General features: G+C 44.6%; 2 protein-coding genes and 1 long non-coding RNA gene across 3 annotated transcripts in view; 2 read left to right on the top strand and 1 right to left on the bottom strand.

The window, feature by feature from the left end:
- The first annotated feature begins 13,106 nt into the window (after positions 1-13,106).
- Positions 13,107-26,675, top strand: LOC135237675 (uncharacterized). The gene is made up of 3 exons (XR_010324888.1): positions 13,107-13,243; positions 26,072-26,213; positions 26,543-26,675. It is a non-coding gene; the product is annotated as an uncharacterized LOC135237675 (long non-coding RNA).
- On the bottom strand, positions 18,301-33,444 carry LOC135237674 (nuclear receptor subfamily 1 group D member 1-like). The gene is made up of 8 exons (XM_064305016.1): positions 32,923-33,444; positions 26,595-26,915; positions 26,065-26,153; positions 24,690-24,834; positions 21,176-21,777; positions 20,719-20,904; positions 20,099-20,309; positions 18,301-19,869 (listed from the first exon to the last, which is right to left on the bottom strand). The coding sequence occupies exons 1-8, from the start codon at positions 32,936-32,938 to the stop codon at positions 19,673-19,675; spliced, it is 1,767 nt and encodes a 588-aa protein (XP_064161086.1). The 5' UTR covers positions 32,939-33,444; the 3' UTR covers positions 18,301-19,672.
- Positions 33,445-53,594: 20,150 nt separating this feature from the next.
- LOC135237393 (retinoic acid receptor gamma-A) overlaps positions 53,595-62,574 on the top strand; it is a 57,083-nt gene continuing 48,103 nt past the window's right edge. Inside the window, exon 1 of the mRNA XM_064304525.1 lies at positions 53,595-53,819. The gene's annotated coding sequence lies outside the window, so the exon portion shown is untranslated. The remainder of the gene's footprint in view (positions 53,820-62,574) is intronic.

Here is a 62,574-nt window from a genome sequence, read left to right as displayed (position 1 = left end):
GAACTATGGGGCACCCAACCAGGTACTACCAATTTTATAATTCTAGAGCTGCAATTCATATTACCAGGGTATTGAATAGCCACTCTACAGTTCAGACCAGGCGAAACCAAATCAAATGCTAATATTAGCGTTATTATAGCAATGCTATATTACATTAGCCAACGAGAATTAAGCGCAGAACAGCACAGTTGGTCACCTTGTCATGGCAGAACATAAAGCCAAAAAGAAAATTGATTGGCTTTAATAAAGCACTTTATTGAATGCGCTTATGATGCTATGTTTGACAATACTCTAAATGTACTTTACTGCTTAATTATCCTGCTGTACAGATTTAATGTGGTCACAAAGCTTCAGGCAATATTGCGCTTTATGCATTTGATAATTATGCATATAAGGGCTAGCCATAGAGAACGTGATTGTTGTGTACAGCAGCATGAAGTGTCCTGGCACTGCACATGTTTGTGCGAGCAGGCATTAGGAGAGTTTTCCTAATCCAGAATTCCTATCTGGCACCGCACGCTTCCTCCTTTGGATTGCTCCGACGGGTACTTCCTCTGGGAGCAGAGGCTGTCAGAGCCAGGCTTTTTAACTGTAAAAAAATAAAATAAAAAGCTGGAGAAAGCGGCAAGCATCGGGCTCTTTCTGTGAGCTGAAATGACTGCCAAACTCCAGGCATCTGCTGGTGTGGAGGGAGCACGAGGAACGTGCAGAACGATCGAAACTACGCGCGGGCCGCCGAACCACACAGCCGTCCCTCGCGGCCGCGGAGATAAACGCTATATCAGAATGGCCCGCGATGCATTCCAGCGCCTGTATTTTTAAACTGAAGTCTGCCGCTAAAGGTAGTTCAAATTCAGCCCTTTTTGTGTACGAACTCTCTTCCTTCCAGATACAAAAATAAGCAAACACAGCAAGCCGCGAGGCTAAATTTAACAGCGTGCGTGAAAGGCTTATTTTAGGCTCATGTTGGAGCAATGAAGAAAGAGAGTGGAAAAGAAACCAGTGGAATACCCAGGAAATGAGTCTAGAATTATGGAAATTATTACTAAATACGGAATACAATTAACTGGAAGGATGAGGGAATCAGTGTGAATTATTTTGAAAAATATATGTAGTAACCTCATAAAACCTGGAAATTCATTTTTGTCTCCTGTAGGGAATGTACGTCTCTGGTCTTAATCTCAAGAACAATATATTCCACTATGCTGACACCTGCACTACAAGCAGAATTGAATAGAAATAAAATTAATTATATTTTGGAAAATATTTTCACAGTTGATTGTATTATGCTAAAAAAATACATTTTTTCTGCAAGGTCTTAGGAGGTTAAAATAACACTTTTCTTCTATCATAACATAAATGAATTTTTATACATTATTTCCAGAGGACAGGAGCATTACATAATTTTTTATTATATTACCAGGATAGTAGGAAGTCACCGTAAAGTAGCCTAGTAACAGCATAAATTCCTATAATTTTATATTTCCCTGTGCTACAGAGAACAGTGAACTGAATTTAGCATACTGGAAAATGTGTGACCCACAAACAGTTTTAGCATAAAATGGTAGTTATTTCAAAAAGTGGCCTGATCAGTCAGTCCAAACAATGGATGGCAATCACCCCATTAAAATTCATTTTCATTGGCTTTAAGCTGTCACTTCCCGTAGCTGTTCTATCAGTGCAAGGAAAACAGCCCTTGTTGAGTTATGGGTTTGGATAGGATTCATTTGACAATTGTCCTTAACTTTGACTTTCAATTAAAATAAATATTTCTTTTTTCATTTCCCCAGTCATATTTTGGCAAGTTTAGTAATCATTAAAATTAGCATGCCAAACTGAGTTTGTGAATAAAAAGTATAAAACATGAAATTGCATGTAGGTCAAAGTTACGGGAACTTCTTCGATTGAATACAGGCCTTTGACTAAATCACACATGTCCTTAAATGACCTAAGTGCATTTGTTTGAATCTGACTCCCTATTTTTGCTGAATTAACATTGGGCAATTTAATATGAAGGTGTTACAATTTAAAAGTTAAAAGCTGAATGTATGACACAAAATTAACTACCAACTAAAGATCATATGGCCATTGAGATGTGTTTTAATAAAAGCAAGTGAACTGAGACATTAAAACTGAATAAAAGGGGGAAAAAGCACCACAACCATATAGGATGACCAAACTCACATAAATACGAAGTGACAGAACGGCGGAACAATAGTGGGTTTAGTCAATATTTTCTATTTAAATGCAGCCACTAATTTTTAACCATGTCCCAGGGTTTTGACTACAAGCATTTGCCAAGGGTGACAAAAACCCGAAGAGTAACAAACTGCCAAGGTTGCCGTGGAAACCAAAGAGACTACCACGGGTGACAGAGGATTTGAATGGCACACACGCTGCTATGTTCGCAGTATTCTGAACTTTCCTACGGAGTATTCCCGGTTTACCGCGCAACGCGAAGCGAATGGCGCCACATTGAGTACCAGCCTGTTTGCTGTAGGCTACACTCCCGCTGGCCAAGACACGCTGTGGGCTAAGACATTCCTACATCACGCAGAGTGCCCGTCACGCATCGCTTTACTATTCAGAAACTCGTGATGGCTGCCCAAAAAATGACTCACCCGTTCGTTGTTAACAAGACGAATTATTTTGGCTTGTCGCATTCCCTGCTAAATGCAGCCCTGAACGCCAGCGCCGCTAGCTATGGTGAGACAGTGTCTTATGGCTGAGACAGATAGCTGGGAAACTCTTGACCTTGTGGTTAGCCAAAGTTGGAGTTGCCTGTGGTAATTCCATGGATAATAACATGCTGAGATTTGTAGAGTGTAATTTACCTATCTTGACTGTTTTATATGTTAGGCTACATGTAAACCTGTTTATCTTATCTGTGGGGAAATTGTTAGGAAAATGTTAAAATTACTGTAACTTGCTGGCCACAATTTGCCAGCAAGTTGACTGACTTCATTTGACAGCTCATGTTCACAATGCCACCCACAGGCTGTGACACCCATAGGGCACTGGCCTGTCCATCGAGGCATACATTCTGACACCAGTGCAACAACATGGATCTGGCAAGGCTGAAACCCAGGCCTCCAGGGGAAGAGGCAGTTGCACTGAGCACTTTACTATGAAGATGAATTTAGAATTAGTGGAGCACCTAGCCCACCACTCCGGTAGACTGCAATGCTACAACATTCTTTAAAAACTAAAACTCCAGCAAAAAATGATGATTCATTTCACCTTCAAGTGGCTGTGGCCAGCAAAGAAACAAAATAAAAAAATAAGTTCACAAGCTGATTGGTCCATCTTCACGCTTGAGGAATATTATTATATATTGGATTAAAGTAATGAATGATTGTTGTAATATTTTAACAGCCATAAAAAATTCACACAAAACCAATTGTACATCTATACCAACATGCTGTATACAGCACCAACAACAAAGTACTGTTGATAATACAGTAATATTGTTGTCAAACAAATGAAATTCCTACCAGTGTATGTTCAACAATAAACAGATCGACAATAAACGGATCCGAACAATCTCTTTTCTCTTTCATGGGTCACACGAGTCTAATGGTGGCGACCTTCTTCTAACACATACCCAACGTGTATGTTCAGGTAGCGGCAATTCCTCACACAGCAGTCAGAACCCAGCACCCACCGTTGTTAGGAAGAATTTCAAAATGTAGGTTTCTATCCCTGTAGAAACTTATTATAGTGAGTAAATGCTGCCTAACATAATTATTACACTGAATATTTCACTTGCATATTGCGAAGCACTTAATTTGATTTAGTAACGGGAAGGATTTCCTCTAAAAAATAAAAGAATAAGTAATGGCCGCTTCGTTATTTAAAGGCGAAATCCGGGCTCACAGTACAGCTCTGTGAGATGGAGGCTTTGAACTGTGACACAGTGTCAGCATTCCCACAAGCCCTCCGGTATCTCACTGCAGGCGTCCCGCTCCACAGCTGCAGTCACGCGAAGACTCTGTGGTATTCACACAGAAAACACTCGTCTTTACTGACCGCACGGACCATGGCTGCTAGTTTACACCTGCGCCCTGCCTGCGACTCCCTGAAACTCTGCCCCACTGTCCCTTCGGCACCCCGAGACTCCGCCCCACTGTTCCTATGGCACCTTCAGGCTCCGCCCCTCTGTCTCATGAGATACCCACTAGCTTCGCCCCACTGTTCCTGTGATGCCAAGGACAACGTGAATCGCGTCCTCATGGGCATATGAAAGTTATTTTCCCTGCTGTGCATTTATTTTTCAGTCGGCATCTGCAGCAATGAGGCCAGTAACAGGGTTGCCTGAGCTGCATCTCCTTGCATAGTGTCACAGTGTTCTTACGACTCCTCCGTCTCACAGTAAATTCTGGATCCAATTTAATAATGCATATGGCTCAGATTAACTTGATGCATATGCTCTGACCCCCTGCTCTAACAATCCCACATCCCCTCGAACCCCTATCCCTGGCCTCCTGCTCAGTCCCCTCCTGTGGACCCACCCAAAGCGACTGCACTGCCACACACCCTGTCAGGCATATGGGACCGCTTACACGGGCAGACGTAAAGGAACAGAGGAAACATGGTGATGAGCTAAGAAAATACGTTTGGTGCATTTAGGTTTCTGTCAACAGTTATCAAGTGCTAATAATACTAAACACCTGGGCACAGATTTGCGAATGCTTTCAAAAATTTTAAATGAAACTGTTTCATAAATGATGAAGTTCAATGTCCGTAACTCATGACAATCTCAAAATATTGTTTCAAAATGTGGTCCTTTCTGGATTACAGGACCTACTGAAATGAGATACATTATCGCAAATGTCAAAACGTATCTTATAATAAAAAACATTTGATGACAATTTCATTTATAAGCTGTGAAATGTGTTTTTAACCATAAAATTAATATCGAGGTACATGAACCACCATTGTGTTTATGGCCTGAGACACATTGTTCATGGGAGAAATGAGTTTCTCGGTAGGGTGTTTCAGAGCATAGTATTTTAAAAATCTGAGTCTGTAAAAGTCTGTAAAATAACAACAAGTTATGATGTTCCAGACCATTGTTCATAAAGTGTCTGAAAATACAGTAGGCCAACTGGCCTGGGATGAGGTCTCCTCACTCTTATAACCCTATTTATAATGAATTGAAAGGCAAAACTGATCCTACAATAGATCAGCATTCATACACTGAGGTGCTTTATGAATACAAGCCCTGGCCTAATATAGTTTTACAGCACTTTCATCTCTGCAGTACTCCTGTCCCCTGAGAGCACCAGCAGCACAGAAATAGTAAAACTGGGTCAGGACATTGTTCTCGTCATTTTTCACATAGAGACCACAAAGGAGTTCTTCTAAACATGGAGTACATTGGTAGCAACAAATAGAACAATGCCACTGCTGATTTGTGAATACTTTCTAGTCATATCTCTTGGATGCTGTCAGGAACCTTGTAAGTACAGCCAGGAAGTATCCTCTAATAACTGTCTCCATTGTTCTGTTTCTTATTACAGTACTGACATACTCATTGATGTATGTCCTAGCCTTGTGTAATGCAGCAGAGTCCACACAAATCCTTGACATGCTCAGTAATGTGAGCTGTGCTGTGGGCCCATTCCCTCCCAGGGAGAAAAGTGTTAAACTGGAGTTGGGATGGGTAACACAGGCTAGGAGGAGGGAGGGGTAAGCTGAGGGTTTGGTCTCATTCCCGTTGGGGAATATTTAACAACAAACACAAAAAATGCTGCAGAAATCCCTTGCCGCATTCCCATAGCATGACTGGAGCTAGTCTGAGAGGGAGGCTGTTAATGCCAGCCCCTGAACCAGCTCCAGTATGCACTGCTAGAGGACAGTGAAGGAAATCACGTGGACATACACACTGGCATGTGCAAACATGGGCAAACGCACATGCACACACACACACACACATTCACGTGCACGCACACGCACACGCACATACACACACACACACACATTCACGTGCACGCACACGCACACGCACATACACACACACATTCACATACACACACACACACACACATTCATGTGCACGCACACGCACACGCACATACACACACACATTCACGTGCACGCACACGCACACACACACACACACACACACACACACACACACACATAAACACTCACGTGCACGCACGCACACACACACACACACACACACACACACACACATAAACACTCACGTGCATGCACACGCACATACACACACACTCACTTGCACACACACACACATGCACACACAGAGGCACAGGTACACACAAAAACAGCAGCTAGCAGTTAGTGAAACACTTATACATATCTTCGCTCTCGCTCTCACTCGACAGCATCGCTCTATAGCAATAGAGTATGTGGACACATCCCACTGCCCCGAGTCTTCTTTCTCCAAGCTTATCTGGAACATTCCATGTTATCTTTCACACTGCAAATCCCCCTGAGGGTCAATCAGACAGTACTGCTCATAAATCATCGCTGCAAAACACAAAATGTAACATAGAATGTAATTTACTCAATTGACTTCTCCCTCTCTGCCCAGCTGCTTCAATCTCATCACCTATGACACATAATGCAAGACAAAAAATAAATCTTGATAGGAACACATAAATGTTAGGAACGTAAGGTCTGAGAAATCCTTAAGGGTTGCAAGGAATCTGGCATTAATTCAAAATTGATTAGGTTCTACAGTGTGTCTTTTCCCCTGGCCTTATTTATAGAGTAAACTTGGGTCAGTGTCCATCTGCACCCCTCCCCCCAATGGCTTGTGTATGTTCTTCATTATGAGAAATTTTCTACGAAAATGGTTCACCAGATTTGAAAAAATCAACTGTTAGGATTTGTTAGCAGAAAGACTGGAAAGCTAACATTCTAAATGCATGACCCAGAAGTGTTGTGTAGAACTTCAGAGTAGAGTGAACAGGGGTAGATGTCATGTGCGCCATTAAGAAAGAAAAATGAGGAAAAAATGATGTAATCGCTCATTTTAAAGAGAACGTGGAAAGCATCCTGATGCCAGTACACGGTCGCACATTTAACTCATTCCATGGGCACTCCCTGCCTTGTTGTTCTTTGCACTGAGAGTGTCCCATCATTAAAATACCAAAAACAGATTCAGACAAGCCTCTTTTCGATTGAATGTGCACTTGCATTGTCCAACTGCCGTTAGCTTCCTTGAAATATGGCCCCAAGTGTCATATACATCAACACAATTGCATACTTTACGAGCTGACGGTATCTTGCAAAGGGAAACTGTTTGGAGGACAGAATGCAGAGAGCTATCACGTTCGCTTTGACAGAGTGAGCAGGGTGTACAGGGTTTCCCTGGTTCGAGGGTCTCGAGTTAATCTACAGCCAAATTCCCGTCCCTCCTGGAGAAAAGAGAGGAATGAGATCCCCTAAATTCTCACTCATTTGCCAAAACCCATTACCGCTCAACCTTTGCGTCCCTAGCATTCATTTTCTGTTCCACGTGCTTCTATCCTCTCCCTCTGTCCCTCCTTCTCCCTTTCTCCCTCTCCCCCTCACTTTCTCATGCTCTGTCCCTCCTTTCTCTTTTTCCTACTCTCTCTAAACTCTCCCCTTCCCTCCCTCTCTCAAGCTCTCCATCCCTTTCCTCCAAAAGGTTGGCAGTGTGGTATAATGGCTAGTGAACCGGGCTCAATACACAGAGGTTACTGGTTCGGTTTCCCAGTGAGTAGCTGTTGTTGTACCCTTTCGCAGGGTTCCTGATATGAATTATCTCAGGGAAATTTGAGGTTTGTAAATTTATTGTTCGTAAAAGAAAATTCGATGTAAAGATTTTCCTCCATCTGGAGTTTTAACCCTTTCTCCATCCTCCACTCCGCCCCGAGTCGGAGCGTCCCTGAATATCTTCCAATCCCAGGCAGCTGCAAGAGCTCCAGTGTTCCTGAACCTTTGACCACATATTCCTGGAAGAAAAACACACCTCCCTATTGTTCGCCCAGATAATAAGAAACCCCGAGGAGTGGTCAAGTAGAGAGGACTGCGTTTAAAATTCATGTGCTTCTCACAGGAATGAAAGGAATCTCTTTCCACTCTTCCGGTCTGAAAGAGTTTCTCGTGAAGAATTTACAAATGTGTGAATACAAAAGAATTATTTAACCATAGACTTAATATTCAACCCTTCAATCACCATTGTGCTTATGGCTGAAGGCAAACTGATTCATGTGAGAAATGGGTTTCTCTGTAAAACCCTGTAACAGCAGAATCCCAGCAGCTTCCCTCTAAATAATATTAATGCTGTGTTCTGTTGCTTATAGTCTTCCTGATTATTTGCACTCACTAATTTTGCTGTAATAGCTATGAAAGGGCATTTAATGTAAATGTGTGCGGGGTGGATTGTTTCATTTTAGACACATAACAGTGTTATACTGTTATGCAGCTGCAATTCTCAGTAAAGGCATACAGTTGCATTTCAAGGAGAAAGCCCATATCTATAGAAGCAAGCCATTTCTATCAGCTTTCTGCCCATGCCAAGCAGTTGCCTCCCTTCATATTAATACACTATTAATACAGGCCGACAGAAATAAACACGGAGACTCCGCCCAACCCCGTCTAACTGCATTCCTGCTTTACATCTCGGCTGCGCTTTTTATCGCATAACCATTTACAACCCTCCTGCTCCACCCAACCCCACCCACAAACACAGACACACAAAAAAAACTTCCCCAAAAGTGTCCTAGACTGACCCTAATAAGTAAGCTGATGCCCCTCTGTTCTGGGCCTTCTGGGTGCAGAGGGAGAACAGAGTAGAATAAATCTTCCATTGTCTCGAGGGGAAATTTGCTTTGCAGCATGTGTCACATTAAATTTGTTCGAGACAATAAGGCAGAACTTACAAATTGCTTACGGGTAATAAATAATTGAACTTTAAAATACAAAATACCAATATTTATATTCGGCTCTCACCTATCCAAATACCTTACACCACCATAGCTTAGGTTATGTTATCTAAAGTGTCATGAGTGTACTTTTAACTATTCGATGAATGTAAGCAGGTCTGCTCGACCATCCCACCCCTTTAGCCACCCTATTCACTGGCCCTTGGGCTAAAGTAATTTAGTGTCCTGTCCGGCGGTGGGAGCGTTGGCAGCTTGAAGCGCTGGGACTGGGTAAATTTCAGACATCTCGTTGCCTGGCAACAGATAGCATTGTGCTCCTCACCTTTTACGGGGTTATTCAGCAAAGAGATCTTAAGAAAACCTGTCTTCAATTCTTTCAAAAAGTTTACAGACTCAAATGAATACTGTGCATTTGTTTTATTAGTTTGCTCCGAATTTTGCAGGGCTTCAGGACAGTTGAAACGTTGGCATTGTTTTTGTTTTTCTTGTCATTTTTCAATTGACATTTTTCAATACAAGCCCACAAATGTGTATGAGAATATAACTAACAGTAAATGGAACAGTGTATTCTACCCAGAATGCTTTTCAGGTTACCCACCTGAAGAGCAACAACTGCTGTCTATAGTGTAGAAACCCTTCCCTAACTGTGCATCTGTGTTACACCACACCCTCGCTGACATTTCAGGCTTATAGGTTTAGGGTACTATGAGTCGGACCAGGCTGACTCTCTGATCTGAGACACCCAAATTCCCGAAATATGCCTTACTAATAAACATATGGTCACTTACTTCTGACGAATCATGATCTCATTTAGGTGGGGCACCAACTGGAGGCTCAAATTCAAGCCAACTCTGCCAATGACTTATAACATAGTACCGGCTAACATTTGATAGAATCTATTCCTAGGAGATTAATCTCACAAACGGTAACTTCCCTTTATAGACACGTTAGGGAGAGAGCAAAGCTATTACTCACCCATAACCTCAGATAATATATCCCCTTTACCTAAAAGAAACTGGTAGTCTCCAGCCTTCATTTCACCACCAGTGAGATAAAAAAATATCTGTCTGATGGACTCAGGCTCAGACCTGAGGTCACAGGGAGCTTCTTACAGCATGAGTTACCCTAGCAAGTGTGTTACTGAGATATCTGAACTGAACATGTTGTACAGACTAAAGGCACAGTTTCCCTGTACACGATTGTGCATGAGTGCTGGTGAAGTGTCTCGACACAAAGCACTTGTGGCACATTGTGAAACGCAGCTTCTGAGGGGACCTGCCAGCAGACGATTGGATCCATGCTTCCTTACTATGAAGGGACAAAAGGCCCTGTTGACGGCGAGACACCGTCGTGGGCCAAAAAGTATAACCACAACAGGTCCGATCTCTGGTGAAGGAAAAAATGACTGTATATAATGCAGCAAGAAATCTGTTGAAGTCCAGGCCTATAAAAAAATAAGCTAAACATGTGACCTCACACTGAGCGAAGGCTTAATTTATGAATGGAAAAGAACCATAATCAAACCCTGTATAGACGAAAGTATGAAGCATTCTTTATGCAGCCTTCCTTTCTATGCTCTCTAAACAGAAGACAGTAAAGAGGATAATCCCATTTATTTCATCATTTCAATAGCCAGCGGGCATGTTCCATGGTGGAGTTCACCTGCATGTCTCCAAAGCTTTTCCCCAGTGTGTCAATGCCCTGATCCTGACCCTTTTCTCCCCATCTCAACCTTGTGGGGTAACGGCTGCTCGATATGCCAGCGTCAGCGCACGGCGTCTTATCTTCACGTGCAAGAACCTCTGCACGGATGAGCCCTGACAATTAACTGTCACCAACTGACTGGATATGCTGATAATTTTTTTTGTCTTTTTTGTGTCGCTCTTCGTTCTCAGAAAAAGCAAGAAAAAAATGTACATGAAAGGTGTACAGAAAACAGTGCATATTGTGCTAAGGAACACACTGTATTCATTTACTATCTAAGGCACAATCTGTGAATGTCAATGAACTGTAAACATCTTTCTTTTGGCTAATATCATTACATTATATTACAGGCATTTAGCAGACGCTCTTATCCAGAGCGAATTACACAATTTTTGCATTCATTTATACAGCTGGATGTATAATACTGAAACAGTGCAGGTTAAGTTCCTTGCTCAAGTGTGCAACAGCAGTGTCCTACCTGGGCATTGAACCTGTGACCTGTAGTTTACAAGACCCGTTCCCATTATACTACACTGCCGCCCCTTCATTTTAGTACCGTTGTGAACATGTGCAGTATATGTGAAGATTAAACATTGTGAGCCCTGATCGACAACACCAAAAACCAACACAGGGCTCTAACAGTCAGTCACAAAGATTGTGGTTCAGTCATCACGTGAGCGCATAAAATTTTTTCTTTAATTCCCACATATTCCAGTTTAATAGAGGGGTAAGGGAATTCATCGATTATTAATGTCTCTCCTTCCTGAAAAATGGCTTTATGTTTCCATGGAACATGGTGATTACATTGCTGGCCAGTACTTGTGGGCTATAGCATTCTCCTACATTAAGGCCTTTCTCATTGGCTCCCATTAATTTAATCAAGATATGCTTGCTACGAGGGTAAATTACTACAATGTCTTGCAAATATATAGAGGGTTACACCCCCACCTATTTTCTAGGTTCAATCCTTCCAGGTCCATTAATACCCAGTTTTTATTTTATTAATCTCAATACCCTGCACCAAGTAATATTTCTGTAATGCCAATGATGTCATAATCTCCATTAATCATGGATGGTATGCAGTAAATCTTCAAGACATATTCAAATATTCACTCACCGACTGTCAGTGGCTGTGTTACTGTTAGTGTTCAGAATGCTTAACATACTTTTCATATTCATAAAATAAATAATTAGAAGTCATATATATGTTTTATATTTTGGCACTGTGTGCGTGGACCCTGTTTTCAAATGAAAACAGAAGTTACTATATAATGTATTGAATTTTTTTCTATTATATACAGAAATCAAACGATTCGATTTAAGCTTTTAATCATTTTTATTGTTATATTGCGATAGTTTGGGTGGTACACTAAAGTAATGGATCATCTTTTGAAGTACTGCATGTGTTGTTGATGAGAAAAGACATAGATTTTATGAATTTTAAGACACACCCAAAAACATAGGACCACCATTAGGACTAGCACTGACTTTACTATTATTAGAATTGTTATTATTTTTAATCTGTTGTTTCGTATAACAGCATTGATTATTCAGTGGGCATGTGCAATAAAACATAATATGCACATGTAATGCATTATTGAAAAGCACAGTACCCATTTCAAGGGAGTGTCCCACACACCTTCGCTACATAAAGCATTTCCTCTTTCTGTAACTATTATTATTCTGCTAGCAGACTTGCACTACACTACAATCAACACTTTTGCTTTGTGAATTGCAATCATATCTTTTACTAATGGCCTACAGATTACAGTTGTCAAAGAGATTATAGGCATATGGGGAAAGAGGCACACCTCTGAACAACACATTTTGTTTTGTCAGTGTAAAATTAAAACTAGAAAGCAAACAACCACTCATACTTTCCAATGCATACACTTTTGTTACAAATGACAAATACTCCATGAACTGCCCTTAAGCTCTCTGGGCCCAGGTCTGTATTTTATATAGGACACCACTGGTTAGCAGCTACTTCCCTCTAGTGGTCATAAAATAACTAACTTCCCAGACACTGAACTGAGGGCCTTCTTCCTACTTTCATTGCAGTGTTTTAACATTTCAAAACGTTCAGTGTCTTTGTGCTGCATATTTGTTGTGAATTAAAAACAGTGCACTCAAAGTTATTCACACTTGATACAGTGGATAGAAGACTGTGTAAACAACATGACATGCTAATGGAGAAATTGCATATTTTATATACTAATACAATTGGTCAGAAAAAACCCCTACATTACATTACATGCATTTAGCAGACGCTCTTACCCAGGGCGACTTACATTACTTTTACATATCATTTACATTTAATCCATTTATACAGCTGGATATACTGAAGCAATGCAGGTTAAGTACAACGGCGGTGTCCTACACGGGAATCTAACCCGTAACCAGTTGCTTGCCCATTATACTACACTGCCGCCCTCATACTTGGTGCACCCTCTACGGGTATAATTATTCCGGTAACTGCTGCAGCTCTTAAGACTCGTGGCTCCCGCTATTGATAAACTAGAGGAAGTGCGCTTCCCGCTGCCTCACATCTGCTCGTGCGTAACCGGAAATATTGTATCGGCTGACGCTCTACTAGCTACTAGTTTGCTACCAAGTTGTACTGTCTTTGCAACAAACGACGTCTGCCACACTTTGTAAGTATAACTAAGTGCGTGCTACAAACTACACCTAAAAATGAAATACAATTTGCCAAACTTTGGAACAGCTAACAATAGATAAGCTGTGGGAGGCTTGTCAACACAAGAGTACTATATCTAACAGCTAGCTATCTAGGAAACCCAGAGAATTCCAAATAGCTCGCTGCCTAAGGTGACCAAACTAATGTTGGTTTGAACTAGACAAAATAACGTTAAATTGAAACTAATGACGGTTATGTCTTGTCTACACTATTTTCTAGCTTACTGGTTCGCTACCTATTAATAGGAATGGGCACGAGTAGCCTACTCGAACATTCAATAAATGTGTTTAGTTTCATTATTTATTTTTACATGACAGCTTTAGCAGTTTGTTGTTTTATGGGTAAGCTTATGATGTCAACTTCAGAAATCTTTGCTCCGCAGTCTAGTTATAATCAGCGGGTGTTTAAATTGGAGTCTTCAACATTGTCGGCCTCATAAAGGATACAAACCCGATCAACACCGATGTTCTTTGACCGCTGTCGATGATTCCAGTAAAGATGCAATTTTGAGGTGTTCTTTTGAACTGATATTCTTAAGAACTTAAAGTCTGTGCATTTGTAACTGTAACCAACCGTCACAGAAAAGCCAACAAGTGTTCAAATGAACCATAACTACATAGCTGTATAAAAGAAAGGCTACATTGCCATCTAGCTGCTTGCCTAGGACTGGTTAGCTAGCTGCACGAAGTAGTTTTATTAAGTGAAGTACCAGGAGCTAGAAAACTGTTCTCAAGTCTCAAACACTGGCAGATCAACCATGCCTGCCACTGTTTTCTTTTTTTTACTTTGTGTATCTCCGTAACTTGTCAACTCAGCTGGCTTTCCCACTGATTACAGCAATGCATTTTCAGTTAAAGTGTCCAAATGTATTCCTGGGTTATATATGAATTATATTTAATAGTATTCATTTTTTGGGGTATTTTTGGGGCCACAGAAATCAATATGGTATCCTGAACTGTTCTATTGCCTGAAATTGCATGTGCACATCCGTATCTACCCTAAACAAATATCCTGTTCTCCATTATTATTTCTAAGTATGAGCAGATGTTGTCACGTCTGTGGCACTAGATCAAAAAGGATGCTGTTGCTAATTGAAGTAGGCCTAGATATTCATGGGACAAATTAATAATTATGGAACTTAATTATGTCCTGTGATCTAATTGGCATTGGAAATGAAGGGGAAGTATAAACACAATCATAGGATATGGAAGAACGCAAACAAACCCAAGTCTGGAGCTTCATTGCATGTCTGTGTGAAGAATCTGAATTCTGTGTCTTTGCATGAGGTGGGCGGGTACAAAATTAATGTTTGTGTGGTGCGACGTCTGTGGTTTATCAGTAATCGTAAGTATTTCTCTGGAAGTACCTCAGTGCTGTAACGGTGTGTGCTATGCCCCGCCATCCCTTAACCTTGCAGATAGCATGCCTGCTATGCTAATTTATTGTCTGTAGTTTGTCTGTGATACACTGTATGACTAAAAGTAACTGGACACCCCTTGGTCTGGGACTGTTTTTCATGGTTTGGGCTAGGCCCCTTGTGTTCTTGTGAAGGCAAATCTTGATGCTACAGCATTGATTCACATTCTAGAGGATTCTGTGCTTTCCAACAGGTTGGGAAAGGCCCTTTCCTGTTTCAGCATGACAGTGCCCTCGGGCACACAGTGAGGTCCATGTTGAAGTGAGTTCCATATAGTTTTGTCGAGAATGGTGAGGAAGAAATTGACTGCACAGAGCCCTGGCCTCAAGCCCATCCAACACCGTACATCCGTCCATCCGTTATCTATACCCACTTATCCTGGTTAGGGTCACAGGGGTCATGGAGCCTATCCCACCGCGCATTGGGCAAGAAGCAGAGAAGGGGCAACATAGCTCAGGAGGTAAGAGCGGTTGTCTGGCAGTCGGAGGATTGCTGGTCCGATCCCCCACCCTGGGCGTGTCGAAGTGTCCTTGAGCAAGACACCTAACCCCTAATTGCTCCCAACGAGCTGATTGGCACATTGCATGGCAGCCTTTCACCGTTGGTGTGTGTGAATGGGTAAATGAGAGGCATGAATTATAAAGCGCTTTGGATAAATAGGTCATAGGTCTGTTAGGAGGACTTGTTTATTCTTGCTTTGTGGGGATTTCCAAAGTTTAACAGGATAGTCCCATTGAGATAAATGATCTCTTTTCCGAGGGTGGCCTGGCCAAGAGGCAGCGCAATGAATAAAACCATGTTCATCTCAAAGAGCAACACTTACAACAAATCTGTGCTATTACATTTCAAGGCATTACTACACATTGAAACAAGTGTCTAGTAATATAGCTCCCATTAAAAAGAGTGAGGACAATCATACTTTGAAGCAGGTGTAGTTAAAAGAATTCACTGTCTTCTGTTTAAAATGTGGTTACGAGATGAGGGACTGAAGTTTAGTCACCAGCTGATTGCGTGACCATGCGCCGAGTGGTCTGTTCTGCGAATGCATGCAGCATCTCATGATGTGAAGCACACGGCGTTGTCAAGGATATTAATATAGGGCACTCACGTGGCGTTATCAACGCCAGCTTCTGCAAACTTAGCAGGGTGCAAAAATTGCATTTCCTCTGGAGGCACACGGCTCGAAACAGATGCGCGCTATTTTCGCACACAATGCAATCACGCCGTGCCCACAGAGGTGAGAAAAAAATGAAATTATCCGCCGTTCAGAAATGGTGCAATTTCTCAATGAGAAGAGTGTCAGAATTTAAATTGGGTTATAGTGGCACAATTTGAATTAATGCAATGCATGCTACTTCAAGCTAAAATGTGGAAATTTCCAGCCATCTTGAACCTCCCATTTAGCCAGTTGATGCTTATTGTATTCAGAGCTGGAAAAAATGTGTTTTGCAGAGCATTTAATTCAGTCAAAGGAATAACATCCATTTAGCGTGCCACCCTGAGTCGTGCAGTATATAGCCATTTATTTTGTGCGTTGCAGAGGTTCCCAAACGAGGCACTGTCAGGCACTGCAGACTTTGCTTCACATAAAAATACACTCATGAAACATGAAACACCCATGCACACATATTCTACACTATTTTCATGCACATGCACACACACACACACACACGCACACACACTCCACTCAGAACTCGCACACAAGTACCAGAAATATACTACAGACTCACATGCTCATATGATGCTCACACCAAAACACAGAGAAATACTCACATAGGCCATATGAATGCATTTCATTATGTGGGCAATCAAGCATTTATTTCATGCGTGTATGAGAAAGCACTGTGTATGTGAGCGTGAAGTAGGATGCTGCTTCCGGATACTCTGAAACCTGAGCTGTGTTCAAGATGCGAAACATTTTTCTTTTTCTTCAGTTGGAAGGTCACAAACAGTTTGCAATATTGCAGCAATCTTAAAGAATGTTCGCTCGTGCCAGGTGGATGTGCCAGGGTATTGCTAAGGAGTACCAACTGAGGGTAAATAAAATACTAGCACAGTACAGCTGATTCTGAATGAAAATACTGGCACGGTATCACTTAGTGCAAATGGAGATTCCTCACCACCACCAGCCCACCAAAACAGTTTAAAAAGGACACTGAGAGATGAGCTAGTGTAAATTCATGTTATGCTAATGAACTGGTCAGGACATACCACTTAAATTATAATGCTGTAAACAGGTGAGATGTGTGATGCAGCCCATAACTGCAGCCGACTGTGGGACCACATGTCAATCCCTGCCATGGCGCCTGACCTGTCATACTTTTTCTACCTGTTACCCACTGTGCTATCTCCCTGTCAGAATACAGAACAAAAACACTAAAGGAGGGCAACCTGTCCTGCCATAAATGGTCACCAGAGGGAGCTCCACAATAAGCAAGCTACCAAACAAATACACTACATGGCCAGAAGTATGTGGACACCTGACATCCAACATCTCATCCAAAATTATGGCCATTAATATGCAGTTTCTCCACCCTTTGCTGCTACAACAAACTCCAAATCCAAATATAAAAAGAATTCACTACAAAACAGTTCCTTTAAAGAGTTGTCAAACTTTCTACCATGACAAACAGCCTCATTAGGAACATATATGCTTTATGAGTCGGTGCCATTTTGAATTGGCCACCATTTTATACTGTATTTATACCTGTATTTATACTGTATATACACTTGGCTGATGAAACTCGTAAAACCTGGCATTTTGACTACTGGCTACTTCGAGACACTATAATAGTCTTTTGAAATTTTTATTTGCAGTCATCATTATTGTAATTATAATAACAATTATAATAATTATTATTATTATTACAATCATAAATCTTGTTTGACCTGGAGACTTGTAGATGTCAGTAGATGTCCCTCCTCATAAAGAACACATTTTCTTTAAAGAACCATAATACTATGATATTGGATTTTCGGCTATTTTAAATTTTCTGAAAACACTTTATTTTTTGTAGGACGAGATTCATTTTGACCAATTTGTATGAAATTTGGTCATGCAAGTTTAAATCCCTGCTGGTCACATGGTGGAGACAAAATGGTGGCCCTAATTATAATTCATATAAATTATATCATCAATAAATTATATAATTTTACGTGAACTCATTGTCCTCATGCAAGGACATCATTTATTTAAAAATGACTTCCTGTTTAAGGACATTGCTTAGTTTCCATAGTTATCAGGTGCTACTTGTTACAAATAGCGAGGAGAAATTAAAAATGGACACAAACATGGTCTACGTAAAATTCTAAAAAATGAATTAATCTGCCAATTTCCACTGATTTTTATAATTTTATCTGGGCTGTTTTAAATGCTGTATCATTTTCTTTAGTTTTTTTCTGTAATCGGTCTTTAGAGAGGATTTATGTGTTTTTACAGGTTAGCACATTGAGTACTGTTTTGTGCAATGAGGGACATCTTATTAATGGTAGATGGTAAGCCTGTTGCTAAGTTACCATTGTACTCATGAGGAACTGAATTAAGGTGCATTTTCTGAGGACAGGAGGGGAATGAAATAAAAAAGCTAAATGCAACAAACAGTATATAATATCATCTTTATATTGATTCTATGGAAGATAAACAGGAAACATATACAAAATATACAGGGAGCAATCAATCATCATAATCAAAGTCATGAACAAATTACAGTCAAGCAAGACAGATTTTGATTTACCTTCTCCACTAAAAGGTTTCATTGAGTGTGTGTGTGCGCGTGTGTCGTGTATTGATTTGACTCCAATGCCAAGGTCCTTCCATCCACCAGGGATACTAGTTAGGCTCAGCTCTTCCTTCCCCCACCCCTCTCCCCCACACATTCACACACTTTCATGTAAGGACCCCTGATTCACTCTCATGGTTCTGATCTGGCACTGAAAAATCACCAACCCAGAACATTTCAATACAGAAGCATTATAGTATTTACAACAACAAAAAAATAATTTATTTACACAGCCCACATAACGTGGGTATAAATGTGCTGGTGGTGTCGGCGTTCCAGATGTTGCCCATGCGAATTACGAAGATCCATTTTTATCGCTGCACATCTTGACATCCATTTTTAATGAATCTTCATTTTCAAACAACCGAATTGGAAACTGCTCATTTCCAATGTGCACTCCCGTCTTTTTAGACACAATAGCCCAAAGGAACGAGTGATTAATACAGTGCATGTGCAATGTGCAGTCTAAGATAGCGTTGCCAATCTATTCCACTATTGTATTCCAATACAGATGGCTACTGATGTATTAAAATGGCAACCTCTCACTCAAGGTAATGAGTAAAATATATATATTTATGTTTGTGTGTACATAGTACATTATGTATACACTTGAATACACATTTGTATTATAAAATATACAGTGTACAGATTCCCTTTCTCTTGCATGTACATACAATTCAAGTTTGTTGAGAGTAAATGTTCTCTCGGAAGCCATTTTGCGCAGTCAGCTGGCGGATTGGAAATGGTGGGAGAGACCGGGAGGAATGAGACAGATGAGACGTAGCTGTTTGGTCTTCAGAAGGTCAGCGCAGCAGGGCTGAATGTTGAGAAAAAGAGGCGGGGCTAACGCGCTTCCCCTCCCATTCCCCCCTCCCGCATTGCCCGGGGAGGCGGGGTTGAGGCGACCGGCACGGGAGGACGTGATGACCCGTGAAGGGCGCTGAGAAGTCCCCCAGGAAGTTTTGACGTGTCTTTTTCACACACCAAAAAAACGATAACGATGAAACCAGGGGCCATACGCGCCGCTGTTTCGTCCATCGTCAGTCCAGCCCTTCTAGAAGAATCCACCTCCCTCCATTTTTGAAAAGGGTCCCAGGTGATTCTTATTCGCTCATTTTGTCACACCTGAAGTCTGCTGCGCGGAGCTCTCCCGCCGTGTGACCCGGGCCCCCCCGGTGGAGGGGGTGGCTTAGGGGTCGATGCGGAAAGCCAGCAGCTTGTCGGAGTGCAGGTTGTTGAGGGTGCGAAGGTCCGGCAGGCGCAGAAGCAGCTTGGGGAAGAGGGTGCTGTCGTCGGGGCGACGGCGCGTGATGAGGGAGCGCAGGGCGCGGATCAGGCCTTCCTGCAGCTGCTCCACTGCCCCCACATCCACGATGCCGGTGCGGTCTGCGGAAAGGGACAGATGTTGGGGACGGGTTTCGCCAGGGCTATACTATACTCACTTTTCAATCCCCAATTATTTCTTAATTCCTCAGTTTACAATGAGAGATCACAATTTCTTCTTTACAAATTTCTCCTTGTACAAACTGTCTTTGGGGTAAGCCTATGGGCGGGGACTGTGGCCCGTGGCCCAGCCATAAGGCGGGAACTGCGGGGCGTCCGAGACTCCACCCACCTGCAGACACCAGCACCACGGCCATGAAGAGCGCCATCTCGTCGGCCTCCAGGCCCAGAGCCGCAAGCTTCTCGCTGAAATCGAACATGGCGTCCAGCAGCGAGCCCATGCCCAGAGCCCGGAGAGCCGACAGCGGGTACGTTTGCCCGTTCAGGAAGGTCACCGTCCGCTCCTTTGGGTTGAACAGCGAGCAGAACCGGACCATCAGAACCTGACGAAATACAAACAAAAAATAAATATTATTTCTGTGAGCACTTGCATCTTGGAACAGAGCATCAAAGGGTTAAAATGCCATGGGAGAGCAATCGAGCAGAAGGTAGGTGCTAAAGCACCAAGACAGAAATGGTGCAGATCATCAGGTTTCAGGATAAGGCACAGATACATATTCATGTGTCTCAACCCAGTCCTTGGAACCATGTTCCTTAATTAGCCTAGATTAAACTGCTGAATTAATGATTGCCAGGACATGACACCGTATAACCGTTACCTGGCATGACCTCGCGCGAAAGCAGATCACATCTTGAAACTTTAAGAAGATAAAGCATGCCAAGAAGGTGTCGTGGTGACGCGGTCAGGGTGCGTGTTTTTCGGAACGACGGGGTGGACGGGGGGGTCCGTACCTGGAACGTTCCGGCTTTGAGCAGCATGACCTGGTCTTGCTGGCTCAGGTTCTGGAAGCCCGGGATGTTCTTGGCGAACTCCACCACCTCGCGCACCGCCGGCGTGAAGCACTGGGAGAAAGACTCCCACACCTGCTGGCTGGAGCGTCCCGCGGGCGACACGGGGCACGCGTTCAGGGGGCACGCCTGTGGAGGGGGACAGGGCAGAGGAGGAGTTTTCAGAGATATTCTTTTGGCATTGCGCAAAGATGGCGCTGTGTGCATGTTTCAATGAATCTTTACACTTGTATTAGGAAAATAATTCTTTCATGAGCTAGTAGAAAAGTCCAAAATCACAAGACAATACAAATTAGTGCTACAGAATGATTAACAGAATTTAATGGACAAAAAGCCGAAAAGGAAAAATAGTGTGGATCAAGTCATGGATGCACAAACAATGGTCTTTGTAAAATCTCACCAGAACTTTGGTGCCTGGACTCATCCTCCAGGGACAGGAGGGTTGATTTTGGGTCTCGCTGTTGGAGTAGCTGTTGTAGTTAGCAGGGTAGGACTGAGGGGGCGGGGCTACGTTGAGCTGAGACTGCCTCTGATTGGATGTGGCAGGGTAGCTGATACGGCCGTTGTCCACAAAGGCGAAGGTGGGGCTGTTGTCGCGTGGGGTGACGGGGCAGCGGGGAGCGGCTTGATAGCCTGTCGCGGGGTATGAGTTGTACCCCTGGGCAGGGAGAGTTTGGGGGTGAGGTTGGGCGTAGCTGGGAGAGGGAATGCCCTGAAATGAGGAAGAGTTGTTGTTGTTCTTGTTGTTGTTGCTGCTGCTGCTGTTGCTGCTGCCTTTCTTGCCCAGTCTGTCTTGCCCGCTCACAAAGATGTCGCGGTAGGCTTGGGAGATGGTGCCGATGGCCTCATCCGACTGGTTCTCCCCCGGGCTGGGTGGGGTCTCGGGAGGGGGAGAGGAGTCTATGTCCATGGCCGCCGATTCGTTGAGGCTGTTCATGTAGCTCTGCATTTCGTCCAGGAGCCGCTGCTTCTCACGCTTAGGGATGCGCCCGAAACGCACAGCTGAGAGACAGGAACAGAGAAGAGACATACACGCTGGTTAGTACTGCTGCTGAAAATGGCGTCTCAGAAATCCGCGTTAGCCTGTACCACGTGTATTTTTTTTTTACCAACCTCGTCTTCCTTTAAAATATAGTAAGGATATCTCATATTGTACCAATGTTAGTTGTGACTTCTGTAATCCATATGTTTAAAATTATTGAATCATTCTTAAAATGACACTGGTTTCCATAATTCTAAACATCATTGGCCATATGTATTATTTTTTGAGTAAATCTTCACCCTCTGCCCTGATGCTGTCCTGATTGTAGCAACCACCCAATCAATTGTATAAACTCTCAAAATTCCTTATAATGCACGGTAAGTATGATTTTAATGCATCCACGGTTGCAGTTCCCAGTGATGAACATGAACCTGTGTGCGGTTGTGGGACTGGCTGCGATGCCAGTTCCATTTTGACTGGCATTATCGGGTTTCGTTGCACCGGTATAAAAAGAACACGAAGCCCCCGACAGCCAGTTGGGTCAAATCACCGTCAAATTTACATCTGGAGATCCCCCTCTCCAATATCAAGCTTCACTCTCTTATCCCCATCCCCACCCCACCCCCACTCCTGGAATCACTGCCAACCGATGAGCCTATTAATAGCTCCTTGCTAGCGTACGCTATCCCCCCTCTCTCCTGAAGCGCTCTCTCTCCATCACTCTGAAAAAGTAGGTCACTGGGTCAGAGCAAACGTGATGCCACCGACGCCGTGAAAGGACGGCGAAGTTGTGGAAGAGCCCGAGGGCAAGGGAGTGGTTTTTATTTTTTTTTTTTTACTTTCGGTGGGAGAGGGGGCGGCGTGAAACGAGAAAATGGCACAAACTTGGGTCAAGGGGGTGGTTAGCAGATTCTGGGGACAATTGAGAGCAAGCTGTGATAACGCGAGAAAAATGGAAAGAGTTATGAAAGTAGGGAAAGGGGGGCAGGGAGAGCAAGAAGGAGAAAAAAGACTGACTCATAGGGAGAGCTTTGTTACTTCTGTGTGAAGGTGTTAAAAAATGTATTGTGTTCAGGCAGAACACAGGTGTGAAGTCATTTGAGGTAAAAGGAGAAATTTAATTTACCCTCCTCTTTATTGTATAACGCAAACAAAAAAGGACAGTGGATTTTTTTTTAACAATGCAGCAATTGAGATCTGGTTATTTTTAGTCGAACACTAATCAACAGTGGCAAGTACAGCTTTTGCCCCTATTAAAACCTGTGTGTGAAATAACACTCAGTCCAGAGTGATGTTTCTCTAAAAAGACTGTGGTGTACACTTGTTTGCATATGATTTCAGGCAGATAAACATCCTGTAATCTTAAAATCTGCGTGCCTGATAACATCACTAAGACAACAGCGAACATGAGACACGGGCACCTCTCACTGAGGTTTTCCTGTTTATGCACATATTCAAATGCTAAGAAAACTGATTTCTAGGTTGCGGTTTTCTGACCCTCTTAAGACCAGCTCGATGCCGTTGCCCTCCTTTCGAGTGCCACCGACTCCCGACAGTTCCTCTACGGGCCTCAACAACCGTCGCCTCAACCCTCTTTCACAAATGTTCATCAGGCGCCAGATCTTTGAATAAAAACTGGTTCTGCCCAGTTTTGACTGTGAGAAAATTAAAAAATGCGGAGTGGGAAGAAAGGTGCGACCAAGTTAGTCGGGAAACGGGGGGAGCGCGGCGAAGCGGCACAGCGGGAAGGTTTTTAGGTCAGCAGAAACGTGTACCCAGCGCAGGCACACGCGCAAAAAAACACTGATTAATTACCGCTCGGCGTTCTGAAAATACGTCTGGGGACGGGGTCCCGGCGTAAAATAATACCGTACTACAGAGACGGATGGGAGCGGCGCCTTCCTGCGCAGCCCTCCTAATTGTGGCCCGCGGCCCCCTTCGTTAATGGAACGGCGTGTTCCGAGGTGCGCGGAACGCGGGCGGCCGCCCCTGCGTTCCAAATCTCCGAAAATAAACCGCCGTTTTGGACGTGAAGGATGGCTTCGGGGGATTGCGGCGCTCCCGTCCTCGTAAATCACTGTCCGCGAGATGGAGGGGGGCCAGAAAAGGCAGGAACGGGAAAAGGAGGGGAGGGAGAGGGGGAGAAGCTGGGGAGGGAGCGAGAGAGTGGGTTGCAGGGGACAGTCGGAGAGATGGGGAGCGGAGGCTAAAAACTCTCAGGCCTGGACAGAGACCAGACAAAGATGGATCGACCGTATCTTGACCGTAGAGAACTGTTAAAAGACCTTCATCTCCACACATCAAGAGCAATGCCATGCCAACATGGTGGAGTTGATGGAATGCTGATGTGTATGTAGATGTTGAAACCAAACTGTTTGATTTGACTGCTGGGTTATCCGAGACGATAAACCACGGATACACATTTTGTTGCCTGCACCCCATTTATAAATTTGGATCAGTTCCTTGTCGCTCACTTGGTAAATCCAGAACCTTCCCTACAGCTAATCAGTTTGTGGCTTTTTTCTGTTGTTGATAACCCCTTATGAAATTTCCAATTACTGCTCATGAACCCTTATGGCGCAGCCATTGCCTGTCTGAGTGAGCCTGAGTTATGTCTGGGGTGGGATTGGGGTTGGGGCAGGGTGGAGGTGAGGGTGCCCCACTAACCATGGTGCAGGGTGACCATGAAGATCACCATCTTGGGACTCGCCCATGGAGAGCCATTTTGACATAATGGTGGGTGTGGCTCGTGGTTACGTCTAAGTAAGTGTGGTTTGGCATATTGACAGCAATGCACACCATCCCGGCGCACAGAGAGGCACTTTGGTATAGAAACAATGTCTCTGAAAGGGAGACCTTGCTCCTTGCTGGGCGGGTGTGGCCCTTGTGTGTCAGGTGGGTGTGGTGCTGGCAGACTGACAGCGGTGCTCACCGTCTCGGGACATGCCCACGGAGAGGCACTTCTTGAAGCGGCAGTGCTGGCAGCGGTTGCGGTTCATGCGCATGATCAGGCAGTTCTCGTTCTTCACGCACATCTTGTAGTGGATGTTCTGCTGGATGCTCCGGCGGAAGAAGCCCTGAGGAGGAGAGCGGCGGGGTTGAGTGTGGGGAGGGAGGGGGCGGCGGGCGCCTCCCAAAGCAGCCTTTAAGCCGAGGATACACCAAGGCGACGATCAGCGAGCTACGAGCGTCGGGGTGCGGTCTGCCTCGTTTGTACACGCCGTTGGCTGTGCTCCCAATTCAAAAAATGAATCGGTAACCTGTTGATCGGCCCTTTGAGCCGATCAGCGTGCAGAACAGTTCTGATATGGGATAAGGGGCGTGGGGCGGAAGTGGAAGACAACAAAAGGCTGTTGTCTCTACAACAGTGCTTTCAAAACACACAGTCATCAGCTTGGGTGTTACATTTAAACTTGTTATGACTCATGACTCATTGACTATTTCTTCGCATCATTAGACATGTCTTTTATTACACTTCATTAGCTACTACCCCAGTGTGACAAACTTGGCAAACCAGTTTACCTGTGGCCAAGAATCACCAAGTTATTATTAGCTGCTTTCCAACCGAGATGCAGTCTCTGTAGTTCGTATTCGGCTGCTGTATCAAAGGAGTTACCAACTCTTCTAACACCCGAAACTGGGAAGTAAAACAGCCTGGAGAAATTCTGATCTCTCTTCCCCCTCCAGTTCATGACTCACACCATGCGCTCGTCGCTGTAGCAACCACGGCTTAACCCACATAGAACGCCTCCTACGCTTTCTCCGCTTCTTTTCATTCTCCATCACAAACAAGGCTGCACTTGATGAAGCCAGCGCTAGCTGCAGGTTACGTTCGGAATCGGACTCTGAGTCACACGTCATGCGCTCTGTTCTCTCGCCGTCTACTCTCATGCTGTGTGGATTGCGTGCCACGAGCGAGGAATTCAAATGGGTGCAAATTTAGGGGGTGACTGTCGACACGGGGTGACCACTTCGTCAGAGAGCTGAGACGGATCCCTCCTGACGAGCCCGCCCCATGTCCCCCCCCCCGTTGTCGGCCAACTATCGAGCAACTGTCCATCGGCTTGGTGTATTCCCAACCTTAAACCTTTACATTTATGTTCTTAACTGAACATTCTAATGCTGATGAAACAATCACTACTGGTAATTGAAAGCAGTGAAGTTCTAGAATGCTGACTTAAAATTTTGAAATAATAATAATAATAATAATACATTTCAAAAAACCTACTCTTCATGGGCTTAAAGAGCTGTTGTTATTCAGAGGACATCTGGGTTGGGCCCAGACCGCTGTTGTTAACCCAACTCACCTTGCAGCCCTCACAGGCATGGACTCCGTAATGGAACCCTGACGCGATGTCCCCACACACCTTGCACAGGAGCACCATCCCTCCAGTCTCTGATGGAGAGAGAGAAACAGTCAGAACAGCGGAGGGAATGGCCCCAAAAAAGCACAAAGGTATTGCTGAGCTTTGGAAAGAAACTTGAAAATGTACTGCTTTCAACTGAATGTGCATAGTAACAATATTATTAATAATAATAATCGATTGCATTCATAAAGAATGTTTCGCAATCGCAAAACACTTTGAAATTGTTTTAGACAGATCTTTTCAATTAAGAAGTGTTCCTTGACATCTGAGTTTTAAGTTGCAAAGGAACTTTTTAGCATAAATTACTAAAAAAAACCCAGTACAATGAAAATAAATAAAAAAATAAATAAACTTATTTTCATTGCATTTGGTTTCTATTTATTTACTAATTTCAGGTCATGTTCACATTGCTTTGAAGGGACAAACGATTTCAGGCACAAAGATTGGCCAGTGTGACAGAAGGCACTCACTCGAGAAGGTTCCGGTGAACCCACAGGGCCTCTTTCCCACGATGGGGTAGGAGTAGGTGTGCTGGGAAGGGGCAGAAGATGGGGCGGGGGCAGGGGCCGGGGTGTTGGTGACCTCGGGGAACTGGAAGACCAGCTTGGGTGAGGGAGGGGTGCCCCTGCCCCCTCCTCTCTGCTTCAGGGGCCCGATCTCAGTGAAGGAGACCTCCTCTGGGGATGAGGGCTGGGAGTGGGAGGACGGCGACTGCGTCTGGTACCCGCTGGAGGGGCTGCCAGGGCTGGGGCTGGCACTGCCAGAGGACCCTGCATAGAGAATCACACTCCCTGTGGGTACAGAAGAAAGGGAAGGGGAGAACAGAGGAGGTGGTCAGCAATGAAGAAGCAGTACGGTAAAATAGGAAAACATTTACCACAAGTGACAAGAAACACCTTGATTTCCAATTACGCTGACATGTTTAGTTTTATCTGTATCAACATTATTGATTTGTTTAGTAGTCTCTCTAAATCAACTTTAATCACTTATATTATGCAGTTATGGCAACTATGTATATTACTGAATTGCTGCTACGCATCACCGCCCCACACACCCGTGATTCTTCAGTTAGGAACGCAGCATGCATTCTGGAGTAGGGCATTCCGCCCTAAATGAATTCCCAATGTCACCCGCGTGTAGGTCTAAGCTTTATACTTGGCACCGGTAGCCTATCCTGACTTAACCCAGTTTGGTGTTCAGCCACATTCGATAAAGAGAAGGAGGTCACCGAATTATAATTCGGAAGTGATGCTTAATATGCTGAACGTAACCATGAGCAACGACAGTTTTAGACCGACAGCCCAGGCGGTGAATGGACATCTAGACTACATTTCCACATTGCAGTTTGTAATACCACGGTAAACATATTGCGACGAATATCAGGCTACTGCCTTTTGGCTCCGGTTTTAATTTTAAAATGCCATTTGGACTTGCGAAATAAGTTTCTTGGTGATAACGTTTCCCAGTTTCAGGCGAAACTGTAAGCCTAGTTATAAAAACTTTCATAATCTCTTCTCTCCCTCGTCTTTTTCCTCGATGTCAATAATGCCTAGAATTTGCGTTTTAATGCAAGGTCTATAAAGCGCTAAATCATCTTGGAACAGCGGCTTAAAAGAACAATGCGGCGCTATTTATGTATTCTGCTAGTGTACTGGCTTGTTGCTGAGCAAAATTGATGTTTATAATTGCCAGACCCCCCCTCACGCGATATGTGTCCATAAATAATAAAGATTAAAGGCTGGTTGGATGGATGCAGTGTTCTTCCGCAGACATGCAGCTGCTGCTTTGAATGTGAACTCCAAAATCTTTTCATCCCTCACATGTCCCTCCTCTTTTCCCTAACCTCCTACTAGCATCTGGTCATGCGTACTGGATGAGCACAGACACAGCCTCACGTGTCTGCGAAGCCAGCTGCCGCCTAGGCTCCAATAATAGCTCAGCTCCTCTGGCGGCGCGCCCAGAGCCGACTAACTGCACGACACCTGACCGCCGCCTCACATGGACTCCTGACACAGTCACCGCCCAAGCTCGCGCGGCGGATTCCGCAGTCCCGTGTAGACAACAGCGAACAGGGCGATCACGTTTGAACACCGCTTCGGTAACCACCAGGGGGGGTCCCAAAGTCTACCTCGTGTTAATGTAGTGTTCTACTTAATCATCGGAAGTGGGAGAGGGAGCGAGAACGTGATTGGTCACGTTTTCTCGTCCTTCAGTCTTGTTTTTGAATGTACTGGGATGAAAAGTCATTGAGTGCATCCGGGCACAAAGGTGTACATGTGACCGGGATGTTTACGGATGAAATGATTAATCGACTGTACAGGATAATATCACCCTCACGTCACACCCATTCTGGCTGACAGTGCATTTCCCCCATTTTTTCTCCACTTTTTTTGGCAATGCAAAGCAACTATTGCAATCGTAAAAATGTCTGTACTGTAAGGCATCACTCAAAGTTAGTTGTTTTAGAAAGACCACCAAAATCTGAAAAGTGCTGCAAGATAGTGTTTTCATAATCAGTAATGTAGCCACTTAACAGTTCTGTGTACATTACAGTAATGGCTGCAGTACCATCCCATAGAATACAAGGAAAGCATGAAGCTCATATTAGTGAGCATTATCCAAATGGTTTGTGGTTTATTTTTTAATCGTGACTGGAAATTATGTGCTACATATTATTGATATAGTACCTAGAAGTACAATTAAGCTATTTCAATTGAAAAGTGTGGGTATGGATTTTAAAATTGTATTTATAAAAAGGTTGTCAGAATCTAGAAGAGTATGTGAATATCTGAGTGAAAAGTATTTGAGGAGGATATGGTCTTTGTGTACATAACGCATACAGAAAAGCACTCTGTCCTCGCTGAGTGTTTCTTTTACGATGCGCGTGACTTTTCCTATGGCTACAGTGTATATGCGACTCGGCTGCCCGCACGTGTCGATGCATCGTTGGTCTTTATTAAAGCGTGACAGCAAGCATACCAAACAGCCCTGAAATATGTGCAACCCCGCTTGCCATAAGCGTCCCATCGTGCACGTGGGAGAACGGGGGCGCTATCCGCCAAGGCCAGCGAGCAAGGTTCTAGACTCATGTGGGTCTCCAGCGCGTGGAGATGACCGTTAACACAACTTGAGGGAAGATGCCGTATATTACAGGTATAAATAAACGCGAGTGGAGAGCAGCACAAACAGCAGCACTTAATGACTTAAAGTCCTTGTCAGATTTTTTTCTTTGAGAAACAGCTAGGGTCTGCGTTTTGACACCTGAGGGACCACATCCAAGGCCCATAAATATGATCTGATTTATTCATATGTACATATTGTACATATACGCCCTGGGAAAGCGCCATAATATGGGCAGGAAGTGAAGTCAATCCAAGCACGGTAGTTGCAGTATTAACGTGGAGCAGGCAAAATAGCTTAAGAGCATCAGGCTACAGTTTGAATCTTCTGAAAACCAAATCGCTTTATACAGTAGCCACAAAAAACCAACCCGCCACACCCAAGGGTGCCACATGCAACTCTTGGAGTTGTGCATGAGGGCCGGGCACCTTTTTTTCGCAGCTCTCTTGAGGTCACAGTGAACTTGCAGTGACTGAGACACAAGCAGAGCCTGCTTATCGTGAGCCAGTGTACCCATGGAGAGTGATAATCTCAGTGAGCGGGGGCACACAAAGGCGAGTGTTCTCCCTGGCACAATAACAACCCCTCTCCTCCCTGTACCCTGCTCTCTCTGAGCCCCCTTTCTCCATTCTGCAGTAGCCTGCCTATGCGAGGTTGTAAGGTAATATCAGTAATATCGGTGGCTTGAACATTTGTAAATTCTGTGCATGTTTGTGTGCACTCTGCACATTTTAATAAAAAGCTCATACTTAAAGCACAGGTGCAAATAATAATAACAACAATACGACCATTAAGCATTTACTTTTAATGACTACCAGAGAATTTATCAAACACTAGGAAATTGCTTAAAATGGAAAAAAGATTTGCTTTCAGATGCACAAACAGCATTCGTTGTGCTAGGCCTACAGAAGCTAATTAATAAAAATTTAAAAAGTATTATAATAAATTATATTATAAATAACTAAAACTGGTCTAGTAATAAATCATACAAAAAGTGAAAGTATCAGAATGTCAGAATTCTCAGAAGTCCGTGGTTTTTATAAATGTCCCCAACCTTATCATTTTCTAAAATTTCTTTACTTCTTTCCCTGTCCTTGGACGCACGTTTTATCGGGCTGCGTGACAGCCTTCGAATCCTGGCGCCACGTTACTGTACCGGAGCAGCGAAAGAGCTAATCTCCCGTGAGCTGGGGCGGTCACGTTCCAGTCATACAAAACAGGAACAAAGGGAAGTCGGGGACGTGGTTTGCTAATGCAATTAGTATGCGTTGCCGTTATCTGGATGTTTATTGAGGCTGGCTCTCTTTCATTTTAGTGGCAGCTGTGCGCAAATTAAGCGATAACTGTCTAATAGCCTCTGCAATAAACTGCGCACGAAGCAGGGAACGTGAGGGAAAGATATTAGCTGAGCTGATGCTCAAAATCGCTGACCCACTGACCAACCTTCCCATCACTCCGGGCAGGATCAAAACATGAGTCCTCCGGAGAGTAGAGAGGGGAGGGGTAGCTTGGAATCACGCGCGGCACGCGGCTGAGGAAGCGTATACACGTGATGTCACCGAGAAGCATCCAGTGAGCGCAAGAGGCAGTGCAAACCCGGTAGCTGTATGAGACCAGGAATGGACTATCGGTGAAGAAAGCTTCGGGTATATGATTAATTAAAAGTTAAAACCTAATCGAGCAGAATGGTATCTTGGGGGCATGACAATGTAGACTCTCGCCACCATCAACTTCGTTCACAACCTTGCGTAAAAGTATGGAAATAGCTTTAAGGGGCTTTAATTGCGCGTAACGACTTTATCCGATTTTTATCAACCACAAACACACGCATAGAGAGAGATGTTTGCCAGAAATAAGATGCAATAATATCGGCCACATGAATAGTAGACATACAGGAATTAAAAACATTATAATGAGACGGATAAAATCAGAATAAATATCTGTGGTGTAGCCTATAGAGATTCAACGGAACAGTACAACCTGATGAGAAGCACTATACCAGTTCAAACTAATCGTTTCTGAACTCAGTGGTCCACTGTGTTAGCAGATTTTTAGGTCAGGCTGTACCCGTAATTAATTTGGCTGGTACATGCTGCCAGAAAAGGGTCTCAAATGACCTGGTCAGAACTTGTTTAGCTCTGCACTTCTTCAATAGCGAGGTGGTCTCCCAACAATTACCCAACAATATTAAATATTAAATGTCACAGTATTACGATACAAGCATTTAATTTCCTTATATTCCTAATAACATGTTAATCCTGCAACACGCTATAGCCCTATGAATCAACTCACGATCTTGGCCAAATAATGGGTACATACTTAAGAACGCATGTAAAGCTTACGGTGATACATTATATTGTTTTATAGTGTGAATGATGGAAGTAATACAACCCCAAGGGATTTAGTTCAGATTAAGAAATGGCATCGGTTCTTCAGAGAATGTTTTTATAAAGGGCACTATTTCGTGGTGGTAATATGATCTTTACACCTTAAACGAGATAAGCGACACAACAAAAACATGATGTGTCTTCCCGATGTAAGCAATGCTTTCAGTAGCCTACTGAACCCAATCCTGGCATGAATTCATTCCACATTTTATTGCCCGTAAATGTGATGTTAGTAATTACAGTGGCTTCAGATGCCTGATGCACGCGTTCTGAGAATTGTATGTGGCGCCGAAGGGGTGCGCCTCAGCACGAGACAACGGTGCAGTCACCAGTACTGGAACGTGACTGCAGCTTTGTAAATGAACCACCAGCATATTAACAGTAGCTAACGTCACCGTAGAAACGATTTCGGTGCTGCTGAACCATTACCTTTTTATAGTCTCATGTTTATTGTACCTTTCACGCTAGCATAATAAAACAATAAAAATAAAAAAAACAAAGCAGCTTCTCTTTTGGGGAAAAACAAGTTAGCAATGCAAAATTATGTGTGGATAACTTAGCCGGAAGCGTTGTTCAGAAAATGAGAAGCAAGAAAGCGCCGTGAACAAAAGTCATATTTTAAAACCCGATTTCAGCTTTTAACATATCGATTTGACGGAGGAGTGTTAAGTGAGCTATCAGGCAAGTTAAAGATCGTATCTGGTCGCCACTACACGTGAGTTTGTTTACATGCCATGGCAGGAAGTAGCCTACTGTAGCTCAGTCAGGCGTGTTTCAGTAGAAGCGAGCAGCCACCGCTTGGAACAGGAAAACATTCCTGGCCACAAGGCAAGTTCACTTGAACAGTAAGCATCTGTGTATGCAATAAGCTATCTATTCCTGAAAGGTTTTCTGGAAAACCACAGTGTTCAGCAATAATACCGAAAAGATAACACATGACATTAACATAACATTGACATGGCAGTTCACTTACTAAAGCTGTTAAAAAGATACACATACGATACGATAATATATCGAAGTTACAGCTCACTCAGTTATTACATTCAATAAGAAAATCGGCTAATTAGCCATATTCAATTTCCAGATATTCCAGATAAATTATACATTTTGATACCTTTGAAACTACTATGACCAATAAATGCACATATTTAAACATTGCCCTCGTGCACTACATTTACTGTGACTTTACGCGTTGCAGAGCAGAAAGGAATAAGCAGGATATGCATTCTAAACTATAAGCATAAACATTAAAATTGCGAACATGCACGGTAAGGCATACAATAGTTCTTACCTGGACTGTTATCCATCGTTGTTTGTTCTAGCTGCTTGGAATGAATTATAAATGTATTGACGTTGTTTGTCTCTGTGTAGCAGTAAGGAGAAGTCGTGTTGATATGGGTGAAAGAGTCATGAAGTTTCCGATCATAAAGCGTCTTCTCCAAAGAACAGATAAAATAAATTGTGCATAGGGCATGAGGGGGTTGTGTCAACCCGCTAAAAATGAACAAAATCGAATCGAATCTGAATACTAACACATATATAGCATAAATGCAAACTGTATCTCAGGTACGTAGAAGCGACAAGGTCTGATTTCCAATCTGTCCTCTCTTGCTTCCCTTTACCGATTGCTTGGTTTGTTGAAAGTGTTGTGTGAGCGCTTGTGCCACAACTAAAGAGCAAGCGTTTGCACAGATTCCAAGAATTGAGCCTAGTGCCCGTGTACAGTCATAAGCGCCTTCCAGGGAGAACTGTCAAACAAGCTGTACACACCCACTAATACACACAAGACACCCCCACCGACCACGTTTTCAGGTGTCAGTGAAATGTGACTAGCTCACCCCCCCCTCCTCGAACCTCCCTTGTTATTGTTTTGTATGGTGGGGGATTTCTCTCTCTCACTCTCTCATCATTTCGTGCACTCCCCCTTCCCCCCTCTTTTATTCCTTCTCACGTTTTCATTGGCGGAGCTGAAGCGTGGAGGCGAGCCAGTTGTACTGATTAGACATAGGTATGCATTCGTCGAGCTACGCTGCATGTGCGCTTTGCATGTGAGCCGCGGAAGGCGCTGCCCTACTGACACACATTTTATGCAAATACAGGGAGCTCGCGATGTGTGGGAGGCAGTGGAGGGGGCGCAGCACATGGACGATAGGCGGAGCTCACCGTGACTGTTTCCCTCAGTCGCCATTCTATCAGTTAAAGGTTCCCCTAACATTGAAAGGAGGCAATACGTTCGAATACGGACTGACAGCGGTGACTTGGTCACTCGGGCTAATAAACAAATTCAGCGAAATTCTGTGTAATCTGTTACTGAGTGGATGACTGCGTCTTTAAGAAGCTGATCCCGCTGGTCACGTTTTTGGCCAGACACCACACTCTGAGGAAAACACGAATCAAGGTCACTGCTTTTTGTGGCGTCGAACTATAACGTAATGCCGTTAACATTTGGAGAACTCATTTTAAACTATTCTTTTTTTTAGCTCTAAATCCAGTAATGGTCTTTTGTCAGTGTCTCTAATGTAAATCCAACTTTTCAGTTACAGTATCCTGTACTCACGGGGGTAAAACAGAAAAACACTCAAACCGATATCGTGGAACGCAGTCCATCTAGTGGTGGCGAAAGTAATAACGTTCTCTTTGCTTTGTATTTCCTCTCAACTGCGCCACTTTATAGCAAGATGAGAGCAGCGTATGGAAGTTTCGAGTGGTTATTTTTTACAATCAGACTTTATCCTAGAACTGGAGAAAAGGGGGGGGGGGGGGAGGTTGTACACGTTGTAAGGGGGGGCATTCTACAGGAATAGTGGTATTTTGAATTGTAATATGTCTTGAAATGCGGATCTAAAGGGTACAGTGTTAATTAAACTTTTAACTTCACTCAAAGGATGTTTGCGTCATCCTTTTCGTCACTGGTGCAAACAACATTAAAGGCTTTTCGGAAATTTATTTCTCAGTTCACTCTGCACAGATATGCAAAGTAGCGACGGTTAATACGGGATAATCATCTTGTTTGCATGACAGATTATCGCAGAATTCGGGTATTTGCATTTAATTGCCAAATCCTGAACCATTTCCCGTTCATTCTGTTGTAAATACATCGCATAGGCTCATTAACCATATTTTCTTGGAATTATGTCCAATTACATAGCATAGTGATCAATAATTTTTTTTTTTAAATTCGGCATTCGTGGCATAAATTATTGGGCAATTATCCTGTGAAGACGCAAAATTGTCAAAATGTATGTGTCGATATCAGTGGTGCACGATGGTCGGCACTGGTCAACAATACCGGTTCATTCTTTTATGCAATTAAGCGGATTCTACTGTAGTTAATTCAGCTTGTTTAATGTAAACTTTACAGCAGTCTAAACATTAAAAACTTGAAAGGCTGTGTCAATCACAGCCAAATTGTGCCAATAAATACACGGGCCACATCTAGTCGTTTTAAAGGTCCCCCCCCCCCCCCCCCCATCTCGATTTTTCCTATAGGCGGCCCGACTAAGACATTTCAATGCAAGAAAAATCCTAAAATTCACATTTGTGAAACATTACTATCTTTCACAGATTTGTAGTACACATTTCTAGTGGTAGCATTTTAAAAACATTAACAGCCTATGACAAACAAAACTGAATACCCTGAAAAATCTTGTCTGCAGAACTGATCGCATATCCAAAGTTCTCTCTCTAGTGACCTATCTTCAATCACATTTATGTTTTGGAAACCAGCAGTGATCTTTATCAGTGTAATTATTAGCTTTTACCAGTTCATTTATTGAAAATAACTTGCCCTGTGTTAATAAACAGCTGTGAATACGATATTTAGACAGATACCATGGTTTACAGAAATTCTGCAGAAGGTTACAGTGTGATATGCAATGTATACTCCCATCTCAGTAGTCCATACTCCAGCTTATTCACTGTCTTTCAATCCACTACTTTTTTTAATCTTGTTTGTAGGTCCAAATCAATACTGAAATATATTCTGTAAATTCAGAAGTGCACAGACTAATAACACATAGATGTTCTTCAACAATCATACAGCAAACTGCTGCTTATATTCACCTCAAAGTCCCATTAGTTGATTTGTGCACCCTTTCCTAAATTCATTAGAATTAAGACGCGGTGTGAAAATACACACAGATGCATCCCAGTTAACCTAGTAACGTTTTAAAAAATGGCTTCCTGTGGGTAAAATTATTATCGCCATCTGGTCCAATTTACAATGTTGGGTAAGTAAAGGTTGCTACAATGTTCCTACAAAGAACTTTGCATACGGAATGCCCAACTGTGCCCAGACAACAACTTGACTGGTAAAGTGCAGGGCGGAAATAAGCAGCTTTAGGGTCTGCTGAGTGGCACACTGTGGTGCACTGATCAAATCTGGACTGTTCCGGTGCCGACTGTGTCCAGCAGCTCGCAGGGCACGGGAGGGTTCAGCTGGATAGGGGTCCACGTTTCATTGGGCGTCAGTGGTCTGCATGCATAAAGCCCAGTTTAGCTGTGGTCTGCGATGTGAAAAGAGGCAGACTGCTGCCACCGTGTGTTTTGGAGAGGAACTGCAACTGTGTGCGCTCGCCAGATTTGGCAGCGATGTTCACGCATGAGCGTGGCTGGGGTTGCAGGCAGTTGGGCATTCCAAATTAGGGTGGGACGTGCCCAGACTCATGTTGACGGCAAAATAAGAAATGAGCAATATTCTCTGGAGAGTGTGCGCAATATAGCTTATTGTAACCGTTTTTAGAATTTTTAAATCTGTGAACTGTTATTTCATTGCTCTTTATTACATGCACTTTAAGTGTTACCCAATACCCAAGATTTTCAGATTCTGTCCTATATTCCGAAACATGATATCTGGTTTGATCACTAGAGGGAGATCTTGAGCTATACTAATTCATAGGCGTTCCACAAATATTTTTTTCCATGGTATATAGTATTATTTCCTATTTAATTATTTTCTTGTACAGGGGCTGTTTTGTTTGACAGAGGCTGTAGATATTTAATCAATGGTAGCACTACTGTGCATTCAGTTCAGTTCAGTTAAATTGAATTTTACTTCTATGGCGCTTTTTACAGAGACACAGTCACAAAGTCAAAGAAAATAGGAAAACACAAAAATAAGAAAATTGGGAAACATCAAATGGTGTGAACCCCCAAAAACAGTTGTAGTACTGAAAAAAAACAAAACAATGGTGGCTTAGGAAGAGCCCAGCTTAGAGGGGGAGCGAATCTTCCGCTGGCCAATCAGGTGTCAGCTGGTAAACTTAGGCTGAATGGCAATAAGGAGGTAGTGCATATATACAGCATTACCTTACAGTATATACACCATTAGAAAGTGCATATAAGTATATATCTTTCAAGCATACAAAGTTCAAACCATCATTCATATCAAAGAATCCTTTCAGAGCCATTTATTTCAAAGTGTACTTGCCAAGAGAAAGTAGGACACTGCACATCACTGGAAAAGGAAATTAATGTCAGTACGCAGAAATGCCAGACTGCTCGTGGATACTTCTGGAAAAACTTTGGGACATATGAAATGGAGTTGGCTCGCCAGGACAGTCCCATTAAAAACAGGATGTCTGTTAGCATGAATCATACTGTAATGCCAGCGTTGATAGCTGGAGGGTGTGCGCAGATTCCGTGGCCTGGATTTGATCCACATTATTTCACCTACAGATGAGTTCGCCTATTTCATTTTGGTGCTTGTTAAACTCGCCGGCCTGTTTCAGCGGAGAAAGAAATGCGCCGCGTGCATCCAATTGAGAGTCACGTTTGAAGAAAATGTCCGTTGGCTCAGCCCCAGTGTCTGGATTCAACAAAATTTAGGGGACATATTTGTCGCGTCCTCTCTCCGCTGAAGGTTTCCAAACACTCACAGTCGACATCCACCCTCTCCTCCAGTGTGATGTTTCAGGGCTTATACAAAAACAGTCAGCCACCGTTTATGCAAAGCCATCGATCCAAAGAGAGCCCTACGAAGTCAAGCTATAGCGGGGATTTTCAATCTGGGTCCCCAGTGGCCTCTGGGTATTATAGTTTTTACAGCCAAGTGATCTTTTTCAGCTAGTTCTTCCTTGGCACTTCTGGTAACACAATGCAAGTTTGGCCATTCACTTTGTCTGGAACCTTTTAATCTTAAACCTTTTATGGTTTTGTGCCAGCGACCAGGTCTCCACGCCTACAGCATTTAGGACACCATGGAATGGACCTGAAATTTGTCAGTGATAAAAATATAACCTCTTTCCAAAGGAATCACTTGTCGTGTGGCGCATTACAGAATTTTAAAAAACCAAAGCATGCATTGATTTGCCCGTTCTGAGTTCTGGGATCTAAATATGGGATATTTACTCTTTGTGACATGCATAGCTATTTATGATATAGTGTGGTCTATGGAGTGTACAGGACTGGCACTAATTATGGAAACCATTTAGTACTCTTAAAACTTTTATTTGTACCATTTTTTCTGTTGTTGTTTCTCACCACCATTTTTGTCTGTAAAAATGTATTAGTGACATTATGTGACCGTCAGTAATTTGGAATAAAGTACGCAAGCCAAAAAAATGTGTTTTCTTTTCCATGAATATTATAATTTTGTGCAGAAAAATATTGGACAAAGAATACAAGTTTAAGCTGATTATAAAATTTTAGACTGCTCGAATATATTGGTATGAACTAATACATATAGATCATATGTAATGACTATTACTTGTTTGACACAAAGGCCAATTAATTCTTCATTTTTGTTTTGTTGACATTACATTTATGACATATTCCATTTATTACGCGCTGTTTCTGTCATTTCTGCCAGTACTGTAAATTCTTCAGTGGATGGTAGTGCAGAACAATTAACGGTTTGTTACAGTTTTATAAGTTGCGGTTACGGATGGAAGGAAAAACAAATCGTACGCAGCGGGCCCCCAGAACCCCCCCCCCTTGAAGTAAAGCAGCGGTTCTAACTGCAGCGACGCCCCACAGCCTGCGGCCATTTTAACCGTGCCCGTGGCAGCAGGTCGTCGCCGGAAGCCATGTTGTATTTTTCGCCGCGAAATAAAACAATGTCAGGAGACAGGGCTGCGTGCAGCCTCGTTCTTTGGCGTCAAAAAGCTCTCGGGATCACATCCTTCCTTCCTCGCTTCCTTCACCTGATGTATCGAGCAGCGGACGGCTTAAAGCCACGCGGAGGAAGCCTCACCTAGTCGGCCAGCACGGGGTGGAAAGTCCAGGGGTCAGAAAGTGAAAGCGTTTCTCCCACCGATGAACTCAGCCGGCTCTGCCTCCTGGATGAAGAGTCGTGCTAATTAGCGAATCCTAATGGCTATGAATAACTGTACAGAATGAGTATTGTGCCTTATCGGACCTGTGTTTTACAGTTGTTCCAATGACCTTTGGTGTGCACTTGTTGTACGTCGCTTTGGATGAAAGCCAAATAAATGTAACGTAAATCCAGGTGCTTGGAACAAAATGTTGGGGGGGGGGGACCTGAATTTCCCCCCTCTGTCAATGAGTCGGCTCTTTAGACCAGTAAGATGCCGAATGCAGGGAGGGAGGGTGCAATGCCAGGGCATCTGGATGAGGCCCCTAACTCTGAATCCCCAGTCCCATTTCTTTACAGCAGTGTCAGTGGCGGGGTATGCTAGAGCTCCACCTAACGGATTACAGGACACGCTGAGTGTCATCAAAGGCAACATGCAATCGGTCATAACCGACCGAGCAGGAACAGCCGCAGACATCAGGATGTTACCCACCTCCATGATGTACGTCTGCATTTAACCCAGTGAACTCAGAGCCTCTTTACCCTGTCCAAACATCTAGATCTTACACCAGCTGGAGAGTCCCCGTTCAGTTCACTTATGCTGCCAGCAGGGGCAGTCTTGAGCTGCGTGCGCTACTGTTTCTACCTGTTCATACACCCTCGCGTCATGCACATCTGCAAGAGCATCATGGGTACCTGGCAAAGAACGTTACAGTACTATCATTTGAAAAGGTATATAAAGGCAAGGTGTTATTTAACTTAAGAATAAACAAGTTTGTCATAGTATTGATTGATGGTGCTAAACTTTGACCGCAGTCAATTGAAGCTTGTTTATGGATATTTTTAAGTAGTTGCATTTCATAATGTAGCCACCAGAGGGCAAAAAGAAAATAGAATAAAGACCGGAGTAAAGGGGGTTTACAAGGCTGAACCAATTTGTGCAATTAAAGCTCAAAGTCTGGTAAAATGACTTTTATTTGTTTTATTCTCATCATGTATGTCTATGTGTGTATGTGTGCCTGTGCGTGGGCATGTAGGTTTGTGAGTATCTATGTATAATGCATGTGTATATGTGTTCATTCATGACTGTGTGTATGCTTGTACATGTGTTTGTGTGAGTATGTCTGTGCATGTGTGTATGTGGTTTTTGTAAGTATGCATGTGTATGTCTGTGTGTGTATTTGTGTGTGTGCGTTTGTGTGTGTGTGTCTGTGTGTGTGTGGTGTCTGTGTTTATGTGTGTGTGTGTGTGTGTGTATGTGCATGTCTGTGTGTGTATGTGTGTAGTATGTGTGTGTGTGTGTGCGTGGTGTCCGTGTTTGTGTGTTTGTGTGTGTGTGTGTGTGTTTGGTGAGTGTGTGTGTGTATGTGCATGTCTGTGTGTGTATGTGTGTGTGTGTGTGGTGTCCATGTTTGTGTGTTTATGTGTGTGTGTTTGGTGAGTGTGTGTGTGTGTGTATGTGCATGTCTGTGTGTGTATGTGTGCAGTGTGTGTGTGTGTTGGTGTGTGTGCGCTGGGGAGTCTCAGAGTGTGTGTTGTCTCTGTGCATGCTGTGACAGAGCATGTTGATAATTACAGAGTGATGTGTTTTGTAACTTGACTGAGACGGCTGCCAACAAACACACCTGTGAAACACCTTATGCCTGGAGCCAAGACAGCCTGCCATCCCTGCGTCTCATCTCCCTGTCTCTCCGTCTCTGTCTCTGTGTCTCTCTCTCTCTCTCTCTCTCCATCCCTTTCTCTCTCCCCTCTCTCTCTCCATCTCTTTCTCTCTCTCTGTCTCTCTCACACACAAACACTCAGACACACATGCACACACACACACACACTCACACAAACTCACGTATTCACATAGCATCACACACACCCAGTCACACACACAGAAACACACAAGCACGCGCATGCAGCAAATCGCTAGCTCTCGTAGCGTCTTAGCGGATGCTCTCTGGTGCGCTTTACCTCGGCCGCTCCCTCCCCGTCCCCCTCCCCCGCCCCCCCCGCCTCGTATCCACAAACCGCTTTGGCACAGAGTCCCACACCAACCCCCTGCTCGAAGCTCAGCTGCATGCGCGGGGTGCCAGGTTTGCTGAGGGCAACGCAGGATTGGGCAACCTCGCGCCTTCCCGAGAAGTTTGTTTGGTTTCCCTTTACCACGGTGCTGTAGCAGAGCCAGGCTTGGGTTCTGGCAGGGCGGGGGCAGGGGGCCGGGGGCAGGGGGCCGGGCCGGGGGCAGGATCAGCAGAAGGGTGGACGGGTCTGAGCAGATACGAGGACAACCGAGCGCAGCGTTATTTCGCTCGCATCTCTCGGGACGTCTGCGCCCGGCTCCTGGCTTCTCCTCGGAAAAAAGACGTAGAGCTTACACATTAAACACAGGAATCAGGAGAATGAGCTGGCAAACAGAGAAGGCTCACCGCAGAGCTTTAGATTCATTTACATTCAGAGTGTGTGATACTTTGGCATATTTTGGTCCTCAGAACGCACTTTCCACGTCTACCGACACAATGCATTTAAAGAATTTCAATTCGGTCTATGATTGGAGGAAATTGCGGAGGTATATGCCTTCCATATGGACGCTAATGTAATTCTATGGTATTCCGTTTGGTAATACTTGCTGCAGTGTTTTAATGCTGGGTGCAGCGGGATGTTTTCAGTAGTGGATCCTGAGGCACGCGTGTTGCACATGATTAGCCTGCTCGTACAGTAGCCCAGGGCCCTGGTATTTCATGTTGGACTGTGACATACCTGCTTGGGCTTTGATGGCCGGCCGCCGCGGTCCGATTGGCCGAAGCCTGCCGGAGGGGCGGCGCCCGACACCGCCGCCCACCTGGGCCGCGTAAGTAAGGTTCGCCAAAAGCCCCAAGTATTAAGAGGGTCGTAGGTTTGATTCCCGGACGCGCAGCTGCCGCAGGTTCGAGAACGGCACGTTGCCCATGCTCCTCCTGCGCGGCCCGGTGAAGGGGACGCGAGGCGCGGAATTCGCGAGTCGCCTCGGGTCGGGCCGCCCCGTCGGACGTGCGAACGCGGCGGCCGCCCGCGGTCGCGGCCTCGACGCCGACAGGCCCCGCGAAACGTCCGTCTCTCCCCAACAAAAGCGGATTTGTTGGTGGGTTGGAGGGAGGGCAGGAAGAAGAGACCCCCCCCCCCTCCCCTCCCCTCCCCCCGGCCGCCTGCTTTCCTGAGCTCACAGATTTTGGGTAATTAGAGAATCACTTCCACATGTGGTTCCGACTGCCTTCCAACCACCAAAGCACCCCCCCCCCAAACCCACTCCGTACCCCCGCCCACCCCCTCTCCCAATTTCTTCTCCCCGTTTCCCTCCCTGTCCCCTTCTTTCTTTCAGTCCCCCCTCTACCCTCCCTCTCTCTTTTTTCATTCTCTCTGTTACCCCCCTACCTCTCTCTGCCCCTCGCTCCACCTCGGCACTGCAATCAATTCTGGAATTGCGGGTTTAACAAAGTATGTCTTAATCAGAACAACCTGGCACTTTCTGGCTCTGCTCTGCACTTATGGTAATTCAATCAGAGTGGGAGAGAGGGGGAGAGAGAGAGGGAGAGCGAGAGAGAGAGAGTGTGTGTGATAGAGAGAGAGCGAGGGAGTGAGAGAAGGATGAAAATGATGGAAAGGTGTAAGTGTGAGGGAAGGAGTGAGCAAATGAAGGAGTGGGAGTGAGAGAGTGAGAGCGCAAGAGGGAGAAAGAGGGATACGAGCGAGGGAGAGAGATAAGGGAGAGAGGGAAGAAAATGTGGGTAGGGAGTGTGAGGGAAGGAGTGAGTGAATGAAAGATTGGGACTGAGAGAGTGAACGAGAAAGAAAGATTCACAAGAGAATAAGAGAGAAGACAAGGATGGAGGGAGAGAGAGAGACAGGGAGAGGAGAAAGGTGCATGGGTCGCCATAGTGATGGCAGAGAAAAGGGATGGAGTGGCAAAGAATAAGTGAAAAAATGAGGGATGGAGGGACTACAGAAATACAAGAAAGTGCGACAATGGAAGAATCATAGGAAGGGAGAGCGAGAGGGAGAGAGAGAGAGAGAGACGACAAGGGCATGGAGACAGTAATGTTATTTGACAGAGGTGAGTTCATTGTGGGTTCATGGTGACATCATGGCTGATTTTAAGGAAAGTTTACATAGGAAGGCCATTCACATTTCATTGGACACACATGTTGAGGAATAATGCACAACACACATACGTCTGCACACACGGACGTACACACGTGTGCGCACACACAGCTGCACAACCCACATTCAAACATTATACTGTACTCCTGCTGACACAATGACATAATAAAACCATACACATTCCGTTTCTCATACATCCACACCTCATTATCTCCACATGTATTTCGTATTTTGTGTGTATGTGCGGTTATTGTATTCTTTTGTGTGTATGTGCGGTTATTGTATTCTTCAGTGTGTGAGTTTGTGAAATTGCTGTGTGTGTTGCCTGACTTGGTGTGTGTGTGTGTGTGTGTCTGTCTCTTATATTCCTGTATGAGTGTCGGTGTGTGTGTGTGTTTTTTGTGTATGTGCATGTGTGTGTTATATTCCTGTGTGTGTGTGTTTTCCATCCATCCCTAGCTGTGGGGGAAAATGTATGAAGTGCTGTGGCCTTGCTACAGCCAAATGAATGAGCTCCTTCATGGCACCAGAGGTGTGTTTAATGACACAGCCCCAAACTGACAACTGTTTCTCCCTCCCTCTCCCGCTTTTTCGCTCGCCCCCTTTCACATTGGCTTCTGCTCTTCCTCATTCCCCCCGTTTCACCTCCTCCCTCTCCCTGCGAGCGTGTGGGGCACAGTGTGTTCTTTGTGCCCATTAGCATATGGCATGTGTGTTCTTTTTAGCTGCCTGTCTTCTGATTTTTCTATGTGTTATTTTGTGCGTGTGTGTCTGTGTTTGTGTCTGTGTTTGTGTGTGAGTGTGAACTGTGCATTATTATGTGTGTGTTTGTTTGTCCCCGTATGCTAAATGTGTGTATGTATGTGTTTGTGTGTGTGTGTATTTGTATAAGTGTGTGTGTTTGTATGTGTGTGTTTATGTGTTTGTATATGTGTGTGTGTGTGTGTTTAAGTGTGTGTGTCTGTGTGTGAGTGCGAGTGCGTGTGCGTGTGCATCTTTGTTTGTGTGTGTATGTTTGAGAGTGTGTGTTTGTGTGTGCGTGTGTGTTTGTGTATGTGTGTTTGCGTGTGTCTGTGTTTGTGCCTGTGTATGTGTGTGTGTCTGTTTTCTGTGTGTCTGTGTTTGTGCCTGTGTGTGTGTGTGTTTGTGAGTGTGTGTGTTTGTGTGTGCGCGCATGCCTTATGTCTTGAGTATGCCTCTCAGTGTGGTGCTAAACTTCACATGATATCAATCGAAAAACAGGGAAATGGTGATCTCATTACAGACATCTTTCTCCTGATTAAAACCTGCCGTGTCCTCACCACCTCCCCTCTCTCTGCTTTGCTCTCTCTCTCCTCCCTCTCTCTTTCTCCCCCCTCCCTCGTCACCCCTCCGCGCTCCCTCCCCCTGTTTTTGGCCCTGGGCTCACACCATTCTGTGGTTTCTCTCCGCTGCGAGCTTCCAAATGGGGCCCCATTTTACATTCCCAAAAAACTCGCTGCCTCTTTCCCTGCTACCCTTTTCCTCTCTTCCCTCCCTTCTCGTCCCCCTCGCCCTGTCCCGCACTGCTCAACGATTCCCCCAAGGCTCCACCTTTCCTCCACCTCCACCTCCACCTGAACCTCCATCCCACTTTCCACTCCTCTCCCCTCTCTGTTGTCTAAGATGGTTCAGTTCATGATTTGTCGTGACTCAATAAGAGCAGTGTTAGTATGTTGCTAATGATGTACTTACATTAGACTACAACTGTGTTTAGATAATTCTTAAAAATCAACAAATTGGATCAAAACTAAATAATTAGTACCAGAGGAGTCCTCCATGGTGGCCTGCAAATAAGTCAGTTGGTCCGAATGACCAGCAGCAGAGGGTGCTCTGGTTCCCCTGTTGTTAATAAAAATAACTGTGATGTCACAGACGTGGAAAAACAGCGTTCCCCCGTAAGGGTGTCTTAGGCAGACAGGGGATGTATTGTGATGTCAGAGCACGAGAGGAAGTGATGATGTCACAATTCTGGGGAGGGAGGGGGTGGGGTCAAGAGGAGGAGGGAAACATTAAGTTCTTTTTGACAAAAACAACTACTCTACCGTAAATTTAATGAGCAGTGTCCGTGGCATAAGAAGTCTGGGAGGATAGAATCCTTCGCTCATATATTTGTATTGTGAGACAGGAAGCAGTTGAATTTGACGTGTTGCTGAACGCGTCCTCTGTTTCTCTGTTGCATAGTATACCCACCCAGTATAAAACCTAATTGTAGCTTTTTACAATGTTATAGAAAGGTAGCGTAAGGTCGTGACAATAACATCGTAACATCTTTTTTTAACCACCACCAAACCACAGCTTTCCAGCTAAGCTGTAAATAAATGCATATTACCCTTATACTTTTTCCACAGGAAAGCATTTTAAGTGTTTTGTTGGCGATCATACAACATCATTAGAACACAATGTTTTCATAACTTTCTAAACACCCCCCCTCCCCCCCCCAAAAAAAGAAAATGATAAAAGTTTTGTTTTACGGGCACAGCCCGTAGAGTGCTATCCACATAGCTATCCGCGACGTCGACAGTTCGAATCCGACCGCCAACCTTTGTCTCTCCTCCTAATTCTCCCTGTCGCTCTACACTGTTCTATCAAATAAAGCTGAAAAATAACAAAAAAAATTTAATAAAAGCTTTATTTGTCTTGTTCGGTACAAGTGCATTTCAGGTCAACATAAAGTACAGTACAAAGGACAACCGCGGCAATTTGCAAAAGAGAGGAATAGAATAGAATGACTTAATCCTTCACAGATTATGAACGGACACGTCCACAAGCATCTAAAATGAAGTCCCTACAACTCAAGACTGCTGAATCATGAAATGCGTACCCTGAGTCAGCTTGTGCCGGCATTTATCTACCAAATCTAATTTACACCGTACAGAGACCAGCGCTGCTAACCAACCACCAAATAAGAGCAATGCAAATGATTATGAGCCGAAAACCTGCGTTTGGAACATGGGGACGAGGGAAACCCTGAAGTCAAATATAAACCGGTGTGTGACCTTGAAAGCCGACGTCACACAGGCCCGTACCGCGTGAAAAATATTCAAAAGTAGGAACGGACATATCGCAATATTTCAAAGGTAGGTGCCAGTTTATTTTTCTTTTCAAAATGAGCTGAAAAATCATGTCCTGAACAGTCCTATCAGAGGGAAAGTAAGATACATCCCAGGCTAACATAACCTGAACGGCTAAATACCTGAAGAGATTTAATACTGATTATTATTATTATTATTATTATTTGTAGTGTTCTTAATTACAATGTTAATTACATTTATTGTTTGTGCAACTACTTGGTTTACATAGTGCACTCACCACATTTGTTTTATCATCAACATGTACACTTTGGCTATATGGATTTTCCTACCAATAGGGAAGGGTAGAGAGAGGGAGAGAGAGGGGGGGGAGGGGGGATGACACTCAGATCTGTCTTCATTATCCCTGGGCCTGCAGTCTCACAGACACAGAGATCATAAATCTGCCCCCCTCCCTTACAGCACACTTCAGTGACACTGAAACACAAACACTGCTGACCTCTGACCTCCCCGATGCTACTGGCACACACTCAGACAGTGAAATACACTCACTCGCTTTCACACAGCGAAAAGCACTCACTCACTCACAAACACAGACAGTGAAATACACTCACTCGCTTTCACACAGCGAAAAGCACTCACTCACTCACAAACACAGGCAGTGAAATACACTCACTCGCTTTCACACAGCGAAAAGCACTCACTCACTCACAAACACAGACAGTGAAATACACTCACTCGCTTTCACACAGCGAAAAGCACTCACTCACTCACAAACACAGGCAGCGAAATACACTCACTCGCTTTCACACAGCGAAAAGTTCTCACTCACTCACAAACACAGACAGTGAAATACACTCACTCGCTTTCACACAGCGAAAAGCCTCACTCACTCACAACACGGCAGCGAAATACACTCACCGCTTCACACAGCGAAAGCACTCACCACTCACAAACACAGACAGTGAAATACATCACTCGCTTTCACACAGCGAAGCCTCACTCATCACAGAACACAGGCATTGACTGAACGTGCGCTCGCTTTCACACAGGAAAGCACTCATCAGTCACTCACAAACACAGACAGTGACAAATCACATCACTGTCCTTGTACATCACCGAAGCACTCACTCAATACACAACACAGGCAGTGAATACACTCACTGCTTTCACACAGCGAAGCATACTTCACTCGACAAACTCGGCATCGTGAAGTATACACCAGATACTTGCTGTCTGTTCACACAGCGAAAAGCACTCACTCACTCACAAACACAGACAGTGAAATACACTCACGCTCTCACACACGCTGTGAAAAGCTCTCACTCACTCATTAACACGGAGTGAAACACATTGACGCTCTCACACACAGACAGTGAAATGCACTCACTCACACACAGACAGTGAAATGAAGTGCACTCGCTGCCCCAGCCTCTGCGGTTGATTCAGGAGAGCACAGACAAGCATTTATTCTCCCCTGAACTGTGCGGTTACGCTACTTCTTCCTATTACACCACAGATTGCACACTGGGCTCACTCAGAGGTGAGTCAATGGAAGACACCTCAAGTGGAGCTTCAGAAATCCACCAGCAGGGGTCACTGTTGCTCATTGTGAGGCTATCATCCCTGGGCGATGCCAGTGTTTCAGATTGGGGGACCACCCAACGCACTAGGAGAGTGCCTTAACACGATGAGCCACCCAACAGCCCGGTGCATTTATGCTTCACCCTCGTACGTAAAGCTCTTGCATTTCTTGTGAGCCAGTGTATCAACGAGCACAGGATACTTGGCTGTCTGTGTATGAGATTATGTGCATTTCTGCCCTTGCGCATGTCTTTTTGCATATGCATAGGAGTGGCTTTGTTAGTGCACAAACTTATGTACACTTAAATTCAAAAGTATTAGGACAGTGACACCATTTTTGTTGTTTTAGCTCTGCACTGCAGCACACTGGGGTTGAAAAGAACCAATGAATATGAGGTTAAATTGCAGACTGTCAACTTTTATCCATATGGGGCAATCTGTGTAGGAATTACTGCCCTTTTTATACAGTCTCCCTATTTTATGGGAACAAAAGTAGTTGGTCAAATTAACATAACCTGAAATAAAGTCATCATATTTAGTACTGGATGCAAATACTTTGCAGTTGATGACTGCCTGAAGTTTGCAAGTTGAGGCTGATCAGTGGTTTGCATCTTGCGGTGAACCCTCTCAGGTTATGCTGGTGTAGTCATCTCTTTATGATAGTTTTTGACATGCCCATGCCTACATCCTGGAGAGTGTTCTTGATCTGTTTGACAGTTGAAAAGGGGTTTTTCTTCACAATTGAAAGTATTCTTCGGTCATCTACTACTGTGGTCTTCCGTGGTCTACCAGGTTGTTTGCTGTTGCTCAGCTCACCAGCGTATTCTTGCATCCTAACAATGTATTGAACAGATTCTGACGCACCCAATGTTTTGGCTGTGTCTCTGATCAATTTATTAAGATTTTTTACACCCCCACAATGGCCTGTTTCACTGCCACTGGCACATTTTTGGTCCTTGTGTTGAGAGAAAATAGCAAGACGTCAAATGCAAAATCCACACCTACATGTATGAGTCAACTCCTGACCTTTTGTTAGCTTTCTTGTGCATGAATTAATGACGCAGAGACACTCTGCTGGCCAAGAAACAGCTGAGCAACAAACTGTCCAGTTACTTGCTCTCAAAAATTGGGGGATTATGAATAAAACCGGTTGTAATTCCTACATAGGATCACCTAATTTGGATGATAAATATCTTCAAATTAAAGCTTACAGTCTGCACTTTAATTAACCTCATATTAATTGTTTTATTTCAAATCCATTGTGCTGGAGTACAGAGCCAAAACAACAAGTGTGTCACTGTCCCAATATGTTTGCATTTGCCTGTGTGTTTACATATGTGTGTGCACAAGTGTGTCTGAATGTTTGCGCTGTGTCATGTATGTGCATGTGTGTGCAGGCATGCAGCTGGCTGTTTATACGTGTGTGTGCGGGGCTATCTGTGTGATTCCATGTGAAGACCAGTGCAGTAGGGTTAGTTTACTCACATTGCTAAGCTCTCTTTTCAAACCTCACATGCGTGCTACACGCCCTAGCCTGACACAACAGGCCAGTATGCCCCCTGGGATCCAACCATTACCCATCTTCCCCTCTCCCTCTCCCGCCAGACTGTTCCCACACAAAGCATCGGCAGAAGAACATCACTTTCCACTTTCTCAGTCACAAGCTGCCCTCAGAAGTCATCTCTTGCTTTTTCTAGAAACTTCTACCAAGTTTCTGTGCCCTCCTTCTGATTTTAGTCATAATCTTATCTGAGGGACCTCTCAAACCAGCAGATGTCAGGTATCGCTTTTGGTAACCCAATGCTTTTTTTCTTGTGCAAAGTCAAATTATCTCTCTCATACCCATTCTACCATTTCTTTGACTTCCTTTCTGTTATCTCCCTACCATGAAGCCTGAACCAAAAGGTCAGGTGAGACTTCAGCAAAGTGAACACACTCTTGGCTGTGAAGAAAATGTCTGTGGATTAACTGCTCTGGGACTACCTTCAGTCTTCTAGATCCCAAGTTAGTTTTTTATTTCACGCAGTATTTAAACACTTGGGATGATTTCTGTGATTGTGATTTGGGGCTGCTTGTGTGATTTATGAAGCTAGTGTATGCTTTGTCGTAATAACTGTTACCAAAGGACCATTTAATATAGACAAAGACCAGAAAATTTAACCAATTTTTTAGCTTTAGCAAAGTGGGCAAAGTTCAGGGCATCAGGCTAAATCAAGCCCCTAGGACTCATTGCCATTTATGGGAATGTTAGCCCAATGTTTCAGTTATGAGAAGAGCACCCTCTATCAGCTTGTGCAGAAGATAATTAACCCTTTAACACCATTAAGGGTTGGGCCATTCATGTAGAACAACTCATAACAATAGATTTTTCTTGCAAGGCCAAGACCCTCCATACTGCCTTCCTGGAAAAAAAATGACTGCTGTACGTTAGCCAATCAGTGGTCCTGACCACTTTTCAGGATACTGTTACCATTTAGAACAGGATTCAAAGAGAGCAAAAAAAAAAAAAGCATTACTAGATCCAGTAGCTACTTAGTCATTCTAAAATAACGATAGTGGCCAATGTCTGATGTATGTACATTTGACATTTTCCTCTGTACTTATAGAATTTCCTTACCAGATTCAGTAGGCAGGTTTCCACTGGATACTTATCACTTCCACGCATAATGGGAGGAGCATGGAGGACACAGAGTGCATTGACATAGCATGCAGTTCAGCAAGCCTTCTCTTTTCAGAGCATTACATGCCTGACAGCTCCCTGACACAGTGATTGTCAGACGAAGGTAAATATAATTCAGGGCATGTTCTAGGGTGTGTTCCCCTTGAAAATACTGAAACCTGTTTTCCTAACATTTGCCCTCTTTTTATTAAAAAAAAAAGTATACTGACGGGGCCCATTTCTGACAGAAATTCTCCAGCAGCATAGGGTTCTGCAGGAAAGCTTGTTCAATGAATTACAGCAGGAGCATAATTATAATTTTGCTGTGGTGTGCTGTAGAATAAGGTCAGGGACTGTTGTCTGAGACTCACTCCCCCTGTCCGTTTGTGTGTTTGTTTATTTTGCTTTTCTTGCTGTATTACCACACTCAACCACCTTTCTCTTTCTCTCCCCAATTCATTGGATGTGCTCATCTTGTCCTTGAATTGACATTTCGTGGCCGTTCCCAAGCGGTGTGAGGGGTGAACGAAGCTACCCGAATGGGGCGCTCAGATTCCGGGCGCCTTTGAACTGAAACCACTTCAAGAAACAAACTGGCAAAGCTCACCCCACCCCCCAAAACCACCAACTGCACACCCGACAACTGCCACACACAGACGCGCCGACTACGGACGCGCACACAGACAGCGGAAGGCATTAGAGGCCCAGCCTGAGACACGCCTGGGTCTGTTTTGACATGTTTCGCGGGGGACTTCCCGTCGACCGAACCCACACACACACTCGGCCGGCTAACCGCAAGCACTCCCGTCTACGAGAAGGGGCAGCTCACCATTACGGGAGGTGACGAGCAGCACTGAGAATGGAGGCCACGCTTTGATGGCTAAACTGGTGTCCTCACTTCTGGTTTCAGTCGCTCCGTGTTGTTATCATTAGCGGTGCTTTTGGCTAAGAGCTGGCAGCGCCGTACGCAAGGCTTTTCCTGTGTATCACGCCGCCCTCATCAGAGTGCTGAAGTCACGCTTGACTAAGCATAGATGTATTTCACTTGTTGACAGGATGACTGAACTTTGCTAATTAAGCAGCCATTGATATGTCTGTGCCTCAGAAGGAGATTCAGAAAAGGTATACGGCACTGGAACTAACAAAAACACTCATTTCAGTGCTTTCATCTCTCATAAGAAACCCTCGTGTGTTTGTTTGTGTTTCAGAAAGACAACATCTATCAGCCCAGATAACTGCTTCCCACTTCAAAATAATTGCCCTGATTCAATTTCTATGTGATTTATGAAAAATTACCAGATATATGATAGAGTTATCAGTCCTGGATGCCAAAATTATTTTACTAATGTAATATATAACTGGTATAGTAAGCTTTTGACTTTGGAACTTCTATGGGTAACACAGTCTTATACATTAACACACACACACATACATATAATTATTTTTTATAATTATTCTTGGATGTGCAAAAAAAAAAGATGTTTACAGGAAAGATGCTGTAATCACATTAAAATACACAAAGCCAATAATCTTACTGAAATGCCTTATTTTATCAGTTTAAAGGAGTGTTACTTCTTAAATTATTCACAGTATTAACAGTGCAGTGGTTCTCTATGGAAAAGTGTAGTACTTGCAAGTTAAGGACAAATGAATTGAGGTTTTCTGTTATTGCATACTCATTGCATTTTTATCTCCAATTTGGAATGCCCAATTGCATACTGTAATCCTATCGCATAGCATGCGTCAATTTGGGAAGGCATGCATAAAGAAATGCAAACCTCAGCCGCCACTATTTGCTTATGGGTCAGATTCCGTTAAAGCTGCTTGTCTCCTATTTTGATCAGTCAATTAAAAGCAAGTGCACTTTTCAATGACTTTATCATCATTGCAGACTTTTAGAACTTTCAGACATGCATTTATGCAGCCGTTCTGTTGGGTTCTTAGTTTGGGTCAAAGCTAAAATGTGGAAGCAGCGCACGGGACATTTAATTTGGGCCACGTTTGTCGCATAAAACAAAAAAAAAGCGCTTAAAACACATACGAAAGCTGAGGTGTGCCTGCTGCTGAAAGTCACGAACGACGCGTTTCGCAGCTACGTCCAGCGCGACCTTCAGTAACGCGCTGGTGTTCCTAGAGCCGCATATGTGAACAGTTGAATCTCACAGAGTTTCACGAGCAGTCTTGCTAAAGAGTGTTTCTATTACTCTCTCTGCTGGCTGCGGGATTCCAGGAGCCCCATAGGACTGAATTCACTAACAGGACTCGTGCATTGTAAACAGTCAGTAAAGACCACGGATTGATACTGATATCCCCCAAGGTGTTTCCCCCCCGGTGCACGTCTGTTTGTATATGTCTGCTGGGTAGAGACTGTTTCACTGTGTCTCTGTGTGTCTGTTTGTGTGTGTGTGTGTGTGTGTGTGTGTGCGTGAGAGAGAGAGAGAGAGAGAGAGGGTACATTTGTGAATGTGTGTGTGTGTGTGAGAGAGAGAGAGAGAGAGTGGGTACATTTGTGAATGTGTGTGTGTGTGTGTGTGTGTGTGTGTGAGAGAGAGAGAGAGAGAGTGGGTACATTTGTGAATGTGTGTGTGTGTGTGTGTGTGTGTGAGAGAGAGAGAGAGAGAGAGAGAGTGGGTACATTTGTGAATGTGTGTGTGTGTGTGTGTGTGAGAGAGAGAGAGAGAGAGAGAGAGAGAGAGAGAGAGTGGGTACATTTGTGAATGTGTGTGTGTGTGTGTGAGAGAGAGAGAGAGAGAGAGGGTTGAAAGAGTGCGTGTGTGGGTACATTTGTGCATGTGTGTGAAAGAGAGAGAGAGAGTATGTGTGTATACATCTGTGCGTGTGTGTCTGTGTGCATACATCAGATTTGTATGACAGATTGATGGGAGTTTGTGAGCAGACACACACACACACTTGGGTATGTTTCTTTTTAAAGGAACAGAAATAGACAGATGTGTGTGAAGGGAAAACCTGAGGAAGTGAAAAATCATAAGAGCACAGAAAATCCAGTCAGAAAGAAAGGAAAAAGCAAGTAAAGGATAGTGCGAGGATGGAGGGTAAGAGAGTAAGAGAGAGAGGGTGAGAGAAAGAGAGAGGAGGGGGTGGAAGGCAGAAACTTTAGCTTTTTGGACCTTTTTTTTTTTTCCTACTCCCCCCAGGCATTTTGTGGCCGGTGCAAAAATGTGCTGTATATTTGAAGTGTTGCGTCACGTGACACAGGCAGGGTTTATGAATCAAAGTGCATAATGATTTCTTAGTGAGGGAGACTGAGAGAGTGTGTGTTTGTGTGTGTGTGTCTGTGTAGCGAACGAGAGAGAGTGAAAGAGAGAGAGAGAGAGAGAGAGAGAGAGAGAGAGAGAGAGAGAGAGAGCAATCAACGGAATCCTACAGCCTACACTCCCTCCTCACTGTGAAAGGGACTCCCGAGCGAAGGACAGAACGCGAATCCCTCTCCTCCTACGCTTTTTGACTCTGTCTGTCCATCCGTCCGGGCATTCTCCCCATCCATCTGTCCAGCGGAGCGGGTGAGTTTGCTTTTCGGATCGCTTGGCACAAAGCATATCTTCTGTCTGTTATTTCTGCCTCATTTTTTCTCTCTTCTGTCGCAAAGAGGACAAGTCAGAGCAGGAACAAAAAGTAAAAAAGGGAAAAAGAAAGCGGGTGGAGGGATGGAATGGCAGGGAAAGAAAGTTATAAAAAGTAGTTTTTTTTCCTCCTTCCTTTCTCAGTGGAGGGCTTTAATTGAAGACAGAGATTGACTGAGAAAGAGAGAGAGAGACGGGGAGAAAAGAAGTTGAAAGCCGATCGCTGTTTTTTCGTAAGCCGGACCAGATTTCACGTGTGAGCGCAAGGCAATCTCTCTCTTCTCCTTCCAAAATGCAAACTGTCACTTACCGTCATGCTTTTACGGTGTAACCAATCAGTGCGTCCCAAAGCATTTGCCGAATGCACAAACAATGTCGGTTAATGAACAGAAAACCGTTCCACGGTCTTAAAACTCGGATTCCTTTTTTTAGCGTGCATGCACTCGTTTCTGATAGCATCTAAAGATCATGTCCTGCCGGCAGCTGCTGCATTGTATGTGTGAAAGTGGTTTAACCTTTGCCTACTGTATGGAAATAAATGATGTTTCTCGATAACGATTTTGACTATCGTGGCAGTTGCTTTCTCTATTGTTTCTAAATGACTGAGATTATGATCGAGTCTGGTGACTGAAGTGTGTCAGTAAATTTAGGAAACCCTTCAGGTGGATTTGCCAGTCAAAGTTGTTAATCGTTTAATCCAAACACATACTATGTCTATCTCTCTCCGGAAGGGTTATGTGAACAGGTTCCACCTGTTAGAGTGCAGCCTAATTAGATAGGTATGAAAGAGGAATTATTTGAGTATCTGCATTGGATTGAAAGGTTAGTGCATCTCCTCACTGTGACTTCCTTGTTTCATATTTTAGGGACATAGAAGCACAATCTCTGGTGTGTACTGTTCTGGCTATTTCCGCAAACTGAACAAAGAATATTAATTCAGATTAATTAGACTCATTAGACCCTGCTAATTCATTGAGTCACTTTTGAATCTGGCTCATGGTTGGTGTTGAATTTTACTTTGAGAGCAGATTGAAGTAATACACAATTATGAGAGGAGGAATATTTGCTTTGATATTGCAGTGCGGTCATTATTTACACAGAGTATTACTGTCAGACAAATATCTGGGCTTCTCTTCTGAGCCTTTTCCTTGAGTAGAAACTGGATACTGTTGGTCTCAGACAAAAAAGTAGTGGGGAAAATGGAGTCAGTCCAGGACGTAACATTAATCTCAAAAGAAATAAACAACACTGGGAAGAAGCCAGCATCAAGATGTTTGTCCATTTCCACCTGGTGTGACGATGTGTGCAATAAAAACGAATAGAGAATAAGCGCCTTTTTCATTAAAATAAGAGTTTTTTTCTGGGGGGGGAGGGTTATTTTGGAGTTACGCTGTTGTCAGGGGCGATGGGACTGAGAGCCCTACTCGTCGCTATCGCACTTCACAACCGGCAAAAAAAAAAAAGAAAAAAAAAAACGGAGAAAAACAAAAATACTCCTGACGTTTATTTGGATGATGCCATTTGGAATGTCTTTCGGGGTGTCCTGTAACCGTTCTGGCTGAGGTGCAGGGGGGCGAAATCTTCAAACGGAGCGCTAAGCGGTGGGGCGAAGCCCCCGAAACCGAGCGACCCCCCCGTTTGACGAGGAGGACGGGCGCTGTGTGGCACTGACCGGTCAGGGCCTCTCAGGCAACAACAGTACGGCCGTCTTCAGCAGCGTCTTCGCCGGGGCGAATGCGCTGTACGGTCCTTCTGCTGCCTCTGCGTGTGTGTGTGTGTGTGTGTTTGTGTGTGTGAGTGTGTGTCTGTTTCTGCAGCTTTGTGAGGACACGCTCGCAGGTCCGACTCCCCGTGGGGGAGAAAAGCAGATTCATCTATGAAAAAAAAAGCCAATATCAAGATATCGAATATTGAAATAATCATGACTTTCCATTGTTATTGCTGCATTGTTTTAAGAGCGGCTGCATTAATATAGTTCATTTACTCATAGGGAGATAGTCAAATGTTCTGTCTTGTCCATACCCTTTTGAGGTTACTAAATATATTGAAGTGTGTGTGTGTGTGTTTGTGTGGCAGGAGGTAGGCGGCAGGGTCTATAATTAAAAGGTTCTTTCTTGTGTACTCCAGCGGCAATGGGTGTCCGTACTTGTTGAATATAAGCGTCTGCAGGATGTGAGTGCATCTGTGTGTGAGCGTGAGTGACGGCAGGGAATGTGTGTCACGGACAGTAACGCGGCTTAATCACCGTCTGCCGTATTGTGCAATGTGGCACACCGGATTGCGCAATGCATCAAACGCCACATCGACTTTTATCTTTGTTTTTTTAGCTTAATGGCCTGATGAATGAACACAACATACGTATAATGTTAGACCAGATTGTAAATGTATTGAAAGGTATGCAGCTGGGCATATAATAATTTGCCTTTGGGGTAATTCTGGCTTCTCTTTACCTCTATGTTACTACTGGGGTGGCTTGGGATGGCAGGTATGCCTTCCACAAAACTACAGGCTGGTGAACCTTTCTACTTACCTCACAAGATTTAACATACCATATTGTCAAAGGATTTATTTATTTATTTATTTATTTGACTATTTATTTATTTATTTGACTATATTCTATAAAAAAGGTCTCACCCTTTATGTACTTTCTGGCAGCTTTCAAAAAGACCTGTTCCTTTGCAAACAAAACACAACTCATTTGCCCTGGCCTGCGACAGATGCAGCGTCCCTCTCCCGTGCTTCTAGGGCGCTGTAACGTTTGGCCAGAGAGCAGGGTGACGGAATGCGCTCTGCGCTTCTGCGCTTACCTTACCTGACAGGCTAGTGCTGCGACCGCCTGCCTGAGGAGGGTTTTAAGAGGCGCGTTGACGAGGGACCGTGCGGAGCTTTTGCGCCGCCTTTGCTTTTGTGTTTTTTTTTCTTTTTGTGGGAGCAGCGTCTGCATAACTTCTTTAAGTACATTACGCTGTCTCGGTCTTTGTTTCCCCCCCCCCCACCCCCCCCAGAGGTGCTTTTCAAGAATGAGAGTCCCCGAGGCCGAAATGCCGTCTGCCTCTTTTCTTTTCTCTCTCCTTCGCTGTCTCCACCCGTCCGTCAGGGGAAGAGACGTTTTCATCGCCTCTCCCTCCACCTGCGGCTCCCCCTCCGGCGCGTCCCGCCGCCCTCGCCGCTCTCCCCCCCCCCCGGCTTTCCGGGCGGCTCCGCGCTGAACGGTCGACTCCCCCCACGTCTCGGCGGTCCCAACGAGCCAGCTCCGTATTTAGCCTAGCATGTTTCAAACATTTTTTATATTTTTAATTTTTATGTGTGCTTATATTAGGTAAGCAGTTTCTTCTTCTTTTCGGCCGTGGCTGTCAGGTGTCAGGCGAATCACATCGCAAAATAAGTAGGCTGCGTGGTCGCCAGGTTTCTTCAGAAAGCCGCTTATGTAGATTCACAAATGAACGGGACGCCTGTCTGAACGCTGCAGTTGGCGAATCGTGTCTAGGCTGCTCATCGGTGATTCATGTCTATTAATGACAGGCTGTTGTGAAACTGCTTCTGTCTAATTCCTGCAGAACCTAAGTAGGACTTTGTTCCCTGCAGTGTAAAGTGTCAGACAAAAGTATGTTTGTGACTGATAAGCCTTGTGACAATTTGCATTTAACAAATCTTTAAAATTTAAACCCATTCTTTAGGCAGGCTATTTGTTTTGCGTACCCAGTTTATCAGCCCTACCATTTAAAAATAAAAGCCATTTTCATACAGGATTCTTTCTTTAGTGTCGAATGTGGTCATTTATAACCTGTTGAACAGCTTGATTTGCTCACACAACTTTTTATTGCATATAATGCAATTTACATTAAGTCAATTAATGCGAATGTTTACTGTTACCAGTGTTTATCTGCTATTACTGCATTAGGCTGGTGTATCGCTAAGCCATAGCGCAGGGAACCTAATGGGGACCATCGGGCCTGGTCATGAGTCGTTGCCCGCGAGCTTCTGAACGCCGGCGGGCGCGGTCGCGTCGCGTTCCTTCGCTCGCGCAAACAATCGCGTCGACCATTTTACTCGCATTCAAAAGGATAAGTGGCTGGCTGCAGGCAACAGGGACTGAAACAGAGGCGAGACTCAGAGAGTCGGGCGGGGGGGGGGGTGGGGGCTGATGAAAGCCCTGTCCGAAGGCGGTGTAATCTGGCACAAAGAAAAAGGTGCCTGGCGAAAGTGTCAATTAGGCCTGACCCCTGAGCCCCGTCCGCGGCCCCGGGCGGCTAACGGTGGCCCCCGCTGTCGACCGCAGGCCCGCGCGCCGGCTCACTCGCCTCTTTGTGTCAGCACAATGTCCTTCATTCATCAGGCTTCATTACCAGCAGCGTGTTTGTTTGTGATGTTTCTATACCAGCAGGAGCAGCAGTCGAGAGAATCAGAGCAAAGTAATATCTTAATATATTTAAGACCAGCTGTCTAATCTGTGTATGCAGTGACAATGGGATTAATGTTAAATTCATTCAATTCTCATTACATTGAACGGTTTTGTAGTTCCACAAGCCCCATAATGTAAAATGAGAGAAGGGAACGGTCCAGGACCACACTTCCTGCTTTTTGGAGTCAACAAACAGGAAGCTGAAGTGAGCTTACCTCACCCTGTTTACACGAACGGTCTGAAAAACGGAAAAGCTTTTCGGCTTTCCGTCAGGATTTCGGTGATTTCGGCGACTTTTCCCGTCTGTCTGCTGCAAATCAGGGCGAAGATGAACCCTCTTTCCCGAAAACCGGCAGCTGACGTTTGTGAGAAATGAACAGGCTTAGCAATTCCCCTTCCATAAACGAGCGCCTCGGTGTGAACAACACGGCGATGGCGAGCTAGCTGGTGTCTTTTTAAACGAAGAGCGGATGTGGCTGCTTTGGTCTGGACAAATCATGGATAAGGCCAGGGTGCTTAAGGGGGTTCAAAAATAGCTGAAATCTTTAGATGTATTATAATTGCAAATGTTGGGCTCCTGAACAAATAAGAGCCAGCTTTAGCGAGATGCTGTGTGTTTGTGTGTGTGTGTGTTTGTGTGTGTGTTTGTGTGTGTGTGTGTGTGTGTGTGTGTGTGTGTGTGTGTGTGTGTGTGTTTTGTGTGTGTGTGTGTGTGTGTGTGTGTGTGTGTCTCCCCGCAGGCTGACTAGTTTGCTAATTAGCATAAGAAATCCGAAGTAGCATGTGCAGTTACGCATTTTCCAAGCGCCTTATTACCATTGATGCTAAAAGCGGAGCGTTAACTTGGAAAACCATGAAACGGATTTCCATCCACAAATGCTGAAAATGCTATCAAAATTAGACGAAGGGGCACGTTTCGTAAGCACCGCTAAAGAAAGCGGCTCTTAGGCTGGATGAGCGTCCCCACGAAGCCGCGAAGGTTTATAAGTTTGCATTTTTCACCAGCACGCTGCCTTTGGCTGACTTTTGTTTCAGCGCAACTGACACTTCTATGGCCTGGATTCGATCAGCCGCTGGTCCTTAACTTCGACTCACGTTAAAACGCCGGCGCTGGCTTTTCTTCCTTAACAAAGCGCGTTTTCGGCGAGTTCGGGTTCTGCACAGGCAAAAAGGTAACCCTCGCGCTTAAATCTGAGCCATAGTAAAAAAGGGAAATAGCGCTTGAAGCCAGGCCCATGTTCACACCTTATTAAATGTAAATTACGTACACGTTGTTTACTCGTAGCTAGCTGCTATCCGGCAGCTCGCATTTCCCTGGTAAACGCGTTTATATCAAACCTCCCATCTCTCAAAATGGCCGTTGATCACATCCAGTCAATTACCATTACGCAGTTTTCTCTTAAAATTCTATGCGGTTTTTTTTTTTTGTGGCCCCCGTTTAGTCGAACCCTTCAGTCCGCAAATATGCGACACATCACGTTTCCGTCACGCCCTCAAAATCTTCACGTCCTTTGCATAAAAGCATGATCGGTGACTGCTTTACATGGGATTTCAGATGCTGGGACGATGAGGGAATGATTAAATTTATGTAAATGTCTTCGAAATATTCCACGGCGTGCCTAGCCTCACAGAAAAAGTCCCCCTGACTGCTCCTCATGCAGGGAGCGAACCGTGGAGTTCTTCCATTCACAACTTGTTTGGCTTCATGGGAACAGGCTGTGATTTCATATTCCACTAGAATATTGAAATCAGGTTCGTAAGCCTGCAGGACCGTAGTAGCGTTAGCAATGTTAGCCGCGTAAAAAAAAAAAATAGAAAAGCGTATGCAGGCGATTGTTTTGTGCGTTGCAAGTACGAAATAAAAATAGATCCCTAAGGAATTGCACACGCAAGCCAGCTTGACCTCAGCTAAATGCCCTCTCTCCAGAAAAGTTTTTTAAATCAACAACCCTGATCATATCACATGTCATGGGGCAGCATGATTGATAGCTGGCTACATAGCTGAATACTGTGACTGGACAAGAATGAAGCATGAAATATAGTTATGCCATTAATTTTACATCTGCTACATCATCACCTACATCAGCGCTGCACATTTTGGCTTCAAATAAATTCCCTTTGAGTTAGGAGTCCTAGCAAAATCTACTGTTTTTTATTGTTATTTTCTGTTTCTGTTGAACTAATGACGCCGCGCAAGTTTGTAAAAAACCAGTTAGCGGTCAAAATAACGTCTCGATCTTAATTGCGAAGCTCTGGTATCGTTGGGGCGACCTGGGGCCCACGTTCAGAGCGGTTTTTAGCAAAGTGTAGTTTAGTGCCAGGGTTTATAAGCGCAGTTGTTTGTATCGATGTAAGAACAGTTTGTTCCCTGGTCTGTTTTTTTTTTTTTATTTAAAAAAAAAAAAAAAAAAAAAAGGCTTTAAAATGGCTCCCTGGAAAAAGGGGGGAAAAGTGGAAAGCCCCGAGATTTTAACGCGAGCCGAGCTGCTTTCAATCCCCCGAAGGCTGAGCCGCCAGCAGCCGCCCGCGAGGCCCCCGGGCGCCGGGGGGGAAAAGGGGGCTGAGGTGGCAGGTTGAGTCAGGCAGAGGGTGGATGAGATCACTCCCAAACACCCCCCCCTTCCCCTCCTCCACCCCCCCACCTCCACCACCCCCCCTTCCCCTCCTCCACCCTCCTCCACCCCCCCCTCCCCACGTCCCCGGACGGGAGCGGTCCACTGGCGGGCCCAGACAGCCTCCGCCATAAAGGGTGCATTGAGGCCCGGACACATAGCGGCCTTTGTTGACAGCCCAAAGGTGCTGTGCCCTGAAGGAGCAGGTCTGCGGGGCTGCGCCCGGCTGGTGTGACTCATTAGAGAGCGGGGGAGCAGACTCCGCCAGGGCCCTCATTATTTTTATTTTATTGGGGAAAATAAAACTTTTATATATTTTCTCTATGTTTAAACTCTCTGCCTCTGCCTCTCCTTCCAAGACACACACACACGCACGCACACACATACACATGCACGCACACACTCTCACGTACACTCACACACACACACATGCACAAACATGCACACACATTCACACACACACACACACACACACACTCACACATACACACACTCACACACACACGCACACTCACACACACGCACAGACTCATTCTTAGAACCGCTCCCAACGCGTGACTAATTAATGAGAAACATTTTATTTTCAGTCTCAGACACGTGAACGCCTCTCTTTCTTCATTCTCTCTCGCTCGCTCGTCTCTTTCTGTCTGCCTTCCTCGCTCTCTCTTTCCTGCGTAGCCGCCGAGCGGAGCCTTTCCCGAAATACCTCCGAAATAACAGACCCTGGCGAGCGCGGGACCGCAGAGCCCGGCGCGCGTCCCGGCCCTTAATTAGGAGCCTGGGGTTCGCCTCTCAGCGCCGGCCCGAGCAGCGAGGTGAGAGCGCGCCCCTCCAGCAGCGCGCGGAAAAGAGTCGGAAAAAAACCTCCGGCCTGACGAGCTCTGGGATCGGGCCGGGAGCGCGGGGGTCGCGCGGGAGACGGTCCGCCGCGACGCCGCTCTGGAACGAGGAGGGACAGACGCGCCCGTGTCGGACGGTGCTCTGATCCCGCCGCGGCTCGCTCTGCCCGCCGCGCGGCCGGTCGGCTGGCATTCGCACGCCAGTTCACAAACGACGTAGCTTCGGTTCGTTGGCCGCGCCGGACGCTAATCGCGCAGCCGGAGCCTGTTCCGTTCACATCAGTCACGCGTGTGTCCTCACGATGGCTCCAGTGAAATGGGGACAGAAGTGGAGCGTCCTGCGTTCAGAATAGGCTAACTCTGTCTGTTCAAAAAGAACCCACATACAGCTCCTTTTGTATAGCAAGACTACCGCTTATTAACTCAACGAAGACATATCACAAGGGTTCCGAACACACAAAAATTGAAATGTGCCTTTTCGAGTAAATCGGTGTTACGGCTTTTCCCTACACATTCACGTCTACTACCGTTACGTACTTAAGTGTTATTTAACATTTAACGAAACCGAAACTAATTTCAGATGTCCGTTTCCTCTCACGAGGGAAAGTCCTGGGTTCAGACTGAAATCTCGCTTACTCAGAACGCAGTTCTCACGTTGCCCGCTGCCACACAGTTTCTGGTTCCGTGTGTTCAGGCGAGTGCTCCTCGTCTGTCGCCAGGCCCATACCTTATGTGGACAGTTGAGATGAATGTGGTAAAAGATTATTTTGGGCGCTGGTCACTGGTCAGTGAACCAGGGCGAGAGTGAGTTTTCACACACACAAATGAAGTGTGTAAAGGTG

Source organism: Anguilla rostrata, chromosome 13 (assembly GCF_018555375.3).
Source record: "Anguilla rostrata isolate EN2019 chromosome 13, ASM1855537v3, whole genome shotgun sequence".
NCBI classification, from domain to species: domain Eukaryota; kingdom Metazoa; phylum Chordata; class Actinopteri; order Anguilliformes; family Anguillidae; genus Anguilla; species Anguilla rostrata.
The sequence above is the reverse complement of the archived record's forward strand: the minus strand, read 5'-3'. Positions and strand labels throughout refer to the sequence as shown.

Coding starts and splice junctions, on each gene's coding strand:
- LOC135237674 (XM_064305016.1), bottom strand. Junction 26,154..26,594: donor GTTCACCGGAACCTTCTCGA/GTGAGTGCCTTC, acceptor TCTCTCCATCAG/AGACTGGAGGGATGGTGCTC. Junction 20,310..20,718: donor TCAAAGCCGGAACGTTCCAG/GTACGGACCCCC, acceptor GTATTTCGTCAG/GTTCTGATGGTCCGGTTCTG.